The 72,089-nt window shown below is 43.0% G+C and overlaps 3 protein-coding genes across 4 annotated transcripts; all 3 read right to left on the bottom strand.

The window, feature by feature from the left end:
• Positions 1-14,545: 14,545 nt before the first annotated feature.
• Positions 14,546-19,737, bottom strand: LOC110523739 (serine/threonine-protein kinase TAO3-like). Its single transcript, XM_021602704.2, has 8 exons — positions 19,217-19,737; positions 17,855-18,091; positions 17,526-17,654; positions 17,205-17,408; positions 16,800-17,039; positions 16,375-16,587; positions 16,087-16,269; positions 14,546-16,002 (listed from the first exon to the last, which is right to left on the bottom strand). The coding sequence occupies exons 2-8, from the start codon at positions 18,038-18,040 to the stop codon at positions 15,841-15,843; spliced, it is 1,317 nt and encodes a 438-aa protein (XP_021458379.1). The 5' UTR covers positions 18,041-18,091; positions 19,217-19,737; the 3' UTR covers positions 14,546-15,840.
• Positions 19,738-28,228: 8,491 nt separating this feature from the next.
• Positions 28,229-30,078, bottom strand: LOC110523745 (heat shock protein beta-1). The gene is made up of 3 exons (XM_021602709.2): positions 29,315-30,078; positions 29,094-29,157; positions 28,229-28,850 (listed from the first exon to the last, which is right to left on the bottom strand). Exons 1-3 carry the CDS (start codon positions 29,715-29,717, stop codon positions 28,691-28,693), a joined length of 627 nt encoding a protein of 208 aa, XP_021458384.1. The 5' UTR covers positions 29,718-30,078; the 3' UTR covers positions 28,229-28,690.
• Positions 30,079-46,047: 15,969 nt separating this feature from the next.
• Positions 46,048-70,472, bottom strand: LOC110523733 (polypeptide N-acetylgalactosaminyltransferase 9). Of its 2 annotated transcripts, XM_021602693.2 has the most exons (11): positions 69,794-70,471; positions 69,524-69,678; positions 62,088-62,277; positions 61,812-61,978; positions 61,479-61,653; positions 59,866-60,063; positions 53,306-53,423; positions 48,381-48,566; positions 48,053-48,286; positions 46,838-47,005; positions 46,048-46,727 (listed from the first exon to the last, which is right to left on the bottom strand). In XM_021602693.2, exons 1-11 carry the CDS (start codon positions 69,808-69,810, stop codon positions 46,581-46,583), a joined length of 1,755 nt encoding a protein of 584 aa, XP_021458368.2. In that variant the 5' UTR covers positions 69,811-70,471; the 3' UTR covers positions 46,048-46,580. The 2 variants fall into 2 exon arrangements, with proteins under 2 accessions (XP_021458368.2, XP_021458367.2); XM_021602692.2 differs by having other exon boundaries at positions 69,524-70,472.
• Between the last annotated feature and the right edge of the window lie 1,617 nt (positions 70,473-72,089).

Genomic DNA, 72,089 nt, shown 5'->3' with positions numbered 1-72,089 from the left:
TAGGACTAGTTTTACTGTGGATATACAGTGCCTTGCGAAAGTATTCGCCCCCCTTGAACTTTGCGACCTTTTGCCACATTTCAGGCTTCAAACATAAAGATATAAAACTGTATTTTTTTGTGAAGAATCAACAACAAGTGGGACACAATCATGAAGTGGAACGACATTTATTGGATATTTCAAACTTTTTTAACAAATCAAAAACTGAAAAATTGGGCGTGCAAAATTATTCAGCCCCTTTACTTTCAGTGCAGCAAACTCTCTCCAGAAGTTCAGTGAGGATCTCTGAATTATCCAATGTTGACCAAAATGACTAATGATGATAAATACAATCCACCTGTGTGTAATCAAGTCTAATCACTCCAGGCCCTTGAGATGCTTCTTACGGAGCCACTCCTTAGTTGCCCTGGCTGTGTGTTTTGGGTCGTTGTCATGCTGGAAGACCCAGCCACAACCCATCTTCAATGCTCTTACTGAGGGAATGAGGTTGTTGGCCAAGATCTCGCGATACATGGCCCCATCCATCCTCCCCTCAATATGCTGCAGTAGTCCTGTCCCCTTTGCAGAAAAACATCCCCAAAGAATGATGTTAACACCTCCATGCTTCACTGTTGGGATAGTGTTCTTGGGGTTGTACTCATCCTTCTTCTTCCTCCAAACACGGCGAGTGGAGTTTAGACAAAAAAGCTCTATTTTTGTCTCATCAGACCACATGACCTTCTCTGCTACTAATGCTTTTCTTTGAGACTGTGGTCCCAGGTCTCTTCAGGTCATTGACCAGGTCCTGCCATGTAGTTCTGGGCTGATCCCTCACCTTCCTCATCATCATTGATGCCCCACGAGGTGAGATCTTGCATGGAGCCCCAGACCGAGGGTGATTGACCGTCATCTTGAACTTCTTCCATTTTCTAATAATTGCGCCAACAGATAAATAATAAACATATCCAGGTGTTAGAATGGCCAAGTCAAAGTCCAGACCTGAATCCAATCGAGAATCTGTGGAAAGAACTGAAAACTGCTGTTCACAAATGCTCTCCATCCAACCTCACTGAGCTTGAGCTGTTTTGCAAGGAGGAATGGGAAAAAATGTCAGTCTCTCGATGTGCAAAACTGATAGAGACATACCCCAAGCGACTTACAGCTGTAATCGCAGCAAAAGGTGGCGCTACAAAGTATTAACTTAAGGGGGCTGAATAATTTTGCACGCCCAATTTTTCAGTTTTTGATTTGTTAAAAAAGTTTGAAATATCCAATAAATGTCGTTCCACTTCATGATTGTGTCCCACTTGTTGTTGATTCTTCACAAAAAAATACAGTTTTATATCTTTATGTTTGAAGCCTGAAATGTGGCAAAAGGTCGCAAAGTTCAAGGGGGCCGAATACTTTCGCAAGGCACTGTAGGTACTTTTGTACCTGTTTCCCCCAGTATCTTCACAGGGTCCTTTGCTGTTGTTCTGTGATTGAGTTGCACTTTTCGCACCAAGGTATGTTCATCTCTAGGAGACAGAACTTGTCTCCTTCCTGATCGGTATGACAGCTGCGTGGTCCCATGGTGTTTATACTTGCGTACTATTGTTTGTACAAATGAACGTGGTACCTTCAGGCATTTGGAAATTGCTCCCAAGGATGAACCAGACTTGTGGAGGTCTACAATTTTTTTCTGAGCTCTTGGCTGATTTCTTTTGATTTTCCCATGATGTCAAGCAAAGAGGCATTGAGTTTTAAGGTAAGCCTTGACATACATCCACAGGTACACCTCCAATTGACTCAAATGATGTCAATTAGCCTATTAGAAGCTTCTAAAGCCATGACATAATTTTCTGGAATTTTCCAAGCTGTTTAAAGGCACAGTCAACTTAGTATATGTAAACGTCTGATCCACTGGAATTGTGATACTATGAATTAGAAGTGAAATAATCTGTCTGTTAACAATTGTTGGAAAATACAAATATATACAAAGTAGATGTCCTGACTGACTTGCCAAAAATATAGTTTGTTAACAAGAAATTTGTGGAGTGGTTGAAAAACTAGTTTTAATGACTCCAACCTACGTGTATGTAAACTTCCGACTTCAACTGTACATATACAGTAGGTAGAGATAAAGTGACTAGGCAAAAGGATAGATAAACAGTAGCAGCAGTGTATGTGATGAGTGTGTAAGTGTGTGTGTGTTGGAGTGTCAGGGTAAGTATGTGTGAGTGTGTGGGTAGAGTCCAGTGTGTGTGCATGGAGTCAAAAAGAGTTAGTGCAAAAAGGGTCATTGCAGATAGTCCATGGCGCTATTTGGTTAACCATTTAGCAGTCTTATGGCTTGGGGGTAGAAGCTGTTCAGAGTCCTGCTGGTGCCAGACGTCGGTGCCGCTTGTTAGCAGAGAGAACAGTCAATGACTTGGGTGGCTGGAGTCTTTGACAATTTTTAGGGCCTGCCTCTGACACCGCCTGGTATAGAGGTCCTGGATGGCAGAGAGCTCAGCCCCAGTGATGTACTGGGCAGTACGGACTGGGCACCCTCGTAGCGGGCCCCGGACTGGAGACCGTCTCTGGAGGCTCCGGACTGAAGGACGTCTCTGGAGGCTCCGGACTGAAGGACGTCTCTGGAGGCTCCGGACTGAAGGACGTCTCTGGAGGCTCCAGACTGGAGACCATCTCTGAAGGCTCCGGGCTGAAGGACATCTCTGGAGGCTCCGGGCTGAAGGACATCTCTGGAGGCTCCGGGCTGAAGGACATCTCTGGAGGCTCCGGGCTGAAGGACATCTCTGGAGGCTCCGGGCTGAAGGACGTCTCTGGAGGCTCCGGACTGAAGGACGTCTCTGGAGGCTCCAGACTGGAGACCATCTCTGAAGGCTCCGGGCTGAAGGACATCTCTGGAGGCTCCGGGCTGAAGGACATCTCTGGAGGCTCCGGGCTGAAGGACATCTCTGGAGGCTCCGGGCTGAAGGACGTCTCTGGAGGCTCCGGGCTGAAGGACGTCTCTGGAGGCTCCGGGCTGAAGGACGTCTCTGGAGGCTCCGGGCTGAAGGACGTCTCTGGAGGCTCCGGGCTGAAGGACGTCTCTGGAGGCTCCGGGCTGAAGGACGTCTCTGGACGCTCCAGGCTGGACACCGTTTCTGGAGGCTCCGGGCTGGACACCGTTTCTGGGCTGGGGACCGTCGCTGGAGGCTTCGTGCCATGGATCACCACTGTAGGCTTCGTGCCATGGATCATCACTGGAGGCTTCTTGCCATGGATCATCACTGGAGGATTCTTGCCATGGATCATCACTGGAGGAAGGAGACGTATGGGCAGTCTGGTACGTTGAGCTGCCACAGGGCTCACCAGGCTGGGGAGACATACAGGAGGCCCTGTCCTTCTGGGGACAGGCACAGGATACACTGGACCGTGGAGGCGCACTGGAGGTCTTGAGCATAGAGCCTGCACAACCCGTCCTGGCTGGATGGTTATTTTCACCCTGCAGATCCAGGGAGCAGGCACAGGACGCACAGCCGGGGTAGGATATCCCGGGCTATAGAGACGTACTGGCGGCCAGATGCGCTGAGCCGGCATCCTCCGACCTGGCTGGATGCCCACTCTAGCCCGGCCGATTCGGGGAGCTGGAAGATAGCGCACCTGGCTGTGCACGCGCACTGGAGACACCGTGCACTCCACTGCATAACACGATGCCTGACCAGTCACACTCCCCGTGTTCCCCCCAAAAATATGTTTTGGGAGCTGCCTCTCGGGTTTCCTTGCTAGCCGAGTCCCTTCGTAGCGCTGCCGCTCTGCTCTTCCCGTGGACGGCGATACTCCCCAGCCTGCCTCCAGGGTCCCTTACAGTCCAGGATCTCCTCCCAAGTCCATGAATCCTGGACACGCTGCTCCTCCTTACCACGCTGCTTGGTCCGTTGTTGGTGGGAAGTTCTGTCACGGCTGTTGAAGGAGGACCAAGGTGCAGCTTGGTGAGCGTACTTATTCTTTATTTAAGATGACGCCGAGCGAAACAATAAACACTACAAACTGTGAAGCTAAAGGCTATGTGCCCTAAACAAAGTCAACTTCCCACACAGGTGGGAGAAAGGGCAGCCTAAGTATGGTTCTCAATCAGAGACAACGATAGACAGCTGTCCCTGATTGAGAACCCTACCCGGCCAAAACATAGAACTACACAACATAGAACATAGAATACCCACCCCAACTCATGCCCTGACCAAACCAAAATAAAGACATAAAAAGGATCTCTAAGGTCAGGGCATGACAGAAAGAGCTTTTCTGTCTTAAAGAGGCAGTGTTGTATTTTGAGACAGGCTTGAATAAGCTAAATTGACAATCGGCGGAGGGTAGCATAATTTGTTTAATTCTCTGTAATAATGGTATGGGAATAATAATGCATTTTATTTTGTGAAGTGGTTTCTTACATCAAACAACACAAAAACATTTTCAGTCACCTCCTTGTCTGAAGGACATGTGGTTAATGTCAAGCCCTGCATGTTTTTTTCAAAAGTCTCATGGAATGTAGGCCAACATTGAACACCACACATTGGCTGCTACTGGCTGAATGATAAAACAGCTATTTCCATGTTAAAATGTTATGGGATGCATTTTCCCCATTGTTTTTTATGTTTGGCCACTCTGGTAGGCCTAAATTATGATCAAATAGCCACAGTAGCCTACTTGACCACTGTCTGAAACTGTAACTTCAAGCGGGTACAGCCTCAGTGTTCACAGTAAACGCAAGCTGGAAGTTGAACAGACTTTTCACATCGTTGAAATTTGCGCTCATCAGACCCAAAAATGTCTTAGTGCTGAATTTTTAGGAAACTTTGGCGGTATGAGAATTGGAGTGGGTCCAGAATGTCTGGGATAATGGTGTTGATGTGAGCCATGATGAGCCATGATGAGCCATGATGAGCCTTTCAAAGCATTTCAGACATTTCAGACATTTTAGACAGGTTACCTTGGCATTCTTCGGTACAGGGACTATGGTGGTCTGCTTGAAACATGTAGGTATTACAGACTGGGTCAGGGAGAGGTTAAAAATTTCAGTCAAGACACTTGCCAGCTGGTTAGAGCATTCTCTGTGTACGTGTCCTGGTAATCTGTCTGGCACCGTGGCCTTGTGAATGTTAACCACATGAGGTTGGTGCCACCTTAATTGTGGAGAACGGGCTCGTGGTAATTACTGGAGCGGAATCAGTGGAATGATATCAAATACATCAAACACATGGTTTCCTGGTGTTTGATGCCATTCCAATTGCGCCGTTCCAGCCATTATCATGAGCCGTTCTCTCCTCACCAGCCTCCACCGATGTTAACCGGTTTTAAGGTCTTACATCACCTACGGAGAGTGAGATCACACAGTCGTCCGGAACAGCCAATACTGAAAAAAGTTATTTTTAACAGAAACATCTTGCCAACCTAAGACGTGATGTATAATTATGTATGTTGGTCCATTTCTGCTTGTCTCGGACTTTCGGACATTCCTGCAGTCAGCACGCCAATTACATGCTTTCTCAAAACTTGACACATCTGTGGCATTGTATTGTGTGACAAAACTGCACATTATAGAGTGGCCTTTTATTGTCCCCAGCACAAGGTGCACCTGTTTAATGATCATGCTGTTTAATCAACTTCTTTATACACTATACCTGTCAGTTGGATGGATTATCTTGGCAAAGGAGAAATGCTCACTTACATGAATATAAACATTTGGGCACAAAAAGTATGGAACATTTCTGGGATCTTTTATTTCAGCCCATGAAACATTGGACCAACACTTTTTGTGTTGTTTTTATATTTTGTTCAGTAAAGAAAATACTGTATAACTGTGTTCTTGTACATAGAGGAAACGAAACAGAGTGAACTCCCAGCGTATGTCAGTTAAGACCCTGTACCCATTTTCAGGTTCATGAGAAACACTTGCATGTGGGCTCACAGGAACTTTTCAACGCACAGGACGAGAGTTTCTCAAGAGGAGACTTTCCCCAGTGTGTAAAAGACAGTGTAAAGAAAGGGTCAGAGTCACCAAAGTGGGCCAGGAAACAACAGCACCACACCCTGTAGTGTCTCTCTGTCCCCAACACCAAACCAAGACACACCTCAAAGCTCTTGAAACTCACAAAAGTTGATTTTCTCAGGAAACTCCTGTTTGGTACATCTGTGTTTCAGAGAAGCCCACTTTCAGAATATGATGACGGCCCAACTATGATGTTGTTTATAACTAATAAACCGGCTACTCCATTTTTGATTGAACCAACCATGACCAAAACAATGATAAATGATCAGTGATGACATGTGTGAAATTAATTACCAAGGTGGAGCCAAATCAAATCAAATGGTATTTGTCACATGCTTCGCAAACAACAAGTATAGACTAAAAGTGAAATACTTACTTACGGGGGGCCATTCCCGACAATGCAGAATAAAATGAAATAAGATAATAATATAAAAATAGTAAAAACAGTTAAAAGAAAAATTAATAGAAAAATAATAACACAAGGAATAAATACTCAATGAGTAACGATAACTTAGCTATATACACAGGGTACCAGTATCGAGTCTATGTGCAGGTATACGAGGTAATTGAGGTAAATATGTACAGTTGAAGTCAGAAGTTTACATACACCTAAGCCAAATAAATTTAAACTAAGTTTTCAGTTTTCTCAGTTTTTTTAATCCTAGTAAAAATTCCCTATTTCAGCTCAGTTAGGATCACCACTTTATTTTAAGAATGTGAAATGTCAGAATAATAGTAGAGAGAATAATTTATTTCAGCTTTTATTTCTTTCATCACATTCCCAGTGGGTCAGAAGTTTACATACACTCACTTAGTATTTGGTAGCATTGCCTTTAAACTGTTTAACTTGGCTCAAACGTTTCGGGTAGCCTTCCACAAGCTTCGTACAATAAGTTGGGGGAATTTTGGCCCTTTCCTCCTGACAGAGCTGGTGTAACAGAGTCAGGTTTGTACACATTTTCTTTGGAATTGAGGCCAGGGCTTTGTGATGGCCACTCCAAAACCTTGACTTTGTTGTCCTTAAGCCATTTTGCCACAACTTTGGAAGTATGCTTGGCGTCATTGTCCATTTGGAAGACCCATTTGCGACCAAGCTTTAACTTCCTGTCTGATGTCTTGAGATGTTGCTTCAATATATCCACATCATTTTCCTCCCTCATGATGCCATCTATTTTGTGAAGTGCACCAGTCCCTCCTGCAGCAAAGCATCCCCACAACATGATGCTGCCACCCCCGTGCTTCACGGTTGGGATGGTGTTCTTCGGCTTGCAAGTGTCCCACTTTTTCCTCCAAACATAATGATGGTCATTATGGCCAATCAGTTCTATTTTTGTTTCATCAGACCATAGGACATTTCTCCAAACAGTTCGATCTTTGTCCCCATGTGCAGTCGCAAACTGTAGTCTGGCTTTTTTTATGGCGGTTATGAGGCAGTGGCTTCTTCCTTGCTGTGCTGCCTTTCAGGTTATGTCGATATAGGACTAGTTTTACTGTGGATATACAGTGCCTTGCGAAAGTATTCGCCCCCCTTGAACTTTGCGACCTTTTGCCACATTTCAGGCTTCAAACATAAAGATATAAAACTGTATTTTTTTGTGAAGAATCAACAACAAGTGGGACACAATCATGAAGTGGAACGACATTTATTGGATATTTCAAACTTTTTTAACAAATCAAAAACTGAAAAATTGGGCGTGCAAAATTATTCAGCCCCTTTACTTTCAGTGCAGCAAACTCTCTCCAGAAGTTCAGTGAGGATCTCTGAATTATCCAATGTTGACCAAAATGACTAATGATGATAAATACAATCCACCTGTGTGTAATCAAGTCTAATCACTCCAGGCCCTTGAGATGCTTCTTACGGAGCCACTCCTTAGTTTCCCTGGCTGTGTGTTTTGGGTCGTTGTCATGCTGGAAGACCCAGCCACAACCCATCTTCAATGCTCTTACTGAGGGAATGAGGTTGTTGGCCAAGATCTCGCGATACATGGCCCCATCCATCCTCCCCTCAATATGCTGCAGTAGTCCTGTCCCCTTTGCAGAAAAACATCCCCAAAGAATGATGTTAACACCTCCATGCTTCACGGTTGGGATAGTGTTCTTGGGGTTGTACTCATCCTTCTTCTTCCTCCAAACACGGCGAGTGGAGTTTAGACAAAAAAGCTCTATTTTTGTCTCATCAGACCACATGACCTTCTCTGCTACTAATGCTTTTCTTTGAGACTGTGGTCCCAGGTCTCTTCAGGTCATTGACCAGGTCCTGCCATGTAGTTCTGGGCTGATCCCTCACCTTCCTCATCATCATTGATGCCCCACGAGGTGAGATCTTGCATGGAGCCCCAGACCGAGGGTGATTGACCGTCATCTTGAACTTCTTCCATTTTCTAATAATTGCGCCAACAGATAAATAATAAACATATCCAGGTGTTAGAATGGCCAAGTCAAAGTCCAGACCTGAATCCAATCGAGAATCTGTGGAAAGAACTGAAAACTGCTGTTCACAAATGCTCTCCATCCAACCTCACTGAGCTTGAGCTGTTTTGCAAGGAGGAATGGGAAAAAATGTCAGTCTCTCGATGTGCAAAACTGATAGAGACATACCCCAAGCGACTTACAGCTGTAATCGCAGCAAAAGGTGGCGCTACAAAGTATTAACTTAAGGGGGCTGAATAATTTTGCACGCCCAATTTTTCAGTTTTTGATTTGTTAAAAAAGTTTGAAATATCCAATAAATGTCGTTCCACTTCATGATTGTGTCCCACTTGTTGTTGATTCTTCACAAAAAAATACAGTTTTATATCTTTATGTTTGAAGCCTGAAATGTGGCAAAAGGTCGCAAAGTTCAAGGGGGCCGAATACTTTCGCAAGGCACTGTAGGTACTTTTGTACCTGTTTCCCCCAGTATCTTCACAGGGTCCTTTGCTGTTGTTCTGTGATTGAGTTGCACTTTTCGCACCAAGGTATGTTCATCTCTAGGAGACAGAACTTGTCTCCTTCCTGATCGGTATGACAGCTGCGTGGTCCCATGGTGTTTATACTTGCGTACTATTGTTTGTACAAATGAACGTGGTACCTTCAGGCATTTGGAAATTGCTCCCAAGGATGAACCAGACTTGTGGAGGTCTACAATTTTTTTCTGAGCTCTTGGCTGATTTCTTTTGATTTTCCCATGATGTCAAGCAAAGAGGCATTGAGTTTTAAGGTAAGCCTTGACATACATCCACAGGTACACCTCCAATTGACTCAAATGATGTCAATTAGCCTATTAGAAGCTTCTAAAGCCATGACATAATTTTCTGGAATTTTCCAAGCTGTTTAAAGGCACAGTCAACTTAGTATATGTAAACGTCTGATCCACTGGAATTGTGATACTATGAATTAGAAGTGAAATAATCTGTCTGTTAACAATTGTTGGAAAATACAAATATATACAAAGTAGATGTCCTGACTGACTTGCCAAAAATATAGTTTGTTAACAAGAAATTTGTGGAGTGGTTGAAAAACTAGTTTTAATGACTCCAACCTACGTGTATGTAAACTTCCGACTTCAACTGTACATATACAGTAGGTAGAGATAAAGTGACTAGGCAAAAGGATAGATAAACAGTAGCAGCAGTGTATGTGATGAGTGTGTAAGTGTGTGTGTGTTGGAGTGTCAGGGTAAGTATGTGTGAGTGTGTGGGTAGAGTCCAGTGTGTGTGCATGGAGTCAAAAAGAGTTAGTGCAAAAAGGGTCATTGCAGATAGTCCATGGCGCTATTTGGTTAACCATTTAGCAGTCTTATGGCTTGGGGGTAGAAGCTGTTCAGAGTCCTGCTGGTGCCAGACGTCGGTGCCGCTTGTTAGCAGAGAGAACAGTCAATGACTTGGGTGGCTGGAGTCTTTGACAATTTTTAGGGCCTGCCTCTGACACCGCCTGGTATAGAGGTCCTGGATGGCAGAGAGCTCAGCCCCAGTGATGTACTGGGCAGTACGGACTGGGCACCCTCGTAGCGGGCCCCGGACTGGAGACCGTCTCTGGAGGCTCCGGACTGAAGGACGTCTCTGGAGGCTCCGGACTGAAGGACGTCTCTGGAGGCTCCGGACTGAAGGACGTCTCTGGAGGCTCCGGACTGAAGGACGTCTCTGGAGGCTCCGGACTGAAGGACGTCTCTGGAGGCTCCGGACTGAAGGACGTCTCTGGAGGCTCCAGACTGGAGACCATCTCTGAAGGCTCCGGGCTGAAGGACATCTCTGGAGGCTCCGGGCTGAAGGACATCTCTGGAGGCTCCGGGCTGAAGGACATCTCTGGGGGCTCCGGGCTGAAGGACATCTCTGGAGGCTCCGGGCTGAAGGACGTCTCTGGAGGCTCCGGACTGAAGGACGTCTCTGGAGGCTCCAGACTGGAGACCATCTCTGAAGGCTCTGGGCTGAAGGACATCTCTGGAGGCTCCGGACTGAAGGACGTCTCTGGAGGCTCCAGACTGGAGACCATCTCTGAAGGCTCTGGGCTGAAGGACATCTCTGGAGGCTCCGGGCTGAAGGACGTCTCTGGAGGCTCCGGGCTGAAGGATGTCTCTGGAGGCTCCGGGCTGAAGGACGTCTCTGGAGGCTCCGGGCTGAAGGACGTCTCTGGAGGCTCCGGGCTGAAGGACGTCTCTGGACGCTCCAGGCTGGACACCGTTTCTGGAGGCTCCGGGCTGGACACCGTTTCTGGGCTGGGGACCGTCGCTGGAGGCTTCGTGCCATGGATCACCACTGTAGGCTTCGTGCCATGGATCATCACTGGAGGCTTCTTGCCATGGATCATCACTGGAGGATTCTTGCCATGGATCATCACTGGAGGAAGGAGACGTATGGGCAGTCTGGTACGTTGAGCTGCCACAGGGCTCACCAGGCTGGGGAGACATACAGGAGGCCCTGTCCTTCTGGGGACAGGCACAGGATACACTGGACCGTGGAGGCGCACTGGAGGTCTTGAGCATAGAGCCTGCACAACCCGTCCTGGCTGGATGGTTATTTTCACCCTGCAGATCCAGGGAGCAGGCACAGGACGCACAGCCGGGGTAGGATATCCCGGGCTATAGAGACGTACTGGCGGCCAGATGCGCTGAGCCGGCATCCTCCGACCTGGCTGGATGCCCACTCTAGCCCGGCCGATTCGGGGAGCTGGAAGATAGCGCACCTGGCTGTGCACGCGCACTGGAGACACCGTGCACTCCACTGCATAACACGGTGCCTGACCAGTCACACTCCCCGTGTTCCCCCCAAAAATATGTTTTGGGAGCTGCCTCTCGGGTTTCCTTGCTAGCCGAGTCCCTTCGTAGCGCTGCCGCTCTGCTCTTTCCGTGGACGGCGATACTCCCCAGCCTGCCTCCAGGGTCCCTTACAGTCCAGGATCTCCTCCCAAGTCCATGAATCCTGGACACGCTGCTCCTCCTTACCACGCTGCTTGGTCCGTTGTTGGTGGGAAGTTCTGTCACGGCTGTTGAAGGAGGACCAAGGTGCAGCTTGGTGAGCGTACTTATTCTTTATTTAAGATGACGCCGAGCGAAACAATAAACACTACAAACTGTGAAGCTAAAGGCTATGTGCCCTAAACAAAGTCAACTTCCCACACAGGTGGGAGAAAGGGCAGCCTAAGTATGGTTCTCAATCAGAGACAACGATAGACAGCTGTCCCTGATTGAGAACCCTACCCGGCCAAAACATAGAACTACACAACATAGAACATAGAATACCCACCCCAACTCATGCCCTGACCAAACCAAAATAAAGACATAAAAAGGATCTCTAAGGTCAGGGCATGACAGAAAGAGCTTTTCTGTCTTAAAGAGGCAGTGTTGTATTTTGAGACAGGCTTGAATAAGCTAAATTGACAATCGGCGGAGGGTAGCATAATTTGTTTAATTCTCTGTAATAATGGTATGGGAATAATAATGCATTTTATTTTGTGAAGTGGTTTCTTACATCAAACAACACAAAAACATTTTCAGTCACCTCCTTGTCTGAAGGACATGTGGTTAATGTCAAGCCCTGCATGTTTTTTTCAAAAGTCTCATGGAATGTAGGCCAACATTGAACACCACACATTGGCTGCTACTGGCTGAATGATAAAACAGCTATTTCCATGTTAAAATGTTATGGGATGCATTTTCCCCATTGTTTTTTATGTTTGGCCACTCTGGTAGGCCTAAATTATGATCAAATAGCCACAGTAGCCTACTTGACCACTGTCTGAAACTGTAACTTCAAGCGGGTACAGCCTCAGTGTTCACAGTAAACGCAAGCTGGAAGTTGAACAGACTTTTCACATCGTTGAAATTTGCGCTCATCAGACCCAAAAATGTCTTAGTGCTGAATTTTTAGGAAACTTAGGCGGTATGAGAATTGGAGTGGGTCCAGAATGTCTGGGATAATGGTGTTGATGTGAGCCATGATGAGCCATGATGAGCCATGATGAGCCTTTCAAAGCATTTCAGACATTTTAGACAGGTTACCTTGGCATTCTTCGGTACAGGGACTATGGTGGTCTGCTTGAAACATGTAGGTATTACAGACTGGGTCAGGGAGAGGTTAAAAATTTCAGTCAAGACACTTGCCAGCTGGTTAGAGCATTCTCTGTGTACGTGTCCTGGTAATCTGTCTGGCACCGTGGCCTTGTGAATGTTAACCACATGAGGTTGGTGCCACCTTAATTGTGGAGAACGGGCTCGTGGTAATTACTGGAGCGGAATCAGTGGAATGATATCAAATACATCAAACACATGGTTTCCTGGTGTTTGATGCCATTCCAATTGCGCCGTTCCAGCCATTATCATGAGCCGTTCTCTCCTCACCAGCCTCCACCGATGTTAACCGGTTTAAGGTCTTACATCACCTACGGAGAGTGAGATCACACAGTCGTCCGGAACAGCCAATACTGAAAAAAGTTATTTTTAACAGAAACATCTTGCCAACCTAAGACGTGATGTATAATTATGTATGTTGGTCCATTTCTGCTTGTCTCGGACTTTGATGTGTGGACTTACTCCCTTGACCTCCCTGTAGGTGTCATAATCACCTACACATCATTGCTTTACTCAATATGAATAACATGAATCCTGGTTAGGTTCCTGCCTAGTCATTGTGCTCTGTGATAATACATGCACGTATATATAAAGAGTACACTCATTTCACTTTACATGATTATGACCCACATTTCCTCCTTTCAACTCAGAAGTGTTTCATGTCAGGGGGAACTCACTCGACCACATCCCTGTCAGCACAACTCAGGTGAGGGTAGACCACTCTTGCCACAACCCCTCTACCATATGAGAATGTCCTTACCCAACAGCCAGATCAAACAGATACACAGTCTGCATTGTAAGATGGTAGACCACAGGGCATCGAGGAAACAGGAAGCACTGCAGGGGTAACTTCCCTCACCACCGGTTCACACACACAGCACTGTGGGGAATATGGACTGTCACTTCTAGTGAATCTAATATGCTGTAACTATTTGTGTATTTCTTACATAATTGTCAGGGGGTATACTTTACGTAAGGCATGTATGGTAATAATACAGGAAATAAGAAAATAATTGCACATTCATTCATGGGAGCACTGACATTGGATGCAGGATGTTGATGCAGACCTCTTGTTTCAAGAGAATCTCTTTTATTTCATCTCTGTACCACACAGGAAACGCTGTGTGGCTTAGTTTAGGGAAGTCCCCTTTCTTGATAACATAAGTCCACATAAACAAGTTTGGTTCATAACAGGTTTGAACCAGTCTCAAGTTAAACCAACCCAAAGAAAATAGCATATGGATCTACACCATTCGTCAAGAAAACGCACATTCTCCAAAACCTTCCAACCTCAAAATATGCCCCATTCCATGGAGTCATTTACACCAAATAATTCCCAAACTGAAGACTACTGTATAACTTTGGCACTTGATGTCATGCCACAAGTCATGAGTCTGGAGGTATCAATAATGCCATACTTGGTTTCTTACATTGAAAGTATTAGTTGTTTATTGATGTATTTCGAAGTTCATAGTTTTGTTGCATTTATGTGTCAGATATTTTAACATTCTTAATCTCACTTGCCCAGCCCACCAACTAGGAAGAGCGTGATTTCCATCACTTAAATGATATCAATGTGTGAAGAACCGGACTAGGGAGTGGGTTTGGAGGCAACTGTCAAAATATCAGTGTTGCATTAAAGATCTCAACTTAAAACAATCTTTCAAAACTGTTAAACCTGGACATGTTGAAATAGTTGTAACATCCATAGACAGGCATTCAATCCGGTATTCTGTCTGTGTCAAAGGCTGATGGTGATATTAGAAATCAAGCACCAAACAATTTCCTTCCCAGTCACTGTAATGGACACATTTTGCAACCGTATGTGCAATAACAACAATGAACATTGCAAAACATTGTACATCTGGTTACTAAACAGCTACGACTTGAATGCAACCCAGAACAAAGCAACCACCCGCCTGGTTAACTATTACCAGACAGCTTTTTTTTTTTTTTTATCGATGCATTTACAGTAATTCTGTGATACCATTTAACTGTGTTTTTTTTTATACAATCTGATAAAAGTCTTCAGTGATTTGAGTTTTCAGTATGTTTGACCTACCGCATTACCAAGGAAAAAAACATATTTCTAAGTATAATGTGAAGTTCCGTCATTAGTAATCGACCAATGCTTCTGTATCTCCTATTTATGTCCTCAAATACAAATATTTATATCAAAAGTTATACAGCACAATTCTCACCATTATCCTTGACAAGACCTTTGATTGGTGAACGTTAAATGATTCCCAAATTTGGATGGAACAATCAATGGTATTGGCCGTGCTAAACAAACATGAAAGAACAACAACGACAAATCAAAACCGCTTCATAGGCACAACTTAAATAAAGGCATTTGTGACATTTTCATATCAAATATGGCGCTTGTCAATGGGGATTAAAACAAAAAATGCAATGACCACTTTTATTTACAAACGGCTAAAATCTCTGGACAGAGTCATGCATCACTTCACAACCTGAATGTGTCTTTAAAGTGCATGCAATAATAACCAGTTTGACGGAGTTGAATCATTCTGATAAAATACACAGCTTGATCAAACTGATGCCAATAAATCCTAAATACTGAACAACAACAAATAAAGTACCGGAGTTGTTTAAAAAGTGAAGGACCATATGCTTTAGCACAATATGGAATGAAGTAAAATCTCTCTTTAAAACTAATTTAAATATAAGATCTGACACTGTCTCAATACCTTCTTTAAGCTTACAGTATTCACATATAGTATTAATCACATTCTGTGAGACAAAAAAAAAAAGAAGCAGCTAAACACCACGGTGTAGTCCGCAGCTCACATTCCACAATCGCAATGCCCCTCCATGTGACATACGCATTAAGCGTCATATGAACATGATGGGTTAATACTTAAACATATCAAAGTGCTAATTTTTACTAAAATTTCCTGAATTTCCTGAATTCATACCAAAAGGAGGATGATGGCATGGAGGAAAGAGTCAGTTCTTATTTTTTTTATATAAGTATTCTATTCTTGTAATCTCCAACGCAAGACTTTTGAGTTACACACACTTGGTTGAACTTGTGTTGTGAATTAATCTTGTTTAATTTTCCCCTTTTTCTAAAGTTTAACAAAAGTAGTTCCCATGGCAAATGACCGCTCTATGCTGTGATGTGGTATCTAAAAGACTCTAGAGAGGAAGAGAGAAAGAGGGTTATCCAGCGTTATCACTGTAGAGATGGCCATGGTGAAGTTGACCGTGAGAATGCAGGCACATGCCTACACCATACACCAGAAGGAAAGAGTCTAGTCCTCCACAACCACATCCATTTTCATCTGTCGTCCTCCTTGGGGAAGTCCAGCGATCCTAAGCTCCCAAACCCCAGCCTAGCGCTTTCTGCATTGAAAGCGTCCATCTCCCTCTCCTGCCGTTCAAAAAGCTGCTTGATCCTTTCAGTGCGTTCCTTCTGAAGTGAGGCCAGCTCCTCTTCAATCTGAAACCACAATAGTGATAATCAAATAAGGGACGTGGTCAGTTTAAAGAGGTGAGACTGTGTTACCACATAACCAAAACATACCTTCTGTTCCAGGTGGGCCCTGCGTAAGGAGACCTTCTGCTCCAGCATCTGCAGCTCCCTCTCGTGTTGGGCTTCTGTCTGGGCCTTGGTCTTGCTCTGGTAGGCATCCAGGAGCTCCATCTCCTGCTGAAGCTGCTGCTTCAACGCCTGGCACTCCCTTTCCTGCTCCTCCTCCAGACGCATCTGGGGGACCACAGAGACAAGCGAAAGAGAGAGAGGGTTAAAAAAGACATGTAGCAGTAAGCATTGTGTGCCTGTTTGGAGGTTAAGGGTGAGTTGTGCCCTTACCGCTTGTGAGGCCATCATCTCGTTGATGCTCTGCTCGTACTGCTCGGCCAGCACAGCGAGCTTTCGTGTCTGCTCCTCCTTCAGTGACTTTAGGATGGCCTTGTGCTCGCTCTTAGGAGAGACCTCAAGCTGATGGTTTCTCAGGGCTTTGTACTGCTTGTTCTGCACCTTACACGTGTCCTGGAACTGTTTCTTGATCTGCATCTCCAACATCTCCAAATAGAAAGAAAGAAACAATCGTAAGAAACATACAGTAAGAAACAATCATTTTGCCGGTTATTACTACCGGCTGAGCTTCAGTCTGATCAGGGGTGCGACTTTAATTCAAGGGTCTTTGCCTTGATGTGCAGACACACAATGATTTATCATTGGCTCTTACTAAACCAAATGTACAGTGCAACAGCTGTAGTATAGATTCTATGCACCTTGAGGTTCCGGGGCTGCTGCCTCTGCTCCAGGGCGTGCTTCCTGTGCAGCTCTCTCTGCCGCCGGCCATTGTACTCCTCCTGGTTCTCCAACTCGGTCTGGTGCTGCAGGAAGATCAGCTCAACACGGAGCCTCTGCAGTGTCTGCAGCTGCCTGCGCTCCAGCTCCTGAGTGGACTCGTCCTGTCGGATCATCAGGGCCTGCTCCATCTCCTTCTGGGTCTTCTTCTTATTCAGCTCCTGGGATGGGACATATTCCACATCTCCTCATTTCATTTTGAATATACAGTACTTCAGATTTCTACAATGCAAATTAGGCCATTTAACAAAAGAGGTTGGGGTGACAATTCTAGAGGCAATTCTATCAGCATCATTGGCAAGCTAAATATCAGAGAGGAACTGTACCTCTCTCATTTGCTCCTGTTCGAACTCGTGCCTCTTGACCAGTGTCCTGCGTTTCAGAGCACGGCAGCTCCTGTCATAGACCAGCCTCTGCTGGTCCAGAAGGTGGGCCTCATCCTCAGCCTGTGAGCGCTGCACCGTCTCCTTGTGCCTGGAAAGACGCTCCTGCTTCTCCTCCTTGGGCGTACTGGGCTCCTCATTCATCTCCTGCAACATCCAGATAAGAACCAGGGCGTAATGGATATTGCATGGAATCCATGGAAAAATTAAACAGTGTAATCACAGACCAAGGGGAAAAAAATTGTAAATGATTTATGCCTTTACCTCTTTGATCTTGTCTTTACAGAGCCTGTACTCCTTTTTCTGGTTGTCTACGAAGGTGGTCAGCTCCTTCTTTTGCTGGGCAATGATCTGTTGCTGGATCCTCTTCTCCTCTGCTGTAGCTGCCTTTATCTGTACGGGAACATTCGAAATGTCCAACATTTATTTTGTTGATTTCCTCCCTTCGATGTGCTTTTTAAAAGTCTTACATTATGCTGAAAGGACAAAATGCTACGGATGCAATCTAATCAAGGGGCTGGAACATCTTCAGTTTACATTTTCATTCACAGCAACCAAGACCTACTGTCCTACCATGCAACAACATTATTCACCTCTTTGTCTGTGTGAACGGTGTGCCGTTTAGCCAGTCTCTCCAGTTCAATGTAAGTGTTGTTGGCGTGGGTCTCTACTTCCTTCTGCAACCGGAGCCTATGCTCGTCCATCTCCGCCTTCAGCCTGTTCTCCAGGGCGATCAGCTGCTTCTGGTGCTGCCGCCGCATGCGCTTATACCCAGACATCTGCTCCCGCAGCTCAGAGTCCTGCTCATGCTCCTGGATCTACCTGGTGACCTGGACACAGGGTTCAGGGGGTCAGAGGGCACAGAGAGAACAGTCAGGTGTGAAAAGCAAGAGGGCCTGAGATACCTACTGTACAATTAAAATGTACTGAACTATATCGTTAAATATGGACTTACAAAGGGAGAAACACGAGTACCCTAGTCGCACTGAGTAATAGACTGTAAAATACAGTAGAACAATATCCTTCGTGAATCTGACACATAACTTGACATATTTTATTATCTTTGCAAGAATACCTTCAGTGAAATAGAGAAGAGAGACCTCACAAAGACTATATACTGTACACCTAAGGGTAACTGCAGTATTCATTTGGTTCTATGTAGTTGCGCGTACTCTAGATCACTGTCTCTGAATATCACCCTTGATGTAGTATAACTACAGTAAATTCATTCCAGAATTTACTAAATATATTCTCATTAGCCTTTTAGTCCAATGTGTAAAGTCCAATCAATTATAACTAAAGATGGCCTCTATGGCCACCTGTCACAAATTCTTTCATAACTTTCACACATACAAACATGCACACATACACACACACACAAACACACAAACACGCGCAGTTGTTAATTGGTGTACATTCTTGAGGATTATTAGGTACAGTATCTGTGGATAGTATTAGCCAGGGCAGGAAATAATGCACACTGCTCCTCTTCACTAAATTATCATGGCTGCTCAGCTCAGATTTCATGCTAGTAGCATAGCACATGCATCATCAATTATAAGAGCTACATACATGAACATAAGAAGGGTGTCTTGAATGTCAATGTGGTGTTCTTCATGCTAATACATCTGTCACGTCCATAGTGTATGTAGCCACAAATGGAGAGCTCAATAGGTATGAGCCTGTTTTGCAGGCCTACTATTCTGGGATGAAAATGCTAAAGGTACGTCCACACATAGCCTGTAAATCAATAACCAAAAACACATCACGATAAACGGATATAGAAAGAGATTTGATATCAATCCAAACAATTACACACACATGAAAGCAGAGGGGGGAACCTGAGGATGGAAAAAAACGACACTTATTAACGGGATCTGGTTGCCATGGCTACAGATGTGCTGCTGAGAGGATGGAGAGAGAGACCCTCCCAGCGGGAGAGGGAGCCTGCCTACCAAAGATGCTGATTTGATGGTGGCAAAGCGTTCACAGATCTTGCAGTCGAGGGCCCGGCTCTTGTGAGAAGAAGTAGGCCGCAGCTCTGGCCTGGCGTCCCTGTGCACAGCCTCATCCCTCACGCAAGCATGGTCCTGCAGGGGGGGAGGAAAAGGAGGAGAGAGAGGGGGTGGGCGCTTCCCAGGCCCTCCGTGCTCGCTGCTGCTGCTGCTATCGCTGCCGTGTCTCCCAGCATCCAGCACACATCCTGCTTTAAATGCATCCTTCCCCTGCGTGGTCTCTCGCTACTGCCTGCAGCTCCTCGCTAGAAATGAACAGGGCATCGCAGAGCGATCGCAGGCACCGTCAGAAAGGCAGCAGCTGAAGGCAGTCCTTGTCTCTGGCGTCTCCACTTCCTGAGGAGGAGGAACCAAATGGATCCGGTGGGAAGGGTGAATTATGCCATGCCTATCACAGACAATCAAGACAAGAAGAAGAGGAGGAAAATGTCAAAGATAGATGGTTGCACTCCTTCTCTCCTACCTCCAAATAAAATAAAATGATTAGGAGCGGTGTTCATTTTCCTATATTCCCATGAGGACATTACGAAAATATGCAAATCAATCACTGATCCATCCAAGGCATTGTTCTCCTATGACGATACTAATCAGCTAGATAATTTGTGTATATTCCAATTAATAGTTTCTGGTGTCTTCCATTAATCTCTCACACATTACAACGTTTCAAATACTGGATGGATGCTATACAATGATACCAATCCTGAACATTACATTCATTATCTGGTGTGGCCTCCTTAAATTAATCAATTTGCTCGAATCTTGTTGATTCTAGATACAGATTTGTAAAAATGTCTGAATAAACAACAAGGTCATTATAAAAGAGTCATAGAATAGTAGTATTGTAAAAACGATTCAAAATGAATACTGGTTCAGAAGACTGGCTAATAGGTAAACTACTGTAAAGATTACCTGATTACCCTTTACTATCATGTTCATGAATAAGCTTATACATGTTTTATAAATTATTACATGTGCCATAATTGCTTATGAATTGGGATTCTTATAATGTTTCTAAATTATTATGCATGTTTACAAATAATGACATTTTAGATACACAAAACAATTTATATGTATAATATGTATGAATGCTTTTTCATTAAACGATTATACAGTGTTACCAATTACTCTACATACTGCAATTTCATATTGTGTTTCTCACTGACTCCGTTTGTCTTATAAATGGCCAATTAAATTACTACCGGGAGCATGTAAAGGCCCCAAGTAACAAAACTTGTCTCAACAAACCACTGGATGGGTCAAAAGTGTAGGATAACAGTTTCGAAAAGGGGGTTTCAGTGACCCACAATCATAGCACTGATCAAAGAGAATACATTTCAAGTCAACATCCTCAGTCAACTGCAGTAGAGCTAAGAACCAAGCAAACAGTCCTCTAATTCTCTATCTAAATGGGTAACCTATTACTATGTCAGAATAAGGTATGCTCCTGAAAAAGCCCATGATGGGAACTGCAGGGAGAACAGTATGTGGTCACCTAGCTATCGTAAGGTGAAGGCACTAGTTAAATGTAAGTCACTCTGGAAAAGAGCATCTGCTAAATGACTGAAATGTCAAATGTCATCCTTACCTCAAACACTATTTATTTTTACTGTCATGTTCATGTTTGTGTTCCCTTACCAGATCATTAGATCTTCTTTAAGTCAGTAATTTCCTCTTCCATGCCAATAACTTGTCACCTGACATCAGGCTTGAGCTTATTCAACCACCTCTGATGAAGCTGCCACACTGCTGGTATTACTTTCTATGACCTATATGTTTAACAGAGTCCAATACTTTAATATTGTGAAACATTCTGTATATAACATTTGCATGAATAGGCTGAGCAAGCTTAGTCAAAAATGTAGTTTTTCTTCATTTTTACTATTTTCTACATTGTGGAATAGTAGTGAAGACATCAAAACTATGAAATAACACATATGGAATCATGTAGTAACCAAAAAAGTGTTAAACAAATCAAAATATATTTAATAGTTTAGATTCTTCAAAGTAGCCACCATTTGCCTTGATGACAGCTTTGCACACTCTTTAGTGTTGTTTAAATGGTTCCAAACGGTCAGAAAATGTATATTGTAATCTGACAGCACCTGTTTGGCACACATAATGTGCACGCAGTGCTTGCTCCATAACTTATTTTTCTTGATCTCCAGTATTTTCCACAACTTGTCAAATGTATTCCACATATCTGACTTCCCCTTTACCTCCTGAGGAACCAGTAAACATTCCCCATTTTGTTTATTTGTCACGTCCTCTGCATCCATTTTGCTGTCACATGTGTTGTGGTGTTCAGAGTTTGTTATAACCAATTTGATGATGTGATAATGATAGGCTATAGGTCAGGCCCTATTGGTCACGTGCATGTGATGCATACATGTTTCACCTAAAGAGAGCAAGGGTTGAGGGAATTGGGAATGTTTTTCCTAAACAGGGATAAGCAGGGATTTCGGTAAGAGAACTTTTCAGTCATAAATGGCTTTAATTATGTTGCATCTTCAGCAACACGAACCGCGTGATAAATACTGTTGATGTTCTGTGGTGGTCGCTGCAACAAAGAGAGGTGCTAGTCACACCGTCACTCGCTGTCAATTTTTTCAGCAAGTCGAACTCCCTCTAGTCATTTGTGTGTCTTAATTATTTAATCAAACAGTGGGCTTAAAGCATCAGACAAGCTCAGTGCATATAGTTTATTTGATTAAAACACATTTGAAAACACGTTTTCAAATTTCGACCAATCGATTGGTCGAAAGAACAGACGACTCTCAGTTGACCAATCATTTTTTGGGGGGGGGGACAGCCCTTATACAAAGTATATGTTATGGCATGGGGTGCATTTTCTTGGGCATGGTGTAGGTCCACTTGTAGAATCTATGCCAAGGCGCATTGAAGCTGTTCTGGCAGGTTGTAGTGACCTTTCACCCTTTAATGACACTTTATGTTGGTGTTTCCTTTATTTGGCGGTTAACCTGTATGTGCTTGTGATAAAACTTAATCCACAGTTATTTTTTAGGCCCGTGGGCCCCTGCATTAATCCGACCCTGGGCCCCTGGGCCCCTGCATTAATCCGACCCTGACAATACTGATACAAGAAGCATAACTTCTTCATTTTTTTATATGATTGGCCCACCTGTATTTGTAATAACTCTCACTTTATGAATGCATCCACATCGCCAATTCTCTTCATTTGGGATGCATTGTTTCACTAATCTCATGCTATTTTACACCTTTTGCCATGAGGCTGAGAGAATTGTTGCTGTTTTAGAGTGTTGCTGTTTTAGAGTGAAATATTTAATTTTTATTTGTTTACTATTTCTTATTTAATTTGGAAATAGATTAGACCTGAGACATTTCAAATAATTGTAACTAGCATAAGTGTGTATTAGCATCAGTGCATACTTTAGTCTAATCATACAGCTATCAACATAAAATTATAGCCTAAAATCTAATCAAATCAAATCAAAGTTTATTTGTCAAATGCGCCGAATACAACAGGTGTAGGTAGACCTTACAGTGCAATGCTTACTTACAGGCTCTAACCAATAGTGCAAAAAAATGTGTTAGGTTAACAATAGGTAAGTAAAGAAATAAAACAACAGCAAACAGAAAGGCTATATACAGTAGCGAGGCTTTAAAAGTAGCGAGGCTACATACTGACACCGGTTAGTCAGGCTGATTGAGGTAGTATGTACATGTAGATATGGTTAAAGTGACTATGCATATATGATGAACAGAGAGTAGCATTAACGTAAAAGAGGTGTTGGCGGGTGGTGGGTGGCGGGTGGCGGGACACAATGCAGATTGCCCGGTTAGCACTGGTTGGTCGGCCCAATTGAGGTAGAATGTACATGAATGTAAAGTTAAATTGACTATGCATATATGATAAACAGAGAGTAGCAGCAGCGTAAAAAGAGGGTTTGGGGGGGCACACAATGCAAATAGTCAGGGTAGCCATTTGATTACCTATTCAGGAGTTTTATGGCTTGGGGGTAAAAACTGTTGAGAAGCCCTTTTGTTATGGTTGGGGTTATGTTTATGAGTTAGGTTAAATGGTTAAGGTTAGGGGAATGTTTAGCTAAAAGAGTTAGGGTTAGGGGAAGGGTTAGCTAAAAGGGTTAAGGTTATGGTTAGGAGAAGGGTTAGCTAACATGCTAAGTAGTTGCAAAGTAGATCAAAAGTACTAAGTAGTTGAAATCTTTGGGTTGCTAAACGTTCACTACGCTCATCCACCGTGACCAACCACCCTACTTCAGTTTTTGCCTAAGGTTACCATCTGTCTCATGTAACCATATGTTTACTATGTTACATCTAGTGTATGAGACCAGCCTGTATTTGCAGGTGACAATGTTGGATCTCTGTTGCCGTGTTCTTTGCCTTAAGAAAAAGCCATATAATAAGATATAAATGCCTTTCAAATATAACTTTACTAAATAATTAATGGTTGTAGTAGTTCTTAGGTCTACGTAAGCTATGTAAAATATTGTAACCTGTAATATTGTCAATTTAACTAGAACTAATTCCGTAAGAAAAACAACAGTTTATTCTGCCTGGTCAAAGTGTGCTGTTAAATTAGTTGTCAACCCTTCCTTACTTAATGAGCTTTATCCTTATTATATACCCAACATCACTCATCTGCCACATTAGTCCTTTGTTTTTGGCAGCCCTCATTGTCCATGATGAAAATCCCTGTCAGGAACACTGGCCTGGGTATTTAAATTGTATAACTTCTCATTAAACAGTAATCAGCAAGCTTCTCTCATTTCAAATCCCAAACCAAGGAACACTATAACTCCCAGACCAGGAAAATAGGTCAAGGTCCATCTAATTTAAAAAACGTATACACACATGATACTGTATATCAAGCCTTGTGGCATTACATAAGTCATGTTAAAAAAAATCAAGGAGTGACTGGAAATCTTACAGATTGTGGCTCGTACAGATGTATCCATTCAATTGAGGAAAGCATGCCTCACTGTCAACCATATTTGGCCTTTCCCATTTGAATATCATGCCACCACTTTTTGTCACATACTATGGATAGAAAAGTATGATGGGTGGGGTAAATGACTAGCTTATTTAGTTCTATAACTGATAAGATCTTGACATTTCTACTGCAAGGGATCAGTTATATATCTGTGAGACATGAGGGTTAGAATTTAGAGCGGGTATGTCACGGTTTTCTGTATGTGAAGGAGAGTCGGACCAAAATGCGGCGTGTAGATTGCGATCCATGTTTATTTAAACTAACGTAAAACACGAATCGATACAAACACTACAAAACAATAAACATAACGAAAACCGAAACAGCCTAATACTGGTGCACATACACACAGAACAAGGACATCAAGACACTAAGGACAATCACCCACAAACACACAGTGAAACCCAGGCTATCTAAATATGGTTCCCAATCAGAGACAATAACTAACACCTGCCTCTGATTGAGAACCATATCAGGCCAGACATAGACAAACAAGACATCCAACATAGAATGCCCACCCAGCTCACGTCCTGACCAACACTAAAACAAGGAAAACACACACGAATGATGGTCAGAACGTGACAGTACCCCCCCTCCAAGGTGCGGACTCCGGGCGCACAACCTAAACCTATAGGGGAGGGTGTGGGTGGGCATCTCTCCGCGGTGGCAGCTCTGGCACTGGACGTGGACCCCACTCCATAATAGTCTTAGTCCACCTCCTTAGCGTCCCTAGATAGGTTACCCTCCTTAATGACTCGGGACAGAGGGGCAGCTCGGGACAGGGGTAGCTCAGCACTGAGAGGAAGCTCAGCACTGAGAGGAAGCTCAGCACTGAGAGGAAGCTCAGCACTGAGAGGAAGCTCAGCACTGAGTGGAAGCTCAGCACTGAGTGGAAGCTCAGCACTGAGTGGAAGCTCAGCACTGAGAGGAAGCCCAGGCAGGTAGTTGGATCCAGCAGATCCTGGCTGGCTGGCGGTTCTGGCAGATCCTGGCTGACTAGCGGATCTGGAAGAGTCTGGTTGACTGGCAGATCTGGAAGAGTCTGGTTGACTGGCAGATCTGGAAGAGTCTGGTTGACTGGCAGATCTGGAAGAGTCTGGTTGACTGGCAGATCTGGAAGAGTCTGGTTGACTGGCAGATCTGGAAGAGTCTGGCTGACTGGCAGATCTGGAAGAGTCTGGCTGACTGGCAGATCTGGAAGAGTCTGGCTGACCCGGCAGATGTGGAAGAGTCTGGCTGACTGGCAGATGTGGAAGAGTCTGGCTGACTGGCAGTTGTGGAAGAGTCTGGCTGACTGGCAGATGTGGAAGAGTCTGGCTGACTGGCAGATGTGGAAGAGTCTGGCTGACTGGCAGATGTGGAAGAGTCTGGCTGACTGGCAGATGTGGAAGAGTCTGGCAGATGTGGAAGAGTTTGGCAGATGTGGAAGAGTCTGGCTGACTGGCAGTTCTGGCTGCTCCATGCTGACTGGCTGCTCTGGCTGCTCCATGCTGACTGGCAGCTCCATGCTGACTGGCTGCCCTGGCTGCTCCATGCTGACTGGCTGCTCTGGCTGCTCCATGCTGACTGGCTGCTCCATGGCTGCTCCATACCGCACCGGGCTATGCACCCGCACTGGAGACACCGTGCGCACCACAGCATAACACGGTGCCTGCCCGGTCTCTCTAGCCCCCCGGTAAGCACAGGGAGTTTGCCCAGGTCTCCTACCTGGCGTAGCCATACTCCCTGTTAGCCCCCCCCCCCCCCCCCCCCAAGAAATTTTTGGGGCTGACTCTCGGGCTTCCATCCGCTTCGCCGTGCTGCCTCCTCATACCTGCGCCTCTCAGCTTTCGCCGCCTCCAGTTCTTCTTTGGGGCGGCGATATTCTCCAGGCTGAGCCCAGGGTCCTTCACCGTCCAGTTCGTCCTCCCATGTCCATAATATAATAATAATAAATAATAAAAACAATGAAAATAAAAACTGAAATATTTACTACACAACAAACATAAGAGGATAAAAAAACAAAAGAATAACAATAAGAAACGGAACGACTAAAAAGCACCTTAAGGAAAAGCAAGCTAAAAAGGTGTGTTTTAAGATCTCTTTTAAAAATGTCAACAGTTTTGCTTTGGGATAGTTCAAAGCCTTTGCCAGAATACCTGAGGGACCTACTGGGCACATAACTTTAAAAGCATGTCTGGCATCTATTGGGGTGCACAATCATGGATTGATTTACAACCAATAGAATCATCTGAAAATGAATTCTAAAACTCACAGGCAGAGATCTTAAAACTGGTGTAATGTGTGCTCTCCGTCTAGTCTTGGTCAGTACCATTCTGTATGTTTTGCTGCACCATTCTGTATGTTTTGCAGTTGACCAATGGCTTTCTTAGGTAGACCAGACAGGAGAGCATTACAGTAGTCAAGCTTGCTTGTAATAAAAGCATGGATGAGTCTCTCTGTATCAGCCTGAGAGAGAAACGGCCACACCGTGGCAATGTTCCAAAGATCTTATGGATTCTTACACTGACAGAAATAGTCAGTCATATTTGGAAAGGATAACTAATGCGAACATGATATTCAGCTGACACAGACTGCACTCCTGGTGCTTCCAGTGGTTTATGGGTGTTAATCCCTATTTGTTGATTTCACTGCACATTCTATCAGTAGCAGAACACCTATGGAGCTGAAGGCACTATGAAGAGTTTCCTTTGATACAAACATAGGATTGTCTGGGTCAAGCCTCACTCCTCTTCTGCTCTTCTGGACACAAGTCTTGTAGCCATACATCATTTTCTTTCTTCCAGTACCTGAGGTAAATCGTCACATTTACATTAGGCCTAATGTATAGAACCACAATTAACATGTGACTTAACAGTGGGCCAGTGTCTATGATAACTGACATCAAAAGGCAGAAAAAGTATCTGTGTCACCTTGCTTTGGGTGAAGTCGTCACATTGCCTCAGTGTAAGTACTAAACCATTCATCTGCACTTCAGGTTCTTCTGAATTGCAGTGATATCAGACAACAGAACATTACCTGACAGGCCAATGACAGGTTGTGGCACCTAGTACAAGTACAGGACAGATTACATTGAAATATTTTGGCTTGCAGACCACTGTAAAACTGTCATGTCAAAATTCTGAGAGTAGATGACTTGCATTGTCTTTAACATGAATATATTAATACAATAGAAAAAAATAAAATGGTGTCATAATCAACACGTTTAACGGCCTCAGCCGAAATCGGAGGTTTTACAGTACCATTAGATGTTTTCAGGCTGGAGGTATCCATCGATGTTGCTCACTGTCTCTACTGACCAAATGCTTTGTATGTGATTTGTCACAGTGTACCAGCTGAGAGAGTTTCAACTCCTGTTCGTGGACGACTGGACATTGTAGCCTCTGACATGGGTCAACACGCCCACACCAATGAATATACGATTTTGGAGCACACATCAAGTATATCTCTAATGTATTTAAACAGGGTTCTTAGCATAAACCTGTCAAACTTCAAGGCTTAAGGCAAATGCAGGGGAACAGTGCCACCATCAGGATCATTTGCCAAGTCCTTTAGGGTCAATTTGGGTCAAGTAGGCAAGAGTTTGAGGGAAATGAGAGAAGAGAATGGGGGGGGGGGACCCACACCCTAGCATACTTACCTTTCTTGCACTAACACTTGTCTGCTTTATTGAGGAAGTTTGCTTACTTTGACTGATGTGGTTGTTGTACCTAGTGCATTCAGTTAGTGAATGCTATAACAGTAAGTTACTCTGGATAAGAGTGTCTGATAAATAACTCAAATGGAAATTACTTCACTTTATACTGTATTTACACAGTAGTTATTTTGGTTTGGACTCATTTAAAACGTTCTACTACTTCCAGGTCTAATTTAGAGTAAGTAATGTGTGTACACAGGCAGCAGTTCTAATACAAAGACAGACACCGCATACATAAGAGGCCCCCAGCCCTCCTCAATATGTGTCATTTTGCCATGGATTGTTTATTGCTTTGATTCAAAGGAGATTCAATTCATAGAAATAGATCACGTTGAAATGTATGCCTTGCAAAACTGTTTTATTAACAGTTATGAACATCTTTATTAAGAACTGCTTTATTAAGCATGGTCATGTTGACTCCCAGATGATCTATCATTTGACAAATGAGAAAGTACATTTCAACAGTCTTGATTTTTCACTTTATCTTGGTTTTGCTAGTCTTTGCGGGAAATGATTTAACATAATACATAGAAAAACATGCCACACGTGTAGTTAGAGTGAGAGTAAATAAAGTGATGGAGTTTCAATAGCAATAGAAGCCGCTATGTTTGTCATCATAAATGACCAAGGCTTAATTCAAAAGAATGTTGTCAAAAGTTGTCAACGCCGACATCAGCTTTAAAGCTCTACCCTGAGCTTTACATCTAGTTGTAATGGATCACTGGATTCACTCTTTCCCCTCACACTCGTGCTTGATCTGAATGGGGATGACCATGTCACTGGGGAGGATGGTGGTGGTTAAGCCTGGGAGGGGTGCTTCTACCAAGAGAATCCCTTCACCAGACAGAGATGAGCTGACGTGCTGCAAGTCCACACCAGGGGGCAGCCTTCAACAAACCCACAACAACAATCCGCTTACAACACAGACAGACAAGGACTTGTTTACTGTGATTCAATAGACTGCTTGTCATCTGTTTTTACAAATGTAATTAAACCGAGGGAAACCATTTAGAATGCCTTCCTATAGCAATCAACAGCAAAGATGTTCAATTCTTTTGAATTCTTACTTTCATTACCGGTATGTTATTGTCACAGCATTGTGAGGGACTTTATTTTCTATTAGAACTTACTTGTATTTTCTTGTAAAGCACCTTGAGACTGATCCATGTTCGTCCTCCCTTTCTTCGTGTTGACCTGAAAATATAAGTTGAGACAGTAATTGAAGGAGCATATGGACGTGAGACCTCTATAACAATTTTCATCAGTTAATTGTCCAACATTTTTAGTAACAATGAATGTTCAAACTGCCACCATATTCTGGTTTCTCAGATCAGAGAAATAATGTTAGTACCTGTAATCTCCAGGAAGCCCCCCTTGGTTTTGATTGATATCTCCTCTGGTGAAAAGTGATTGACATCCAGTGTGATCCTCCAGCTGTCCTGTCCTGTCCTGATCTCTGACACTCCTCCAGACAGTTGTCTCTGAAGTCTGGCTGCGGTCTGGGGTGCCACTGCAGCAGGGAGAGCAGTGCTGGGGGTGAAGAGGGGATGGCGTGTGTACCCTGGCCAGGAGGATGATGCCAGTCTCCTCCTAGCCCAGTCTATCCAGCTCACATCGCCTGGATCCAGGAAAGGAGGGAGGCCAAAGTCCTGCTCCATGATCATGCGGCTAGGCTGTGTCCACTCACGGAAAGGATCCCAGTTTACATCTCGGCGGAAAAGAGGACGCGGTAATACCTTGTTGTGGTCAGCCATGACTTCGGAATTGCCAGAGAGTGGTACTAGGAGGAAAAAACTGTTTCCTCTCTTGGTTTTCCCCTGGCTAGCTAATGTAATTTAATCTTTGACTAATTGCAATGACTAAGTCAGGTTTAATGACTTACTCAACACACAAAAGGGCAGCAATATTTTCCCCCAAACAGTTCAGGAAGGCTGGCTCATAGTGGGAAGGACTGCCCTGGACAATCAGACTTTGTTCAGCTGTGGAGCATCACTCACACCCTTTATATACCCAGTTGATCCATTCTAGAACGTATCAAAGAGTAAGTCTTATCCATGGCATGACGATGAGTTGATTGGCATGGTTGGGGCAGTGGTGTTGCTCCTCTGTTGCCCTGGGACCTGGAGAGAATAAATCTTAAGTATGTGTATTTATAGCTACAAGGCGTAAATGGCAAGTAGTTGGTGGATGACTCAGGTTGCAGCAACGATGGGGTTTCTTCAGCACTTGGCCTCTGCAGTCTTGTCACATACTGGTGCTCTTTGTCTTCTCCATAGTAATCACACCGTTCAGCTATGTACAGGGACAGCATGTCCATTCAGCGCAGAAGCTGCTAAGCAACTCGTCAGCTACTGTAGGAACGAGGGGCGAAACTGTTAGTTCCAGCCCCAAACTCCTAAACATGACTTCTCTGGTTAACCCACTGTCGGAGCCATGGTTTACTGACACCTAATAGGTTATTTTGCAGTGACTTCAACTTCTACATCTATGGGCATGTAACATTCACTTACATGTTGACACTGTTGCTCCTGCATCTGAGGGGAGTGATGGAGTTCTAATGGAAAGACTGACGCAATAGAGAGGTAGTGAGGAATTTTGATATGAAGAGCCTGTAGGCCTTTCCTCTGGTTTGCCCTGCTTTACCCCTGGGTGCGACTCTCTGTCCCCTCACTCACTGTCAGAGGGGAATGGACCTAATAAGCCTGCGCCAGTGTGTTTTAGGAGGGTCATGAAAGGGATTATCTACATAATGTCAACAACTCAGGCTCCCTCCATTCAACAACTCCCTTGGGTGAAGTCCCACTTAGTGTTCTCTCTCTCTCCCATACATAATTGATAACTCTCCTTGGTTAGCTTTAGAGTCCACAAACCAAGTTTTCAAGGCCACAATATGTCTATCAGGCAAGGATGGAAACTAGAATTGGTGTACCCTCTATTGCAACAACTGGGCCAGTTGCTGTTTGTAAGGGGTGCGTAACTGGTGGCAGGGAAGTCAAACGCAGGAGAGCAGAACTTGGTGAATAGCCGGAGCAGTTTAATATATAAAACTAACGGCATATAAAACAACAAACACATGGGGTACAAAACCCGTAGTGCACCAGTAACACATAGCACGCATACTTACAATAAACATTTCCTGACATGGAGGAAACAGAGGGAAAATATACATGTAATTATGGAATTGAAACCAGGTGAGTGTGAAAACAAGACGAGACAAATGGAACATGAAAAATGGATCGGCGATGGCTAGAAGACAGTTGACGTCGACCGCCGAACACCACCCGAACAAGGAGAGGAACCGACTTCGGTAGAAGTCGTGACACTGTTGGATAATTATTTTGTTGCTGCAGTTTCGTAGTGTTTATATATTTGTGTATTGTCTTTCAGATATTAGTAATACAACATAACAACAATTGTATTCTACACGTGGGGGATGAGAGGGGGTGGTGGTGTGACATAAATTCTCAAATAAAGGTGCTTTCAAACTGCAATATGCTATACACACGTTGGCCCTGTCCAAAATCTGTTTTGCCTACTACTTACTAAAACTACACACTGTGTACTAATCTTACTACATGCTATTTTGAATGTACTGTTCCGTAAAAACGAATGCAGTAAGCAACAGATCAACATATTAGACTCACCCATCCTAAAAATGAATAATCTAATGCGCAATTGCATTGATTCCCGCAATTCGTTCATTATCAGCGGTTGTGAAAAACACGTGAGCCTGGAATTCTTCAAAAGTGTGCAGTAAATTCTACTAAATGAAAAGGCGAAATTAGTATGACGTCCTGGCATTTAAAGCATACATGATTTTCGAAATTTCACATACTGTATAACGTTCTATTTTCGCAAACCTAAAATGCCTACTATTTAGAATGCAGGTATGAGTATTTGGACATTGATTGTACATTGGTTTTCAAAAACGAAATAATAGGAAATACAATAAATGAAACACAAATAAATTATGTATGTGTGGTCAAATACAAAGACATCCACACATATTCATCTCATACGTCAATATTGATCGCACTGGTCTCTCAAGAGGCCCCTCGGCTCTTCCCCCGGAGACACACTCCCACGGGCGCGCCCCCACCACCGCTCCCAACCCAGATGGTGAAGACGTCAATAAATATATTTTTTGTTGTCAGTTGCACTAGGTGAAGGCTGGAAAGAGAGCCGCATGATGATACTTATTTTCCACCATAATTTGCAAAGAAATTCATTAAAAATCCTACAATGTGATTTTCTGGATTTTTTTTCCTCATTTTGTCCATCATAGTTGAAGTGTACCTATGATGAAAATTACAGGCCTCTCTCATCTTTTTAAGTGGTAGAACTTGCACAATTGGTGGGTGACTAAATACTTTTTTGCCCCACTGTACATCCACAGGTACACCTCCAATTGACTCAAATTACGTCAATTAGCCTATCAGAATCTTCTAAAGCTATGATGACATTTTGTGGAATTTTCCAAGCTGTTTAAAGGCACAGTCAACTTAGTGTATGTAAACTTCTGACCCACTGGAATTGTGAGACAGTGAATTATAAGTGAAATAATCTGTCTGCAAACAATTGTTTGAAAAATCACTTGTGTCATGCACAAAGTAGATATCCTAACCGACTTGCCAAAACTATAGTTTGTGAACCGGTAATTTGTGGAGTGGTTGAAAAACGAGTTTTAATGACTCCAACCTAAGTGTACGTATACTACCGACTTCCACTGTAGTATAAAATGTGTATTTTTCAGAGGAAGTGTGTAAAGGAAAAGGAACTGCATGAAGATCACTTTACCATACCTTTTTTTTCCCTGCTGTTGACTGAGTGTTACTATCATTAAGTTTAATAATATTGCTCCAATAACTGAACACATCACAATTTCCACGAGATTATCTGAAAAACAAAGAGCATGTACTGTAACGTCAGTGTGGTTTAAGAGGGGAAGATAAATCATTTTGTTCAAGGGAGTTGTGAATGCTTTGAAATCCTTCCCTTTTTGATTGAAGGACCCATTTGGCACACACTGGCTGAATCGTTGAATTGATGTCTGTGCCCAGTGGGATGAAACCATGGTGTAGTAACGCATTTGAAAGATTTGGGAAAATTAAGAGAAGACAGGACAGCCAGTACATAGTAAAGCAACTAATTTCAAACATAAGCAGGATAAAGTTGAAGTGACCCCACTGGCAATATGCCCATGATATCAATCCTCAGAGTTCATTTTGCAGTAACAACTGTCTGTCTCAAGGCTTAAATATTCTTCTTTAACCTGTCTCCTCTCCTTCATCTACACTGATGAAAGTGGATTTATTAACAATAAGAGATCATAGCTTTCACCTGAATTCACCTGTAAAGTCTATGTCATGAAAAGAGCGGTGTATACTCTGTATATACAGTACCAGTCAAAAGTTTGGACACACCTACTAATTCCATGATTTTTTAAAAATGTGTACTATTTTCTACATTGTAGAATAATATTGAAGGCATCAAAACTACGAAATAACACATATGGAATCATGTAGTAACCAAAAAAGAGTTAAACAAATCAAAATATATTTTTTATGATGACAGCTTTGCACACTCTTGGCATTCTCTCAACCAGATTCATGAGGTAGTCACCTGGAATGCATTTCAATTAACAGGTGTGCCTTGTTAAAAGTTCATTTGTGGAATTTCTTTCCTTCTTAATGCGTTTGAGCCAATCAGTTGTGTTGTGACAAGGTAGGGTATACAGAAGATAGCCCTATTTGGTAAAAGACCAAGCCATATTATGGCAAGAATAGCTCAAATAAGCAAAGAGAAACAACAGTCCATCATTACTTTAAGAGATGAAGGTCAGTCAATGCAGAGCATTTCAAAAACTTTGAAAGTTTCTTCAAGTGCAGTCGCAACAACCATCAAGCGTTATAATGAATCACCACAGGAAAGGAAGACCCAGGTACCTCTGCTGCAGAGGATAAGTTCATTTGAGTTACCAGCCTCAGAAATTGCAACCCAAATGCTTCACGGAGTTCAAGTAACAGCCACATCTCAACATCACAACTGTTCAGAGGAGACGTCATGGTCGAATTGCTTCAAAGAAACCACTACTAAAGGACACCAATAAGAAGAAGAGACTTGCTTGGCCCAAGAAACATGAGCAATGGACATGATACCGGTGGAAATCTGTCCTTTGGTCTGATGAGTCCAAATTTGAGATTTTTAGATCCAACTGCCGTGTCTTTATGAGACGCAGAGTAGATGAACGGATTATCTCCGCATGTGTGGTACCCACCATGAAGCATGGAGGAGGAGTTGTGATGGTGTGGGGGTACTTTGCTGGTGACACTGTCTGTGATTTATTTTGAATTCAAAGCACACTTAACCAGCATGGCTGGTTAGCATATGTGGGAACTCCTTCAAGACTGTTGGAAAAGCATTCCAGGTGAAACTGGTTGAGAGAATGCCAAGAGTGTACAAAGCTGTCATCAAGGTAAAGGGTGGCTACTTTGAAGAATCTCAAATATAAAATATATTTTGATTTGTTTAACACTTTTTTGGTTACTACATGATTACATATGTGTTACTTCATAGTTTTGATGTCTTCACTATTATTCTACAATGTAGAAAATTGTAAAAATAAAGGAAAAACCCTGAAATGAGTAATGTGTCCTAACTTTTGACAGGTACTATAAATATAAGGGCGAATGTAATGTTTCATCACATATTTTTTTTTGTGCTCAACAGTCAAATGTCCCATAACTTTTCGTTCACTAACATTACAGGCATCTCTGTTGAGTAATGGTAGCAAAAGTCATTGCGTTAACACATTTCTTTAAGCTTGTCCTCTGCTGACTAATTCACTCATCAGTGTCTGTTTATTTATTTGGACCCTATTTTTACCATTGAGGAATAAGACTGTAGTGTGAAAGCTTTGCCTGCAGATGGCTCTAACTGCCATACAGTGCCTTGCGAAAGTATTCGGCCCCCTTGAACTTTGCGACCTTTTGCCACATTTCAGGCTTCAAACATAAAGATATGAAACTGTATTTTTTTGTGAAGAATCAACAACAATTGGGACACAATCATGAAGTGGAATGACATTTATTGGATATTTCAAACTTTTTTAACAAATCAAAAACTGAAAAATTGGGCGTGCAAAATTATTCAGCCCCTTTACTTTCATTGCAACAAACTCTCTCCAGAAGTTCAGTGAGGATCTCTGAATGATCCAATGTTGACCTAAATGACTAATGATGATAAATACAATCCACCTGTGTGTAATCAAGTCTCCGTATAAATGCACCTGCACTGTGATAGTCTCAGAGGTCCGTTAAAAGCGCAGAGAGCATCATGAAGAACAAGGAACACACCAGGCAGGTCCGAGATACTGTTGTGAAGAAGTTTAAAGCCGGATTTGGATACAAAAAGATTTCCCAAGCTTTAAACATCCCAAGGAGCACTGTGCAAGCGATAATATTGAAATGGAAGGAGTATCAGACCACTGCAAATCTACCAAGACCTGGCCGTCCCTCTAAACTTTCAGCTCATACAAGGAGAAGACTGATCAGAGATGCAGCCAAGAGGCCCATGATCACTCTGGATGAACTGCAGAGATCTACAGCTGAGGTGGGAGACTCTGTCCATAGGACAACAATCAGTCGTATATTGCACAAATCTGGCCTTTATGGAAGAGTGGCAAGAAGAAAGCCATTTCTTAAAGATATCCATAAAAAGTGTTGTTTAAAGTTTGCCACAAGCCACCTGGGAGACACACCAAACATGTGGAAGAAGGTGCTCTGGTCAGATGAAACCAAAATTGAACTTTTTGGCAACAATGCAAAACGTTATGTTTGGCGTAAAAGCAACACAGCTGAACACACCATCCCCACTGTCAAACATGGTGGTGGCAGCATCATGGTTTGGGCCTGCTTTTCTTCAGCAGGGACAGGGAAGATGGTTAAAATTGATGGGAAGATGGATGGAGCCAAATACAGGACCATTCTGGAAGAAAACCTGATGGAGTCTGCAAAAGACCTGAGACTGGGACGGAGATTTGTCTTCCAACAAGACAATGATCCAAAACAGAAAGCAAAATCTACAATGGAATGGTTCAAAAATAAACATATCCAGGTGTTAGAATGGCCAAGTCAAAGTCCAGACCTGAATCCAATCGAGAATCTGTGGAAAGAACTGAAAACTGCTGTTCACAAATGCTCTCCATCCAACCTCACTGAGCTCGAGCTGTTTTGCAAGGAGGAATGGGAAAAAATGTCAGTCTCTCGATGTGCAAAACTGATAGAGACATACCCCAAGCGACTTACAGCTGTAATCGCAGCAAAAGGTGGCGCTTACGGGGGCTGAATAATTTTGCACGCCCAATTTTTCAGTTTTTGATTTGTTAAAAAAGTTTGAAATATCCAATAAATGTCGTTCCACTTCATGATTGTGTCCCACTTGTTGTTGATTCTTCACAAAAAAATACAGTTTTATATCTTTATGTTTGAAGCCTGAAATGTGGCAAAAGGTTGCAAAGTTCAAGGGGGCCGAATACTTTCGCAAGGCACTGTACATATGAAATACCTCACAAAACATTAGACCCTTCATCAACACCCTGAACTGTGAGTGAGCTGATAAGTAATATCATTACATTACGAGCCGTGTGTGATGCATTAACTACACACAACAGTGAGAATATAATACATTATTCTGTTGGCCTGTGCTACAACCCGTAAAATGTAACTCACATTATTCAAATATTCTCATTTTAAATCCCTATGTGGTTGAGTCCTAACTGCTGTGCTATTAAGCCATCTGTCTCCTTTGTGATTGAAGGTTCCTCAATGAACCCCACCTCCTCTGGGGTTCTTGGAAGATCCTTTTGGGGGCCATTTTTAGTGCCATGAACCCTAAGGTTCTTCAAAGAACCCCATAGAAGGTGGGGTTCATCGAGGAACCTCCTTAGTTGGTGGGGGTTCTTGCAGGAACATAACTGCCCAACTGAAATATTTGATTTTGAAAGGGCAGCAGGTGCAGGCACTTAACTGACAAATGTAAAGATCTCCTTCATTTAAGGTAAGGTTGGTCCCTTGTGATGATCGAATTGATCTAATTTTTTCATATGATTACAAATCTTTCTAAAATGGACACAATTCAATGGATATCAATCAACAAAGAGGTAAGAATATATAGGCTATAAGAATATGTTGAAGGCTAGCTGTATTGGGTGCAGATGACTGAACTGCTCACTTTTGTGTCTGTGTCTGCAGGTATACAGACGAGGAGGCATACAAAGGTATGTCAATTGGTATTGGTATGTTATACAGATCACATTTACCATCCTCCTCTCTTACATCTTCAATGAATATCCCATAGGCCTCTACATTATGGACAAGGTATGTGTATGAAAACCATTATCAAAACAGTTTTTTTCATTCACATTCACCTCAAATACCAAGGTATGAATTCTGTCGTTTGCATTTGTTTAATTACTATTTTTGGGATTCACAGATTTCACCCTCCCTACAGCTCTGATGAATATAGCAGGAAACCTGTTAGATCACCATGCACTGCAAAATCATTCTAGCTATGGATACGGAGAACATTAACATTAACATCAACACAACCCACTATACTTGCGTCTCTGTTTTGAGTTGACATCATATTTGGACTTTTCTTTTCTGCTTTGACACTAAAATCATGATAAGCACTGAGAACTAAAATATTGTGTTACTGTTATGCCTATTATTATTCATAATAATAATAATGGTAGGACATGAGGGGTAGTTCAAAAACGTACCCCAAAAGGTTATTCAAAAGGTTCTTTGAGGATGCATTAAAAGGGGTTCTTTGAAGAACCATTTTAAAGGGTTCTTCAAAGAACTTATAGGGGTTCCCCCACACTTTCAATTTGAACAACCCCTAAAGGATACTCCAGGAACCTTTTCTTTTTAGAGTGTAGGTTACACACAAAATTGAATTATGCAGTGGTCTGTCTGATACGCGATCATGCCTCACATAAAACAAATCCTCCAACTCAAATATTTTGTAAACAGAAATAAGGAAAGCCTCATAATATGCACCATCAAACTATAGGGATGCCATTATATAAATACTAAGCTGTAGATCACAAATCCATTATTTTAGATACAACAGAAAATGCGCTTGTGAAACTTCACTGCCAGACTACATATTTCTGGCTTGCGCGTTAAAATGTTGCGGATCCATTTGGGTCCAATACAGACCCGACCCAACTTGGATCCGGGTCTCTCTCATTTTGGACATGTTCCGGGAGGATCTGGTCCACCTAGGATCCAATTTGGGTCAGGTATTGTTTTCAAAAATGACCAGGTCGGGTTAGTTGTGCATTTCGCAGGTACAGTTCGGTTCGGGTCTCATTTCCGGACCCGAGAAGACCTCTAGTCCATAGCTGTATCTTTAAAAAAAATCTGAGTTAGCAAAGATGATCTATTCTGACCAGGGAAGGCCTCATTCTTTTATAGACAGAAGCCTGTGACATGACTGACCAATCAGGACTCATCTCTTGGCACATCCAGTCCCTTCATTATCTCAGCCAATCGTGGCAAACCAGAAAGGATCCTGTCTTTCTCCTTATATAGTGCAGTGCTCTCTCCTTGGCTAAACTAGGCTCATAATTAAATATTTTTATTCATATTTAGGCCTACAGATAACACACCCACTTGTTGTTTAAAACAAAAATTCAAACAGCCCTACTAAGTAGGAACTAGCATCAATTGCCCACCTTCCTGAATCCAGTCACATTTAGTCTCTCAGCCCCTAGATTTATGTACAATATCCATTCTGATCATAACAATGCCAACTGGGAGTCAGTTAGTTGCCTTGGTAACCTCCGGAGGCAGAGAGCCCCCTTGAGACAGACCTGGTGCGAAGAATTGTTCTCAGACTCAAAAACCTGACTCTGAATTAAGACACACTGATGATATATGTAATTACCAGTGAATAGCTAATGAACTCCCACTTAGAAAATCTGAGAGACTTGAAGATATTTTTGCGTGATAATTATTGCTTGTATTAATCACTTTGAAAGTCTGATTTGAAAGAGGCATGGCTGAAGATGCACAACAGCCAACTCCGTAAGTACGACCCTCCACTGCTCTAGTAAAGAGGGATTCAAAGTACAAAACACTTATGCCAAACTGCTCTGCACACTTACACAAATGAAAGAAGATGCAGTTACACCCCACTGGCAAATCACATTGAGTCATTGTGAGCTTTCCAAATGCAGCTGAAAATATGATGATATATTCAATCAGGTTTTGACGATTTAGACAAGATTTGCATGTGAATATGTCATTTATTCAATATCTTATCTAAGGAAATACAGAAAGATCATTGAGCACAGCTAATGCAATCAACTCTGCTACATTCCATTTTTTCCCGCAGACTTTATTATCAGATACCTCCACATTCGTAGAAACATGGCAACATTGCAGTGACACTAACAGTGACAGCCCATCCTTCAGATTATGAATTCCATCTATTCAAGGGGAACTGTTGCCTTCAGCAAGGAAATCTCATTAATACTGATCATGTGGAAATAAACATTATTTTGATATTGTAATGGAATAAGCACATTCACCAAGTGCAAGCTGTTTTGACAAGCTTGTCATTCAAATGAGTAAACACTATTCATAGCCTCCAGCAGTAATATAGAGCCGAGGCCATTCAATTTGATGAACAGCCCGAACCATAATACTGTGATTTACCATAGATGTAGGTACTCACTAACAGGGTGGAATAGGAGAAGATTTTCTCTCAAGAGCATAAGATGTGCTGAAACGCTTCAGAAATTGAACAGGTAACACACACCATCATAAAGATGGGAGCATCATTCCATCATAAAGATGGGAGCATCACTTCATCAGGGTAATGTGTGACATAGCTCCAGCCTAGTGTGTAAACCCATATATCTGTTGATTCAAGAGGGATGGGATGATGCTATCCTAACATCAATCCAGCCCAGTAAATGGCTGGCTGTCTTCTGTTGACTCATGCAGGAGCTGTGATGCTACTGGGTGACTGGCTGGAGGCTGATAAATGCCATGTTGAATCACACATACTGCAGTAGCCATGAAGTGTAATGCACAGCTCACTGCTCTGGAGAATGGGGATACATTTTTACATTTTAGTAATTTAGCAGATGCTTTTATCCAGAGCAACTGAGTTTGTGCATTCATCTTAAGGTAACAAAGTAAGACAACCACATGACAGGTTTAGGCAGTAGTTGTCATCTCCCGTCTGGACTACTGCAACTCTCTGTTGGCTGTGGAGGGAATCTTATCCAGAACGCTGCAACCCGCTTAGTGTTCAACCTTCCCAAGTTCTCCTATGTCACCGCACACTCCACTGCCTTCCTGGCTTCAAAGCATCCACTTCAACACCCTGGTGCTTGCCTATGAAGCAGCAAGGGGAACTGCCCCTCCCGACCTTCAGGCTTAAATCCTACACCCCAACCCACCTCTGGTCGCTTGGCCCTCCCACCTCTATGGTGGGTCAGCTCCCTCTCAGCTCAGTCAAACTCTTCTCTGTCCTACCACCCTAAACTGTGGAACGAGCTTTCCCCTGATGTTAGGACAGCAGGGTCCCTGCCCATCTTCCGAAAACTTCTGAAACCCTACCTCTTCAAAGAGTATCTTAAATAATCCCACCCTTGCCTTTCGTGAACTAACACTTGCACTTGACGTTTTCCCACTGGCACTGACTTTGCTGATAGCTGCTTTGAGGAAAAATGTACTTACTATGAGATATGTGTTGTCTCACCTGGGTATCTTAAGATGAACTCACTACTGTCAGTCGCTCTGGATAATAGCGTCTGCTAAATTACTAAAATGCATGTGTTATTTTTGGTAGCTCTACAGCTCACATGAATCTCTAAGGATGGACACCCTCCTTAGCCTTCAGCATTTCTATACTAGAGGCATTGTACATGTAAAAAGTGTTCTATTTACAATGTTATTTGCTGTGTTATGTTACTAGAGTCAGCTTTCCTGCAAGAGGATGATATTAAAGCCGATATCTCCACATATAGGGTACTAAACTTTCACCCTCTTGTATTGCACATACTGTGGCAACCTACTCAACAACGTAATTGCATTTGCATTGACGTAAATGTAAAATCCTTTGACACTGCCCATGTTTTATTGATGACGGGTGAGGTACACATGAAACAGGAATTGCATTGTATCTCAGGGAAGGTGTGCCATATTCAACTGAAATGGATGGATGAGTGCTTTGATGGTCGCTCCCTCCCTCTGCTCATGCCTTCAACCAAGATAATTATCAGACACTACAAAGAAAAAAGGAACAAACCAAACATCAAAAGAAGCTGAGCATGACATCTGTATTATTGTGAGACATAATTTCAAAGCATTTACAGTTTGACAAAGAGGCATTGATGTTTTAGGTAAGGTACATTCTTCAGCCTTCAGATATGTGGTAGTAGATACTATGTGGTCGTAGAATAGGGGCCTGAGGGCACACACTTAATATGCTGGGAAATCTGTTGTGAACGATTTGTAATGTTTTTAAAATTGTATAGCTGCCTTAATTTTGCTGGATCCCAGGAAGAGTAGCTGCTGTTTTGGCAATAGCTAACGGGGATCCATAATAAATACTAATAGAAATACTGTACTTAATGGGATTATTTTCAAGGAGACACTTATTTTGATTTATTCCCTACATTGTTGATTGCTTTTTTCATCCGATAGAGAACAAACAAGCATCAATCTTAGAGGATGGGAAATGCAATTTTAGGCAACGAGCATTTCTACCAAATATCTTTTGACAAAAACAATACTGTTGTGCTTTGTGAGTTTTGTTGCGCTCTTGATTTACACTGAACAAAAATATAAACTCAACATGTAAAGTGTTGGTCGCATGTTTCATGAGCTGAAATAAAAGATCCCAGAAATGTTCCATAAGCACGAAAAGATTATTCTCTCAAATTTTGAGCACAAATTTGTTTACATCCCTGTTTGTGAGCATTTCTCCTTTGCCAAGATAATCCATCACGTGTGGCATATCAAGAAGCTGATTAAACAGCATGATCCTTACACAGGTGCACCTTGTGCTGGGGGCAATAAAAGGCCAATAAATTGCGCAGTTTTGTCACACAACATGCAATTGGCATGTTGACTGCAGGAATGTTCACCAGAGCTGTTGCCAGATAATTTAATGTTAATTTATCTACCATATCTCCAATGGTTGTTTAAGAGAATTTGTACATCCAACCGGCCTCACAACCGCAGACCACGTATATGGCGTCATGTGGGCTAGAGGTTTGCTGATGTCAACGTTGTGAACAGAATGCCCCATGGTGGTGGTGGGGCTATGGTATGGGCAGGCATAAATTAAGGACAGCAAACGCAATTTCATTTTATCAATGGCAATTTTAATGCACAAAATTACCGTAACAGGATCCTGAGGCTCTTTGTGAGGCCCATTGTCTTTAAGGTATCTGTGACCAACAGATCTGTATTCCCAGTCGTGTGAAATCAATAGATTAGGTCCTAATGAATTCATTTCAATTGACTAATTTCATCATATGAACTGTAACTCAGTAAAATCAATGAAATTGTTGCATGTTGCGTTTATATTTTTGTTCAGTATAGATATGCTGTTGTATTAGATTTCCAGTAAATTCATACACTGTCACAGAAAAATACTGTATGTAATTGTTTTAAAAATTATTAAATTATTAAAACGGTATCAGACGTAATTTATGGAGATGCCAATTCTCTCTCTCTCACACACACACACACACACACACACACACACACACACACACACAGGCAGATTGGGCTCAGATGGCTGGAGTTTTTTTTAATGTGGCTCCAGGCTGTGCTGGCAGGCTGTAGCCAAGTGGAAGTGTGTCACAGTACTCTGAGTACTGTAACACTGTCTGCTGGGCTCTGATTAGCCTTCTCCAGCCTCCCAGCTGTTTCACCCAAGCTATGTCCCATGGAGAATGATTCTAGGGTTTGGACATCAATAACTCAGATCAGTGTGGGACTTACCTCAGAGGTGAAGAACTTTCCCAGGGTTATCTCCAACTGCTCCAACCAAACCACTTGTATCATTTATCACTTTTAACATTTCAGATAACATTTATCTCTTGTAGACTTTGGAGATCTAGAATTATTTCAAGTTCAAATCATATCTGGCATTTATGATGGGCACCTTAAGAAATTGAATATTTTTCCAAAGCTTTTAATACACATATTATATGCATGGGTCTACAACTTGACTATGAACATATCAATATTCATCCATTATGTTTCTGAATGAAATATATCGTTTCTGGGAAAAACCTGTCACAGCAGCAAAGCTTTAATAACAGTTATTGTCACGTTTAAAGCCTAGCAGGGAACTGTGCTGGCTTTCATCATAGTGTAAAGATATCCACCACCAATTTAATTAGACATTTTATATTCCAGCGGTCTCCTCCTGGAAGGGATATTGAGGTCCCTTCTGCATTCTGCCACCTACTTATCCTCCCCCCCCCCTGAGCCAAAACTGCTAATTTATTACGGAGGAGAAGTGGAGTTAGGCCCGTATCTTCTGGTGTAGCATGATGAGGGAACAAGCGATTCAGTCTGAGGTAGTCTCTACGCAAGATTAAAACAAGCACAACTATCACCCTCTGCATCTCATGATACTCATGCATTTTTCATCAACATATCATCTTCGCTCTACTTGTCTTGACCTTGAATTTAAATTGTTTTGCACAGGTTGCACATGCTCTATTTCGGTATCTCAAATATTGCAATGGTAGTGGATACCAAACAGCAAAAACTTGTCATAACTAGGTTCTACATAGGGAGGTACAGATACAGGAGACGCAGGTCCGGGTGCCTTGTTAGAATTCGTAGGCGAGTGAGTAACCCACCTCTACCATCCGTCCTATTGGCCAATGTGCAATCATTGGAGAATAAACTGGATGAGCTCCGTTCAAGACTAACCTTCCAAAGGGACATTAAAAACTGTAATATCTTATGTTTCACCGAGTTGTGGCTGACCGACGACATGGATAATATACAGTTGGCTGGTTTTTCCGTGCATCGGCAAGACAGAACAGCAGCCTCCGACAAGACAAGGGGTGGCGGTCTGTGTCTATTTGTCAATAACAGCTGGTGCGCGAAATCAAAACTAAGTCTCAAGGTTATGCTCTCCTGAGGTGGAGTATCTCATGATAAACCGTAGACCACACTATTTACCGAGAGTTTTCATCTTTTTTTATTTTTTTGTAGCTGTCTATTTACCACCAAAAACCGATGCTGGCACTAAGACCATACTCAATGAGCTGTATAAAGCTATAAGCAAACAATAAAATGCTCATCCGTAGTCGGCGCTCCTAGTGGCCGAGGACTTTAATGCAGGGAAACTTAAATCCATTTTAACTCATTTCTACCAGCATTTTACATGTGCAACCAGAGCCAAAAAAAACTCAAGACCACCTTTACTCCACACACAGAGACGTGTGAAAAGCTCTATTTCGCCCTCCATTTGGTAAATCTGACGATAATTCTATCCCCCTGATTCCTGCTTACAAGCAAAAACTAAAGCAGGAAGTACCAGTGACTCGCTCAATACGGAAGTGGTCAGATGACGCAGATGCTAAGCTACAGGACTGTTTTGCTAGCACAGACTGGAATATGTTCCGGGACTCATCCGATGGCATTGAGGAGTATACCATATCCGTCCACGGCTTCATCAATAAGTGCATCGATGACGTTATCCCCACAGTGACCATACTCACATACTCCAACGAGAAGCCATGGATTACATCCGCATCCGCGCTGCTTTCAATGAGCAGGACTCTAACCGGGACGCAAGCAACACTGAAGCATGCATGAGAGCACCAGCTGTTCCGGACGACTGTGTGATCACGCTCGCCTTAGCCGATGTGAGTAAGACATTTAAACAGGTCAACATTCACAGACAAACTGGCAAGTTTCTTCAATGACATTTTCAACCTGTCCCTGGCCGAGTCTGCAATACATACATGTTTCAAGCAGACCACCATAGTCTAATCTGTCACCCTGATCCTCAACACTGATCCTCAACCCTCAAGGGTGCGTGCTTAGTCCTCTCCTGTACTCCGTGTTCACCCATGACTGTGTGGCCAAGCACGACTCCAACACCATCATTAAGTTCGCAGACGACACAACGGTGGTAGGCCTGATCACCGACAACAATGAGACAGCCTATAGGGAGGAGGTCAGAGACCTGGCAGTGTGATGCAAGGACAACAACCTCTCCCTCAACGTGATCAAGACAAAGGAGATGATCGTGGACTACAGGAAATGGAGGGCTGAAAACACCCCCATTCTAATCGATGGAACTGTAGTGGAGCAAGTTGAGGGCTTCAAGTTCCTTTGTGTCCACATCACCAACAAACTATCATGGTCCAAACACACCAGGACAGTCGTGATGAGGGCACAACAATGCCTACTCCCCCTCAGGAGACTGAAAAGATTTGGCATGGGTCCTCAGATCCTCAAAAAGTTATACAGTTGCACCATCGAGAGCATCCTGACAGGTTCCATCACCGCCTGGTATGGCAACAGCTTGGCCTCCGATTGCAAGGTGCTACAGAGGGTAGTGCGTATGGCCCAGTACATCACTGGGGCCAAGCTTCCTGCCATCCAGGACCTCTGTACCAGGCAGTGTCAGAGGAAGGCCTTACAAATTGCCAAAGACTCCAGACACCCTAGTCACAGACTGTTCTCTCTGCTACCCCACAGCAAGCGGTACCAGAGGGCCAAGTCTAGGTCCAAAAGGCTTATTAACAGCTTCTACCAACAAGCCATAAGACTGTTGAAAAGCTAATCAAATGGCTACCTGGATGCCTCCCCTGTGCTTGATCACAGAGATTACAGTTCACATGTTGTCTGAGTGAAACACTTACATATAATTAGAGAGCCTGGATACTCAAGGTCAGCCCTTTGCATAAATGTATGTGGAACCAGCTGTAGAGGTGAGAAAACAATACTTTTCATGATTAAGAATAGTAAAAAATTCCGCTCTCATACAAAATCACTCGTCAAGAAGGAACACATATGTCATAATGTTTAATGTCATATTATCATTCGATTCAAGTTGTTGTGTACAATTTGTGTTGTTCTGTCCTATTGTCCATGAACGTGAGATAATGTAGCCCTCCAGATGACAGACATATGATTGAAGGAACATAATTGTGTTCAGGGATTATGGCGTGAAATCTGAAATCAGAAACAAAACACACTCAAAATGAACTGGTTCGTCAACATGTGCCAATTCGCTTGTATTACCTCCTTAAGTATCGCAGACTGCAACTATCATTGTCATAGACAACCTCTGTATGGTACATCCTCTGGTTCTTCGTAGGGATATGTATCCTCCATACTTTGTGATGACTTGTTGTTAAGATGCTTGAGTTGTGGAAGGTTGGTGTTGAGATGCTTTGAAATCCCTTGACCTTTCCAGGAGCAGACAAAGGAGTCTATAGCCTCAATCCAAAGGAACACAATATTTGTAAAGAGGAAGTCCAAGTGCTACAAGGTAAGAGTTCCATGTCTTTTTTGTAGACATCAGCTGGCCTGTATATTGTGCCCTCAGTGTCGTGGTGGTTTGATCCAGTTCCTGATAGTCCACCTCTGACCAGAGCACCTCTGGACCACCAGCCGTAGGCCGAAGCTGGCCTCTCTAGACATCTCCACCTCCAAACAACGACCAGTGTCTCTGCTGATTATTGGGCCGTTCTACAGAGGGAAGAGGAACAATCTGTGGTTATAATTGCAGTATTAAAAAGCAATACAGTTTTGGCAGGAGTCCTTTTTCCCCCACAAGTCATGACATTTTGAAGTTTTACCTGACTGAAGTCCCAAAGCCTTTGTGATGAGTGTGACGCTCCATCAAATTTTTTGAGACTTGGAGTCCGCCCTCGTCCCTCGTCCACCAGACACTTGGTGTTGGGCAAGAACGTAGTGGAACCCAGAGGACCAAGCTGCAAAAGCCCTTCTGAGGTGTAACGGGCCAGCTAAAAAAAACACGTCAATGCCAAGTAAACGTCAACTTCTGAAAAAATATGAACTGTTATACACAAATACTATCTTTACAGACACCTACATACAGTAGTCTTAGGACAATACAAAACATTTTAAATACTCTGTACACATAGGAATGGTACATGTTATTGTGTAATCCTTGAGCTGTCTCATGAGAAAGATCTTTCTTGATACCTTGAGTACAAAAGGTCATAGTGCCTCTTGAGCTGAACAAGAGCTGTCAACCCAGTGCCTGCTCTTTCAACAGCTGAACCACAACTACCCAGTGGAAAGGCCATCTTGAAACGAAAGATCAATCAAATCCAATGCAAGGCCTGTCCTTAGTTACTGTTGAGATGTCCAACAAACATTTGCGGTGTAATTGACTGAAATACTAATGACAATGTAGACTTGATAGATACCACAGGGATACGTGCATTTATGTATGTTCCATGCTGATGAAAGCCAAATTGTTTATGAGCGTAATGGACCATACAGATCCCTTAGGTGAGTACATGTTGTTATAAATGAGACCCAGTGATCCTATCTGTTCATTATCATTTGACATTGTGAGCTTGATCTCTATTCCATTTCACACGCCAAACGCAGCTTCAAACCAGTGAATGTCACAAGTAAGGGCACAGACGATTACAAAATCCAGGGTTGAATTATTCCCGGTGAACAACACTCAGGAAACTAGATGCCAGAGAGGATGTTGGAGCCCATCACAGGTGCTGCTGCACTGTTCTGAGTAGAGGTAACCTTGTCAAATTGCCCTGTGCCAAGCAAATTCATTTGGAATTCACTGAATTACCATGCTAAAGCAAGCTAAATGAAAGCACAAACAACCACTGTAAAGATGAACAATGGAAGGGCTTCAACGCAAATGGGTGGGGATGCATAATATATTGTGGACGTCTGCAGGGGCCAGAGTGTATGGGATAGTTATACATGTCTTCCTGAACTAACATAAGAGCTTGTGTAAGAGGATTACATTTCTATGCATTCAAGCATATAAGGTTTTAAGAACTTTTCCTGACCTGTGATGTCATGCCATGACACGGGTAGAGAGTCACGCTGTTATCCTCATTAGGTCCTTGGTCTAAGCAATAGCCACTGGCCTTGCTGTTTCGCACCTCACCATAGGTGATGGTGTCATTGTACACTCGCATCTCTGGATACACATTCTGCAAATACCACTGGAAACTATGACATTGCAATTTTTTCCTCAAGGCGATTCTCTCAGAAACATCTCCAAAATCAACTCCGGGGTTCTGTTGAGTTAGAAAACAATTCACAGCACCAAAATCAATGACCAGTTAACACGCAATTGAGCTGTAGAATATTGGGGAACTACACTCGACTCACGTTGATGGGGATATTCCAGGCCATGTAGACGTGCGATTTGTAGTCATCCATCCACACCTCGGCTGCCCTCAAGGCATTGCGCTTTGCATAGTAATCAATGTCGTTGTTGTAGGGTTTCTTGGTGCGTTCAATGTGTGCCACCCGAGCACACGGTAAAACCTCCATACTCCCCCCGCACTGCCATACCTGAGACATAACATAGACAGTTCAAGAAAGAGAAAGAGAGAAAGAAAGAAGCCTGACCACAATAGTAATAGTAACATTGTACTCTAAAAATACATCTTGTTGAGAGAGGTGCTGCCGAGGCAATTGCCCACAGACACATGGAAAGCTGTTAACACCTTGCAATTGCCCAGTTGCTAGGGCATTTTTCAGGCAAAGGGCCACCTCATTGTGTGTATGATTATACTGTACTGGTGGTGTTGCCAGAATTTTGTTTTAGAGTACCTCTTCATACTCCCGTGCATTGAGCACAGCACAGAGAGGTGTGGTAGGGTTAACAAAAATATCATTTGGCTTAGATCTCTTTTGATACAATCAGCTGTCTCTCATTGGGTTTCTGTTGTTGTGCTGTCTCCCTTTCCCACTGTCTCCATTACCTGGACCAAATGTTTTGTACTTTATTCCCCTCTCAGCGTAATAGGTGCAAACCTGGCCTCTTCTTCTCTTCCTGTCCCCACCCCTCTCTCTCTCTCTCTCCCTCCCCTTCCGTCTCTGTCCTGCTGTCCCCTGTCGCTTCCTGCACACTGCTGCTCACGTCATAACGATCATGTCGGAAGTGTGAAATAAGTCTGTGTGTCAGTGGGACGCTAGTAGGTGACTGCAGAGTTCTGGAACACATTCAGTTCTCATACTGGGACACAACTTCCACACCAACATCACTACAGACTTTTTTACAGTCAACTACGGTGGGGCAAAAAAGTATTTAGTCAGCCACCAATTGTGCAAGTTCTCCCACTTAAAAAGATGAGAGAGGCCTGTAATTTTCATCATAGGTACACTTCAACTATGACAGACAAAATGATGAAAAATCACATTGTAGCATTTTTAATGAATTTATTTGCAAATGGTGGAAAATAAGTATTTGGTCAATAACAAAAGTTTCTCAATACTTTGTTATATACCCTTTGTTGACAATGACAGAGGTCAAACGTTTTCTGTAAGTCTTCACAAGGTTTTCACACACTGTTGCTGGTATTTTGGCCCATTCCTCCATGCAGATCTCCTCTAGAGCAGTGACGTTTTGGGGCTGTTGCTGGGCAACACGGACTGTCAACTCCCTCCAAAGATTTTCTATGGGGTTGAGATCTGGAGACTGGCTAGGCCACTCCAGGACCTTGAAATGCTTCTTACGAAGCCACTCCTTCGTTGACCGGGCGGTGTGTTTGGGATCATTGTCATGCTGAAAGACCCAGCCACGATTCATCTTCAATGCCCTTGCTGATGGAAGGAGGTTTTCACTCAAAAACTCATGATGCATGGCCCCATTCATTCTTTCCTTTACACGGATCAGTCGTCCTGGTCCCTTTGCAGAAAAACAGCCCCAAAGCATGATGTTTCCACCCCCATGCTTCACAGTAGGTATGGTGTTCTTTGGATGGCACTCAGCATTCTTTGTCCTCCAAATATGACGAGTTGAGTTTTTACCAAAAAGTTCTGTTTTGGTTTCATCTGACCATATGACATTCTCCCAATCTTCTTCTGGATCATTCAAATGCTCTCTAGCAAACTTCAGACGGGCCTGGACATGTACTGGCTTAAACAGGGGGACACGTCTGGCACTGCAGGATTTGAGTCCCTGGCGGCGTAGTGTGTTACTGATGGTAGGCTTTGTTACTTTGGTCCCAGCTCTCTGCAGATCATTCACTAGGTCCCCCCGTGTGGTTCTGGGATTTTTGCTCACCGTTCTTGTAATCATTTTGACCCCACGGGGTGAGATCTTGCGTGGAGCCCCAGATCGAGGGAGATTATCAGTGGTCTTGTATGTCTTCCATTTCCTAATAATTGCTCCCACAGTTGATTTCTTCAAACCAAGCTGCTTGCCTATTGCAGATTCAGTCTTCCCAGCCTGGTGCAGGTCTACAATTTTGTTTCTTGTGTCCTTTGACAGCTCTTTGGTCTTGGCCATAGTGGAGTTTGGAGTGTGACTGTTTGAGATTGTGGACAGGTGTATTTTATACTGATAACAAGTTCAAACAGGTGCCATTAATACAGGTAACGAGTGGAGGACAGAGGAGCCTCTTAAAGAAGAAGTTACAGGTCTGTGAGAGCCAGAATTTTTTTTTCTCATTTTGTCTGTCATAGTTGAAGTCTACCTATGATGAAAATTACAGGCCTCTCTCATCTTTTTAAGTGGGAGAACTTGCACAATTGGTGGCTGACTAAATACTTTTTTGCCCCACTGTATCTCAGTTATAGTGTTAGAAAGAAACGGAATTCAAATGGGTCCAGGCTTTTGGGAAATAACTTACAATTTTTTGGTGCACTATAAAGGCATGGGTTTGTTATTCAGCAGTATACCAGGTGGTGTGGTGCAGGATAACTTCCATCCATATTCATGCAAACTGGTCTCCCTATATGCTTAGAGCCTAATGATTCCTTAATGATCTCAGCAGAGCCAAACAAAACATGCAGGGAATTTAGTCAGAACAGACCCATATGTTTTAATAACAAGCCATTGATGCCAAGTCACACATTTTTTTAGGACCTAAGTTAAATGATCGGATTGAATATTCCATTCTGTTTGATAGTAAAACTGACCCTGTATATAGTGTGCTTACTTTGTTGTGTTCTTCTTATTTCTTATTTGTATTACTTGTGTGTTTTTGTTCTGCCTTTTGTTATGTTTAGTACTACATTGATATAGATTACTGAATTGTTGGGTTTAGAGCTGGCAAGAAAGGCATTTCACTGTACTTGTGCACGAGACTTAAAACTTAAAACTAAACTTGTTTTGAATCATACTTCAGATAATGGCAGCCTATCCCTTTTTAAAAGATATTGAAATCTATTTGGATCAGGGCCAAAATATATAGACAGATTTGCTGCCGTTACATTCATATTAAATCCCACCCACATCCTTTTTACTGTGACAGAGCTTAATTGAACTTCATGCATCTCTTACAGCACACAAACACTTGAACTCTCCAGTCACAATTACATAATGATTTTCTTGCTTTATAATCACATTGTCACGCCCTGACCTTAGAGAGCTTTTTATGTCTCTATTTTGGTTTGGTCAGGGTGTGATTTGGGTGGGCATTCTATGTTCATTTTTCTATGTTTTGGTATTTCTTTGTTTTGGCCAGGTATGGTTCTCAATAAGGGACAGCTGTCTATCGTTGTCTCTGATTGGGAACCATACTTAGGTAGCATTTTCCCACCTGTGTTTTGTGGGTAGTTGCTTTCTGTTTAGTGTTCTGCACCTGACAGGACTGTTTCGGTTTCCTTTCTCACTTTGTTATTTTGTTCAGTGTTAATAAATATCATGAACACTTACCATGCTGCGCTTTGGTCCGATCCTTCATGCACCGACGACCGTTACACACATTGTAATGGCTAACACATAATGGACCACAGAACATACTGTATTGATTAGTTCTTAGAATAGGAGTGGTGCTGGGGGCTGCATGGCCTGGGTTAACCTCTACATCGCCAGAGGAACAGAGGAGGAGTAGGATAAGGGTACGGCTAAAGGCTATAAGAACTTGTCGTCTAGTGCGTTCAGAAAGGAGCATATTTCTGGGTGTGGAAGAATAGATTACAGGTATAATGTACAGACAAGGGTATGGTAAGATGTGAGTACAGTGGAGGTAAACTAAAGGCATTGACTGACGAAGAGAGAGGTTTTGTCTCTAGAGGCACCAGTTAAGCCAGGTGAGGTCACCGCATGTGTGGGGGGTGGGAAAAAAGGGCTATCTAAAGCATATTGGGCAGGGCTGGGGGCTCTACAGTGAAATAAGACAATAATCACTAATCAAAACAGCAATAGACAAAGGCATATTGACATTAGGGAGAGGCATGTGTAGCCAAGTGATCATACCGTCCAATGAGTAACATTAGGTGAATCAGGGAGCCGATTCAGTGGTCGCTACTATGCTAGGCGAGCTGGAGACTGCGATTCAGACAGGTAGTGGGCCGGGGCTAGCAGATGGGCCTTTGGCGATGTCAGAACGGAAGGGCCTGTTGAAACCACCTCGGACGATTACGTCAGCAGACCAGTCATGATGGATTGGCGGGGCTCTGTGTCGGCAGTAAAGGGTCCAGTCCAATTGGCAAAAGAGGTCTTGTAGCCCAAGAATTAGCTGGTGGACCTCTTCGGCAAGCCGCGTAATGGGCCTAGCTCGAGGCTAGCTCAAGGCTAACTGGTGCTTGCTTCGGGACAGAGACGTTTGCCAGGGGTAGCCACTCAGATTGAAGCTAGCTAGCTGTGATGATCTGGTGTAAAGGTTCAGAGCTTGCGGTAGGAATCCTGGTAGAGAAAAAGCAGTCCAATATGCTCTGGGTTGATATCGCACTGTGCAGACTGGCAGGTATTGACCGAGCTGAGGCTGGCTGGTGTCCGAGTTAACGGTGAAGAACGCTAGCAGTGGCTAACTGACTACTAGCTAGTAGCTAGTTAGCTGGCTAGCTTCTGATGGGGGTTCCGGTTCTAAAGTATAAAAATAGCAGATCCGTACCACATTGGGTGAGGCGGGTTGCAGGAGAGTATATTCAGTCCGTAGATGGAAAGTGAGATTAAAATGTATACGAATAAAAACAAGGAAAACAATATATAAAACTATATTTACACGGGACAAGACACAACACACGTCCGACTGCTACTCCATCCGTTACACACATTGTAATGGCTAACACATAATTGACCACAGAACATACTGTATTGATTAGTTCTTAGTTTAAGCATGTACCACTTAGAAACTTACCCTCATGCCCAATTCAATGTTCTCTCCTCCATACACCTCCATGCCTGGGTCTAGAAGGCCAATCTCTTCAAAGTATTCTCTGTTCACCACAAAGGAGCAGCCAATCATGGCAGGGGTTCTGAACGGAGAAAGAACAGATTAAGGCCTAGCGGCCTACCCTGTAGAAGCGAGTTGGAACATCTTGTATATTTTAAGAACATGTTTTTCAAGCCCACGTTTTCTGTTTATAGAAAACAATTTCTTCACTGTTTATTCTGTTGCAAAGTGGGATTCAAATGGATTTCATTGTAATTTCTTTGTCAACGATCAACACAAAATACTCTAATGTCAAAGTTGAAGATAAATTCTAACATTTTTTTTGAGTAATGAAAAATAAAACACTAATATACACTATTATATAAAACACTAACATGTTGGAAACACCTTTGGTAGTGATTGCAGCTTGAGTCTTCTTGGGTAAGTCTCATAAGAGCTTTGCACACCTGGATTGTGTCTGACCAAGTGGTATGTCGACACCTGCTCGTCGAACATCTCTTTCCAAAATCCCCCCTTTGCTGCTATAACAGCCACCACTCTTCTGGGAAGGATTTCCACTAGATGTTGGAACATTGCTGCGGGGATTTGGTTCCATTCATTTGGTTCCATTCAGCCACAAAAGCCTTATTGGGGTCGGTCACTGATGTTGGGTGATTAGGCCTGGCTCTTAGGTGGCGTTCCAAATCAAATCAAATTTTATTTGTCACATACACATGGTTAGCAGATGTTAATGCGAGTGTAGCGAAATGCTTGTGCTTCTAGTTCCGACAATGCAGTAATAACAAGTAATCTAACTAACAATTCCAAAACTACTGTCTTGTACACAGTGTAAGGGGATAAAGAATATGTACATAAGGATATATGAATGAGTGATGGTACAGAGCAGCATAGGCAAGATACAGTAGATGGTATCGAGTACAGTATGTACAAATGAGATGAGTATGTAAACAAAGTGGCATAGTTTAAAGTGGCTAGTGATACATGTATTACATAAGGATACAGTCGATGATATAGAGTACAGTATATACGTATGCATATGAGATGAATAATGTAGGGTAAGTAACATTATATAAGGTAGCATTGTTTAAAGTGGCTAGTGATATATTTACATCATTTCCCATCAATTCCCATTATTAAAGTGGCTGGAGTTGAGTCAGTGTCAGTGTGTTGGCAGCAGCCACTCAGTGTTAGTGGTGGCTGTTTAACAGTCTGATGGCCTTGAGATAGAAGCTGTTTTTCAGTCTCTCGGTCCCAGCTTTGATGCACCTGTACTGACCTCGCCTTCTGGATGATAGCGGGGTGAACAGGCAGTGGCTCGGGTGGTTGATGTCCTTGATGATCTTTATGGCCTTCCTGGGACATCGGGTGGTGTAGGTGTCCTGGAGGGCAGGTAGTTTGCCCCCGGTGATGCGTTGTGCGGACCTCACTACCCTCTGGAGAGCCTTACGGTTGAGGGCGGTGCAGTTGCCATACCAGGCGGTGATACAGCCCGCCAGGATGCTCTCGATTGTGCATCTGTAGAAGTTTGTGAGTGCTTTTGGTGACAAGCCGAATTTCTTCAGCCTCCTGAGGTTGAAGAGGCGCTGCTGCGCCTTCTTCACGATGCTGTCTGTGTGAGTGGACCAATTCAGTTTGTCTGTGATGTGTATGCCGAGGAACTTAAAACTTGCTACCCTCTCCACTACTGTTCCATCGATGTGGATAGGGGGGTGTTCCCTCTGCTGTTTCCTGAAGTCCACAATCATCTCCTTAGTTTTGTTGACGTTGAGTGTGAGGTTATTTTCTTGACACCACACTCCGAGGGCCCTCACCTCCTCCCTGTAGGCCGTCTCGTCGTTGTTGGTAATCAAGCCTACCACTGTTGTGTCGTCCGCAAACTTGATGATTGAGTTGGAGGCGTGCGTGGCCACGCAGTCGTGGGTGAACAGGGAGTACAGGAGAGGGCTCAGAACGCACCCTTGTGGGGCCCCAGTGTTGAGGATCAGCGGGGAGGAGATGTTGTTGCCTACCCTCACCACCTGGGGGCGGCCCGTCAGGAAGTCCAGTACCCAGTTGCACAGGGCGGGGTCGAGACCCAGGGTCTCGAGCTTGATGACGAGCTTGGAGGGTACTATGGTGTTGAATGCCGAGCTGTAGTCAATGAACAGCATTCTCACATAGGTATTCCTCTTGTCCAGATGGGTTAGGGCAGTGTGCAGTGTGGTTGAGATTGCATCGTCTGTGGACCTATTTGGGCGGTAAGCAAATTGGTGTGGGTCTAGGGTGTCAGGTAGGGTGGAGGTGATATGGTCCTTGACTAGTCTCTCAAAGCACTTCATGATGACGGAAGTGAGTGCTACGGGGCGGTAGTCGTTTAGCTCAGTTACCTTAGCTTTCTTGGGAACAGGAACAATGGTGGCCCTCTTGAAGCATGTGGGAACAGCAGACTGGTATAGGGATTGATTGAATATGTCCGTAAACACACCGGCCAGCTGGTCTGCGCATGCTCTGAGGGCGCGGCTGGGGATGCCGTCTGGGCCTGCAGCCTTGCGAGGGTTAACACGTTTAAATGTCTTACTCACCTCGGCTGCAGTGAAGGAGAGACCGCATGTTTTCGTTGCAGGCCGTGTCAGTGGCACTGTATTGTCCTCAAAGCGGGCAAAAAAGTTATTTAGTCTGCCTGGGAGCAAGACATCCTGGTCCGTGACTGGGCTGGATTTCTTCCTGTAGTCCGTGATTGACTGTAGACCCTGCCACATGCCTCTTGTGTCTGAGCCGTTGAATTGAGATTCTACTTTGTCTCTGTACTGGCGCTTAGCTTGTTTGATAGCCTTGCGGAAGGAATAGCTGCACTGTTTGTACTCGGTCATGTTACCAGACACCTTGCCCTGATTAAAAGCAGTGGTTCGCGCTTTCAGTTTCACACGAATGCTGCCATCAATCCACGGTTTCTGGTTAGGGAATGTTTTAATCGTTGCTATGGGAACGACATCTTCAACGCACGTTCTAATGAACTCGCACACCGAATCAGCGTATTCGTCAATGTTGTTATCTGACGCAATACGAAACATCAATTCATCCCAAAGGTGTTTGATAGGGTTGAGGTCAGGGCTCTGTGCAGGCCAGTCAAGTTATTCCACACCGATCTCGACAAACCAGTTCTGTATGGACCTCACTTTGTGCACGGGGGCATTGTAATGCTGAAACTATCATGACACAAGGCGAGACCCAGATGCAGACACAGGAGCCAGATGGTTGCAGTTTTACAGTATTTATTAATCCAATAGGTTAAGTCAAGAGAATGGTTGTGGACAGGCAAAAGGGTCAAAACCAGTTCAGAGTCCGAAAGGTACCGAAGGGCAGGCAGAGTCAAGGTCAGGGCAGGCAGGATGATCAGGCAGGCAGGAAAGTAGTCCAGAGACAGGCAGGGCTCAAAACCGGGCAGACTATCAAAAAGAGAATAGCAAAAGGAGTACGGGAAAAATCATGCTGGTTGACTTGAGCTTCAAGTTCCTTGGTGTCCACATCAACAACAAACTAGAATGGTCCAAACACACCAAGACAGTCGTGAAGAGGGCACGACCAAGCCTATTCCCCCTCAGGAAACTAAAAAGATTTGGCATGGGTCCTGAGATCTTCAAAAGCTTCTACAGCTGCAACATCGAGAGCACTGCCTGGTACAGCAATTGCTCGGTCTCTGAACGCAAGGCACTACAGAGGGTAGTGCGTACGGCCCAGTGCATCACTGGGGCTAAGCTGCCTGCCATCCAAAAACAACACAGAGGTACACATAAACAAACGTACAGTCAATAACACAATAGAAAAATCTATGTACAGTGTGTGCAAATGTAGAAGATTAGGGAGGTAAGGCAATAAATAAAATATATAATATTTAATAAAATAATTACAATTTAGCATTAACACTGTAGTGATAGATGTGCAGATGATGATGTGCAAGTAGAGATACTGGGGTGCAAAAGAACAAGAAGATAAATAACAATATGGGGATGAGGTAGTTGGGTGTGCTATTTACAGATTGGCTGTGTACAGGTAGAGTGATCGGATGTTGTAGTTGGGGATTGAAATGTCAGGATTTTTGGTGGCCTTCATAAGCCAGAATTCAGACATGGCTAGGACATCAGGGTTGGCGGAGTGTGCTAAAGCAGTGAATAAAACAAACTTAGATAGGAGGCTTCTGATGTTAACATGCATGAAACCAAGGCTTTTACGGTTACATAAGTCAACAAATGAGAGGGCCCGGGGAATAGGAGTGGTGCTGGGGGCTGCATGGCCTGGGTTAACCTCTACATCGCCAGAGGAACAGAGGAGGAGTAGGATAAGGGTACGGCTAAAGGCTATAAGAACTTGTCGTCTAGTGCGTTCAGAAAGGAGCATATTTCTGGGTGTGGAAGAATAGATTACAGGTATAATGTACAGACAAGGGTATGGTAGGATGTGAGTACAGTGGAGGTAAACTAAAGGCATTGACTGACGAAGAGAGAGGTTTTGTCTCTAGAGGCACCAGTTAAGCCAGGTGAGGTCACCGCATGTGTGGGGGGTGGGAAAAAAGGGCTATCTAAAGCATATTGGGCAGGGCTGGGGGCTCTACAGTGAAATAAGACAATAATCACTAATCAAAACAGCAATAGACAAAGGCATATTGACATTAGGGAGAGGCATGTGTAGCCAAGTGATCATACCGTCCAATGAGTAACATTAGGTGAATCAGGGAGCCGATTCAGTGGTCGCTACTATGCTAGGCGAGCTGGAGACACTGCGATTCAGACAGGTAGCGGGCCGGGGCTAGCAGATGGGCCTTTGGCGATGTCAGAACGGAAGGGCCTGTTGAAACCACCTCGGACGATTACGTCAGCAGACCAGTCATGATGGATTGGCGGGGCTCTGTGTCGGCAGTAAAGGGTCCAGTCCAATTGGCAAAAGAGGTCTTGTAGCCCAAGAATTAGCTGGTGGACCTCTTCGGCAAGCCGCGTAATGGGCCTAGCTCGAGGCTAGCTCAAGGCTAACTGGTGCTTGCTTCGGGACAGAGACGTTTGCCAGGGGTAGCCACTCGGATTGAAGCTAGCTAGCTGTGATGATCTGGTGTAAAGGTTCAGAGCTTGCGGTAGGAATCCTGGTAGAAAAAAAGCAGTCCAATATGCTCTGGGTTGATATCGCACTGTGCAGACTGGCAGGTATTGACCGAGCTGAGGCTGGCTGGTGTCCGAGTTAACGGTGACGAACGCTAGCAGTGGCTAACTGACTACTAGCTAGTAGCTAGTTAGCTGGCTAGCTTCTGATGGGGGTTCCGGTTCTAAAGTATAAAAATAGCAGATCCGTACCACATTGGGTGAGGCGGGTTGCAGGAGAGTATATTCAGTCCGTAGATGGAAAGTGAGATTAAAATGTATACGAATAAAAAAAAGGAAAACAATATATAAAACTATATTTACACGGGACAAGACAAAACACACGTCCGACTGCTACTCCATCTTGTAACTAGTACAATGGCGGCGAGCTTTACACCACTCCAGCCGACATTGTATATCATATCATATCATTTTGACAATATCGCAATATAATTTTGCGCTAGTTGGCTGTACCTGCACCAAAACTCCAGTATTTTTCCTTCATTGCTTGATCATCTTCTTTTTAAATGGGGAGCCAATTTGTTTTCAGCACTTTTATTTCAGCAAACTCATTTTCTCATGGCTCTCTCTTGTGCTGTACCTTTACAGCAGACATATGGTGAGCAGAATAAAATCAAAGCAATAAAATCATAGTATGAAATCGCAATACATATAGAACCCTGAGAATCTCAACACATCATATCAGCACATAAGTTTCGTAGTATTATTGTGAGGTCCCTGGCTATTCCCAGCCTTAATCCCTAAGTATACCTTCCTGTGATAGAGCTCAATTCAGAAGGACGACTACATCTTTGTGTCTGGGTGCTTTAATACATCATCCAGAGCATAATTATTAACTTGGCCATGCTTAAAGAGATATTCAGTGTCTGATTTGTTATTGTTATCCATCTACTAATCATTGCCCTTCTTTATGTAGCTTTCGAAAAGCTTGTTGGTCTTTGTAGTTGAATCTGTGCTTGAAATGCAATACTTGACTGAGGGACGGACCTTACAGTTGTTGATGTATGGGGGACAGAGGAAGGGGTAGACATTCAAAAATCACATCAGCCCCTATTATTTCACACAGAGTGAGTCCATATAACTTATTATGTGATTTGTTGAGCCAAATTTGACTTCTGAATTCATTTAGGCTTGCCTAAAAAAATGGAGGGCGAATACTTATTTAATTTGTATTAATTTCAAAGAATGTGTCGAATTTTCTTTTCACTTTGATATTATGGAAGATTTTGTGTAGATCAATGACAAAAATTACAATTAAATCTATTTCAATCCAACTTTGTAATGCAAGAAAATGTGAATAGAAGTGGTGTAGATTATCGATAGGCAATCTATTGCAGAATATTACATCAGACAACTGCCCCAATAATGTCCTAGAAACATACTGTACTTTTCCCATACCTGATGGGGGCCGTCTCATCTCCTCTGTCCTGCCAGGCCTGGGGGGGTGTGATGTACATACACCAAAGGCCCCAGTTGTAGCCATGGGCCGCGTTGGCATACCGCTGCACCTCAAACGTGTTGTACTTGATGTTGTCGATCGACGGTAGAATAATACGTGTTCGATCCTCCCTGATTCTGGTTAGGATTGGCTCTGCCCTGTCAAAGGAGGAAGGGAAACGCATTTTAGTCAAATATTTTCTCTATAAATATTCTAAAGGTGCTTGAGATGTTTACTGGTAACTTCATGCTGTTCATGCTGACATGATAGGAAAAGCATGACAGTAAATCATGTTTCTGTCATCTCATCTGTTCCCAGGGGGAAAATGGGGCCACCACAGTCTGTTCAAGTGTTTAATCATCTTCATCAAAACATCCTGAATCCTCACTGCTAGCAGAGGAAGGTACTGTACAGTTCTCATCTTCCCTTACACTTGACAGCTTATTTTCCATTTCACATCCGTTCCAGAGAACAAAACCAAATAAATAGTCATTTATGTACGGTAGCTAGCAGTTCTATGTGTTACAACTGTAGTGAAACACTGATGGCCTCACATGTGAGTCGTTCCATCTCAAAAAGCACAAGAAAGAGGATTTCGAGACCCACCATCTCAAAATGCTCTGAAATTGTTTCTGTTTTTAGAAACAGATAAGATGAGCATTTCTGAAACATTATTTTGTTGAAATATAATTTGATCTCTGAGAAATTAAGCTAATTGATTGCATGCAAATTGTCCATTTTATACTTGTTTTTGGATTGGGATTGGCATGGGGTGTACAGGGGTGCGTGGGGGGCTTTTGCTCATGTCTTTGGATTCTTCATGTCTTACTCATTGTTTGAAAAAAGTTTGGACCAAATTGGATGTTAAGTACTATACTTAGATAATATTATATGAATCCTACAAATTAAAATGGACAATTTGTGTGCAATCAATTAGCTTAATTTCTCAGAGATCAGATTATATTTCAACAAAAGAATGTTGCAGGAATGCTAATCTTATCTGTTTCTAACTACAGAAACAATTTCAGATGGTGGGTGTCATGGCTTACTGAAATGACATGGAACGACCCATGGGCTGCGTGGTGTGTTCAATAGTTTTTCCGTGTAAAACTTGACTGATGCAATCAGATATCATTTCCATTGTGGATATAGCTTTTGCAATATGAGTGCAGTTAAGGAGTCGACCTTTCACCGCTGCAATATCATTTTTAGAACAAATAGGGTTCACTTCTGAGAGAGTGTCACCTTGCCTGAATGAATTCCTCTTAAAGTGGTGTGGTGAAGATGGATTGTGGTGACTACTGTACCTCCTTGTCTTTCCATCACTGAGAGAAAGGAATACCTCTGATTTGCAAATAAAAATGCTCTTCTTGTCAGATGCACAAACACTGTCAGCAGATCACAGTGTAATGCATTCCAGGTTTAAAATAGTACAGTATATAGCTAGATATTGGAGGACAAATGGCACCTCAGTGTTGGGAGGAATCTGCATCTGATTGATGATAATGCATGAGACTATTTTAAACTCCTTTTCAAGTGTCAATCTGAGGGGAAATAAGAAGCTGTTCCTCACCATGCTGTGTTGAACTCAACATGTGCGTCAAAGAAGCCAACAACTGGTGCAGTGGCAGCTTTCCAGCCAAGGATTCTGGCCCGTATAAGTCCCTCCCGTCTGCTATTTCTCACCATCTTCACTAGGCCTGGGTACTGCTTATTCACATACTGATCCAGATTCAGCTTTAGCTCCACTACAACAACAAGAATAATCAGGTGTTGCAGCTCAAACTAGAAAACCATAATTTCAAGTCTCTCTCTCTCTCTCTCTCTCTCTCACACACACACACACACACACACACACACACACACACACACACACACACACACACTGTAAAAGCCCTTGTCTTACCACTGTCACTGTTGTCATCCACCAGGATGATCTCCTTGAGGATGTGTGCAGGTGTGTGATTGACCAGGCTGTGGACTGACCGTAGGATCACTGACAAAGCCTCGTTTACAAAGATGAACACCACCGTCATCTGAGGGAGGTCATCTGGGTAAGTCATCAGCTTGCACCTGTCAACACAACTTAGTGAGAAGCTGTCACATCAGTACCCTAAACTCATAATGCTTTATTATGTTACCTTCTGGTTTTCAAGCTGTGAGGGCAGGGTTTAGGACCTACTTTTTCGGCCTGTAGTCAGGAATGGATCTATCCAGTGGGATTTGATTGCTCAGCTGTGCGTTGTAGCCGTACTCTTCGTACTTTCCCCCATCTGGGTCGCGGACAGGGTTTCTCAGAGTTGCAGGGGTCCTGGCCTGCCCCTGTCCCTGGCCCACTCGTCCCTCCAGTACCCCCACCGTCTTTCCCAGACCTGTGGAAAGTCAGAGGAAAATGTCAGACTCATTTTGCAAACTGTCTGAGGTGCCTCTGGATCACAAAAGCAAGCAAGCTGTTACACTTTTCATCTCAATGTGTGTCATTTGAGCTGTCTCTTTTCCCTCGAGAACGTAAACAACAGTGAGCATCTAGATTCATTAGAGAGTTGGCAATTGAAGTTTAGACAAGATAAATCATTGACACGTCTACTGTCTGCAGCACCTTGTCTGTGAAGTTATAATAGGTAATCTTAATAAACTCCCAGTCTGACTGACAAACAGGATAGCCAGGGAGAAAGGAAACTGAAGGCTATTATTATTCACCTAGACTTTACTGGTGGGAAGTAATAGACAGGGGGACAGGGGACAGGATGATTGACTTGTAATGTGAGAAGAACGTCTTATGCTGTCAGTATTACAGCAGGACCTGGCATCTTGCTAATCCAACTTCTGAACTGATTATGCATTTAAACACTGAATTATGAGTGTCTTAGTCAAAACATTGGGAATGAGTTCAAACAATTATTGGTTGAATAAATTGATTGAATTAGCTTGTCCCTTGGGGGGGGGGGGGGGGGATTTTATAAAGCAAATGCATCAGACAACACCACATTGGATAAGGAAGAGGAATTAGTAAATGTGATATAACCATCAAACCTGCTGCAAAAATGTCCCCAACTGGCTTTTATTATATTACTGACCTCCTGATATATACAGTGCCTTGCGAAAGTATTCGGCCCCCTTGAACTTTGCGACCTTTTGCCACATTTCAGGCTTCAAACATAAAGATATAAAACTGTATTTTTTTGTGAAGAATCAACAACAAGTGGGACACAATCATGAAGTGGAACGACATTTATTGGATATTTCAAACTTTTTTAACAAATCAAAAACTGAAAAATTGGGCGTGCAAAATTATTCAGCCCCCTTAAGTTAATACTTTGTAGCGCCCCTTTTTGCTGCGATTACAGCTGTAAGTCGCTTGGGGTATGTCTCTATCAGTTTTGCACATCGAGAGACTGACATTTTTTGCCATTCCTCCTTGCAAAACAGATCGAGCTCAGTGAGGTTGGATGGAGAGCATTTGTGAACAGCAGTTTTCAGTTCTTTCCACAGATTCTCGATTGGATTCAGGTCTGGACTTTGACTTGGCCATTCTAACACCTGGATATGTTTATTTTTGAACCATTCCATTGTAGATTTTGCTTTATGTTTTGGATCATTGTCTTGTTGGAAGACAAATCTCCGTCCCAGTCTCAGGTCTTTTGCAGACTCCATCAGGTTTTCTTCCAGAATGGTCCTGTATTTGGCTCCATCCATCTTTCCATCAATTTTAACCATCTTCCCTGTCCCTGCTGAAGAAAAGCAGGCCCAAGCCATGATGCTGCCACCACCATGTTTGACAGTGGGGATGGTGTGTTCAGGGTGATGAGCTGTGTTGCTTTTACGCCAAACATAACGTTTTGCATTGTTGCCAAAAAGTTCAATTTTTGTTTCATCTGACCAGAGCACCTTCTTCCATATGTTTGGTGTGTCTCCCAGGTGGCTTGTGGCAAACTTTAAACGCCACTTTTTATGGATATCTTTAAGAAATGGCTTTCTTCTTGCCACTCTTCCATAAAGGCCAGATTTGTGCAATATACGACTGATTGTTGTCCTATGGACAGAGTCTCCCACCTCAGCTGTAGATCTCTGCAGTTCATCCAGAGTGATCATGGGCCTCTTGGCTGCATCTCTGATCAGTCTTCTCCTTGTATGAGCTGAAAGTTTAGAGGGACGGCCAGGTCTTGGTAGATTTGCAGTGGTCTGATACTCCTTCCATTTCAATATTATCGCTTGCACAGTGATCCTTGGGATGTTTAAAGCTTGGGAAATCTGTTTGTATCCAAATCCGGCTTTAAACTTCTTCACAACAGTATCTCGGACCCGCCTGGTGTGTTCCTTGTTCTTCATGATGCTCTCTGCGCTTTTAACGGACCTCTGAGACTATCACAGTGCAGGTGCATTTATACGGAGACTTGATTACACACAGGTGGATTGTATTTATCATCATTAGTCATTTAGGTCAACATTGGATCATTCAGAGATCCTCACTGAACTTCTGGAGAGAGTTTGCTGCACTGAAAGTAAAGGGGCTGAATAATTTTGCACGCCCAATTTTTCAGTTTTTGATTTGTTAAAAAAGTTTGCAATATCCAATAAATGTCGTTCCACTTCATGATTGTGTCCCACTTATTGTTGATTCTTCACAAAAAAATACAGTTTTATATCTTTATGTTTGAAGCCTGAAATGTGGCAAAAGTTCGCAAAGTTCAAGGGGGCCGAATACTTTCGCAAGGCACTGTAACCTGAGGATCATGGGGTATAGAGATTTCTTCTTGGGACTGCTTGTTTTGTGCAGCAAAAAAAAAAGAGGTGATATTTCAGGATAACTAGTTTGTCCTCTACACTTTTTTGCAGCAAGGTTGAGACCCATTAATTTGGCTGACAGCATCCATCCTCCTAAACTGCTTTGTGGTGGAGTCCAATTAAGCTCCTCAAAGAGAATGTTGTTAACTATTTTAGGTGCTAAAAAGATGGGCCATGGACCCTTCTCTTTAACCCTTCTCATGGAGAGCTGGATGTGCAGGCTTTTGTTCCATACAGTCCTCTAAAACAAATCTGATTCAGCACCTTATTAGTGTCTCTCCAGTAAGAGTGTTGGCCACCTCTATGTGAGAATGATGTTCATTGACTACAGCTTAGCGTTCGACACCATAGTGCGCTCCAAGCTCATCACTAAGCTAAGGACCCTGGGACTGAACACCTCCATCTGCAACTAGATCCTGGACTTCCTGATGGGCTGCCCACAGGTGATGAGGGTAGGCAACAACATATCCACAATGCTGACCCTCAACATGGGGGCCCTTCAGGGGTGCGTGCTTAGTCCCCTCCTGTACTCCCTGTTCACCCATGACAGTGTGGCCACACACGACTCCAACACCATCATGATGTGTGCCGATGACACGACGGTGGTAGGCCTGATCATCGACAACGATGATACAGCCTATAGGGAGGAGGTCAGAGGCCTGGCAGTGTGGAGCCGGGACAACAACCTCTCCCTCAACGTGAGCAATACAAAGTGGCTGATCGTGTACTACAGGAAAAGGACGGGGCTATAGTGGAGCAGGTTGAGAGCTTCAAGTTCCTTGGTGTCCACATCACTAAGGACCTATCATGGTCCAAGCACACCAAGACAGTCGTAAAGAGGGCACGACAATGCCTATTCCCCCTGAGGATGCTGAAAAATTTGGCATGGGACCTCAGATCCTCAAGAAGTTCTACAGCTGCACCATCGGTTGGTTACATCACTGTTTGGTATGGCAACTGCTCCACATCTGATTGCAAGGCGCTATAGAGGGTAGTGTGTATGGCCCAGTACATCACTGGGGCCCGAGCTTCCTGCCACCTAGGACCTCTATGCCAGGCGGTGTCAGAGGAAGGCCTTAAAAATGTTCAAAGACTCCAGCCACCCAAGTCATAGACTGTTCTCTCTGCTACCGCAAGGCAAGCGGTACGGGACTGCCAAGTCTGGGACCAAAAGGTTCCTTAACAGCTTTAACCCCCAAGTCATGAGACTGCTGAAAAGTTAATTAAATGACTAACCTGACTATTTGAATTGACCCCCTTATTTTATTTGTCTTTTTTTTTCTTTTTTTTTTTTTGCACTGACTCCCTTGCACTGGCTCTATGCACACTCACTGGACTCTAAACACACACTCACAAATACTACACTGACACTCAAGCACACAAAACAGACACACACATGCGTATTGATGTCACACACACACACATACGTTCACATTCCTTCACACTCTTCACATACTCTGCTGCTACTCTCTGTTTATTATCTATTCATTGTCACTTTATCCCTACCTGCATGCATATATTACCTAAATTACTTTGACTAACCCGTACCCCTGCACATTGACTTGGTACCGGTACCCCTTGCATATAGCCCCATTATTGTTATTCTATTGTGTTACTATTTTATCCTTTAGTTTATTTAGCAAATTTGCATTGTTGGCAAATAAGTATTTCACCGTAAGGTCTACTACACATGTTGTATTCGGATCATGTGACAAATAATATTTTATTTTATTTGATCTAGTAACAAACAAACAAATGTCTGGCCAATCACATATTGCATATACAGTAATAGTGTTAATTATCTGGAATGCAATTTTATATAAAACATAAAGTATAACTCTCCATATGGATTCGACTAGGGATCATCAACTCGATTTTTTTCTTGAGTGAATGGTCTGGGGGCCAGAAAATAATTACAAATCATTTATAGACTGCACATTGACCGCAAGAAGCCCAAACAAATGTCATATTTGACTAAAACAGAATCATTTCAGACCTTGCTTACGATCACATATCTCTCTCTGTATTATGCGTGGGAATTAGGGTTGCAATGGGTCGGAAACGTTCCGGTAAATTTCCATCGTTTTTCTGGACATTTTCCAAGGGAAGTTAAGCCCTGGAATTTGAGGAATTTTGCTTAAATTCATCAAAAAAAGTTAGCTTATAACAGTGAACCTTTTTATGGGATACACATAAGGCAATTCTAGGTCTTGTGGCATATTTTGGTGAAACTATCCCCAACTCAATTGAATAGCGACCCTCTGCATGCACAGTACATTCTTCCGTCACATGTACAGCTGATTCTCAAGATCTTGCACACTAATGAGATGCTATTGAGCCCACACTACTACACTGTCTGAGCCAAGGACTACATGCTTTCTGGTAAGTTTTGATTACAATACTGGGTGGGGTGAATACAGTGCCTTGCGAAAGTATTCGGCCCCCTTGAACTTTGCGAACTTTTGCCACATTTCAGGCTTCAAACATAAAGATATAAAACTGTATTTTTTTGTGAAGAATCAACAATAAGTGGGACACAATCATGAAGTGGAACGACATTTATTGGATATTTCAAACTTTTTTAACAAATCAAAAACTGAAAAATTGGGCGTGCAAAATTATTCAGCCCCTTTACTTTCAGTGCAGCAAACTCTCTCCAGAAGTTCAGTGAGGATCTCTGAATGATCCAATGTTGACCTAAATGACTAATGATGATAAATACAATCCACCTGTGTGTAATCAAGTCTCCGTATAAATGCACCTGCACTGTGATAGTCTCAGAGGTCCGTTAAAAGCGCAGAGAGCATCATGAAGAACAAGGAACACACCAGGCGGGTCCGAGATACTGTTGTGAAGAAGTTTAAAGCCGGATTTGGATACAAACAGATTTCCCAAGCTTTAAACATCCCAAGGATCACTGTGCAAGCGATAATATTGAAATGGAAGGAGTATCAGACCACTGCAAATCTACCAAGACCTGGCCGTCCCTCTAAACTTTCAGCTCATACAAGGAGAAGACTGATCAGAGATGCAGCCAAGAGGCCCATGATCACTCTGGATGAACTGCAGAGATCTACAGCTGAGGTGGGAGACTCTGTCCATAGGACAACAATCAGTCGTATATTGCACAAATCTGGCCTTTATGGAAGAGTGGCAAGAAGAAAGCCATTTCTTAAAGATATCCATAAAAAGTGGCGTTTAAAGTTTGCCACAAGCCACCTGGGAGACACACCAAACATATGGAAGAAGGTGCTCTGGTCAGATGAAACAAAAATTGAACTTTTTGGCAACAATGCAAAACGTTATGTTTGGCGTAAAAGCAACACAGCTCATCACCCTGAACACACCATCCCCACTGTCAAACATGGTGGTGGCAGCATCATGGCTTGGGCCTGCTTTTCTTCAGCAGGGACAGGGAAGATGGTTAAAATTGATGGGAAGATGGATGGAGCCAAATACAGGACCATTCTGGAAGAAAACCTGATGGAGTCTGCAAAAGACCTGAGACTGGGACGGAGATTTGTCTTCCAACAAGACAATGATCCAAAACATAAAGCAAAATCTACAATGGAATGGTTCAAAAATAAACATATCCAGGTGTTAGAATGGCCAAGTCAAAGTCCAGACCTGAATCCAATCGAGAATCTGTGGAAAGAACTGAAAACTGCTGTTCACAAATGCTCTCCATCCAACCTCACTGAGCTCGATCTGTTTTGCAAGGAGGAATGGCAAAAAATGTCAGTCTCTCGATGTGCAAAACTGATAGAGACATACCCCAAGCGACTTACAGCTGTAATCGCAGCAAAAAGGGGCGCTACAAAGTATTAACTTAAGGGGGCTGAATAATTTTGCACGCCCAATTTTTCAGTTTTTGATTTGTTAAAAAAGTTTGAAATATCCAATAAATGTCGTTCCACTTCATGATTGTGTCCCACTTGTTGTTGATTCTTCACAAAAAAATACAGTTTTATATCTTTATGTTTGAAGCCTGAAATGTGGCAAAAGGTCGCAAAGTTCAAGGGGGCCGAATACTTTCGCAAGGCACTGTATATTTGATATGACATTCATTATTTTTTTGTTAACTAGTAAATAGTAGCCTACAGCAAAGTGTGTTTTTAAATAATTTCTAACTTGTTAACAATTTCTACTAATTAGTTTTTGCTACCATGTGGGTTTTAGATTGCTTGAGCCTGCTAACTGAGCCTGCTTCCATACATGTTTCATTTTAAAACATTTATCTTACAAATGAGTTGTTTAATCTAACTGCTTAACTCTCATTTTATCTGTACATGAAATTATACTTGGATTTTTTTACTCATCTTTTTCCACGGGCACTTGGGAACATATTTCCAAAATGAAAATCACTTGGAGCTGATTTGCTGGTGTTTTTACAGTCGTTTATGTCAAACAATAAAACATTTGACAAATAAAATCACCCAAGGGCCAAGTTCGGCCTGAGGGCCGCCAGTTGGGGAACCCTGAATTAGACTTTTATAATGCTGTTTTTTTGGAGAAAAACAGAGCCCTTTGTCTGGGTTATTTTTAATTATGTAAAAGCAGATTAGACATTTAAGCTGAAAGCGATGCTAGGAGTGGATCTATAATGGATGAGGTGGATGTGGGCCAGGTTGATCGGTTATTCCAATTTAAGAGAATGACAATACCCATGGGTTGTACAACAGCTGAGATGTGGCAAATCAAATAAATACTGTAACATGCATGATTTACTCAGTCGCGGCACTATAAAAGTAATTCATAAAGCACTGATGTGGAGTGAAATAAAGTTGCACCAAGCTGACTTGGTGTTCATGATCACATGGATCAATCATTTACCGTTCAATTTATGGTAGACCATGTCCTCAAGATGCTCAAGCCTCTGAAGAATAGCTTGCTTCTCCACAAAGTTATTAACTTTCCCATTTCTGCGGTTAGATCTTTGCATAGTGGTCCTGCCGTTCTTCAGGAGTTCATCTGAGCGATCCTGAATTCTGCAGTAAACCGAGAACAGTATAATACCCACAAACATGCAGATGTTTAAAGTCAACAAAGTTTTTATCTGCCGTGCGCCAGCCATGAAACCGAAGGGAAACCGACAACACCTACCCGTGATAGAAAAACATGCCCAATCCAAGTTTGGTGACCGATCTTTGCTTATGTGTATAAAGCACGTATCGTCATCATAGCCACCTCAGTGCTCCCGCGCAGAAAATTAGATATCCTGTCATCAGCACCAGTTTCGCCGCAAAGATTATAGTAGGCAAGAAGACTGTATATAATCAACCCAAATTGAATCTCATTGCCATTCCATTGCACAGGTTATCCTCTCCAAAGTGGTCCCCCCCTCCAACCAACTGCTTACACTTACACCCCCAACCAACTGCCAAATCGTTAGAAGACAGAATCTCTCCCTCAATTGAGCGAACGTGGGCTTGTTTTCCACTTGCCAGTAGTAGGCTCAAATTGATGACAAAAGAAGCGAGAGTAGGTATTATCCCTTCTGGTTTCACTCAGTCACCCTTCTTGACGATTTTAAAAAAATCACGAAACAAAAAAAATACCAAGGAGTTACTGATGAGACATGAATGTCATCCTTACTCGCAGTTTCTCATGGTCGCTTGATGAAGACTGTTTAGAAGCTATAGATAAAAGGGCCAAGGTATGTCCGATATCGCGCGGATGCTCTCTGCGTCTGTACAGAGAGATAAAAGCATTCCTGTTACTGGTCTCTCTCTCATATCGAATTGTATTAGTCACATGCGCCGAATACAACAGTTGTAGGTAGACTTTAGCGTGAAATGCTTACTTACAAGCCCCTAACCAACAATGTAGTTTCAAAAATACGAATAAGAATGTCCCCCTCTCTCTCTCTCTTTCTCTCTCTCATGGAGAGCCCTGTTACAGTCAGTGTTGAAAGCTGATCAATAGTTGTTTTAATAGTTTTAACCAGTTGAGGTAAAAAATAAATAATAATCTGGTGCAATTTGTCACCAAATACTTTCAGCAGCTCTGACTTTATATAAAATTCCAATTGTATTTAAATGTTTATTAGTTTGTCATCTATTGTGAACTCTTGTGATCTAAACCTATTTCCCTTATTGATTAAGCAAGGTAACATGACTTGGCCTACTTCCATCATCAAGAAACTAAGCCACCAAGGTCAGTCAAGGATGTTTGGTGTGCTTTCTAGGAAACACCATGAATAATGCCAGGAAGGTACACAATGTCATTCTGTGGAGTTTTGCTGATGTGGTTTTTCGCTGTACAGTTATTTCCCAGGGCACCCCACATAAAGCAGGCGGGTGCTGAATGTGCGTTGCTATAATTACACAATCCACCCCGGAGGCCCAAACTGTTCCTCAGGGCAACGGTCAACAGTCTAGACCAGGTGGGAGGGTTAGTGGGGCCTCAAATCATATAGAATAAATAAAGCTTGTCCCAGAACATCCAACGATAATAAACACCAATGGAGAGAGAATAAATATCCCCACCCACACATAATCATTATCACATGATGTGTACAATTGCATAATTCCTTGAATAATAAAATACATATCATCAAGACCTAAAGTATATTGCAGTAATAAAGGACTGACGCCAGCTGTTAAATAATGCTACAGTAGCATTATGCATTGAAGAAGCTGCAAAAGAAAATCAAGAATGAAGACATGCATGTTTTCCAGGGCCCAATACTTGCAACACTTCTATTTACTTGGTCAAAGTGATCCATGAACTGTCATGGTCTGAGCACATTCATTTCATCTTTTCAATCTGATATGTGGATCTGACAAATCCCTTATTTGCATCTAACAACATGAGCAAAACTGTTATTTGCTTGGTGAAATTGATTATGCAGACAAACCAAATCATCCATAGAGAATATTAATGTACAGCTTTACATCCATCAGCATAAACCTGACTTCGTAAGATGTTTTATATTCGGGGTAAAAAGTGCTGAGGGCAGGTTAATGTTTCTAACAAAAGTTGATTTGTGACCAAAACAGTATTTCTTTTCAGCAAAGTGACAGGAATGAAAATGTCTGCACAGAACAGAAATGCCAACTGATAATATTTTCTTACTTGATCATGCGTTAAAGGGCACAGGACAATAGGTCAAATCAGGGATCATCAACTAGATTCAGCCATAATTATAAATGATTTGTAGACTGCAAATTAACCACAAGAAGCCCCAACAGATTGTTTTCCTGCCAGTTGGAGTACCCTTGGCTAAGGCCACTAATCTTCCATTAAACTTGTTATTGATTGAAAAACCCACTGACCTTTAGCCACATAAAGTGTTTGTTAAGATTTATTTGACACTAGCAAAAGCCAGCCTGTCTGCACATTTTAAAGTTGGTTTTCCATTTCTACCTTAAACCATTCGAGAGCAATAGCCCAGCCC

Source organism: Oncorhynchus mykiss, chromosome 5, assembly GCF_013265735.2.
Source record: "Oncorhynchus mykiss isolate Arlee chromosome 5, USDA_OmykA_1.1, whole genome shotgun sequence".
Taxonomy (NCBI): Eukaryota; Metazoa; Chordata; class Actinopteri; order Salmoniformes; family Salmonidae; genus Oncorhynchus; species Oncorhynchus mykiss.
This window is presented reverse-complemented; position numbering and strand designations above follow the sequence as displayed.

Bases quoted from the DNA above. Each gene is read 5' to 3' on its own strand.
- LOC110523739 (XM_021602704.2), bottom strand. From the start codon at position 18,040: ATGTCTGGGTATAAGCGCATGCGGCGGCAGCACCAGAAGCAGCTGATC. The intron at 16,588-16,799 runs GTGCATAGAATC...TTCTATTTGGAG, and splicing joins AGCAGCCCCGGAACCTCAAG to ATGTTGGAGATGCAGATCAA. The intron at 16,270-16,374 runs GTAAGGGCACAA...GTGGTCCCCCAG, and splicing joins AGATGATGGCCTCACAAGCG to ATGCGTCTGGAGGAGGAGCA.
- LOC110523745 (XM_021602709.2), bottom strand. From the start codon at position 29,717: ATGGCTGACCACAACAAGGTATTACCGCGTCCTCTTTTCCGCCGAGAT. The intron at 29,158-29,314 runs GTACTAACATTA...TTATATTTTCAG, and splicing joins GGGCTTCCTGGAGATTACAG to GTCAACACGAAGAAAGGGAG. The intron at 28,851-29,093 runs GTAAGTTCTAAT...GGTTTGTTGAAG, and splicing joins TGCTTTACAAGAAAATACAA to GCTGCCCCCTGGTGTGGACT.
- LOC110523733 (XM_021602692.2), bottom strand. From the start codon at position 69,764: ATGGCTGGCGCACGGCAGATAAAAACTTTGTTGACTTTAAACATCTGC. The intron at 62,278-69,523 runs GTAAATGATTGA...GACTTTCCACAG, and splicing joins GGTCTACCATAAATTGAACG to GTCTGGGAAAGACGGTGGGG. The intron at 53,424-59,865 runs GTATGGGAAAAG...TTCTCCGTTCAG, and splicing joins GATGAGACGGCCCCCATCAG to AACCCCTGCCATGATTGGCT.